This window comes from Meles meles, chromosome 15, assembly GCF_922984935.1.
Source record: "Meles meles chromosome 15, mMelMel3.1 paternal haplotype, whole genome shotgun sequence".
Taxonomy (NCBI): domain Eukaryota; kingdom Metazoa; phylum Chordata; class Mammalia; order Carnivora; family Mustelidae; genus Meles; species Meles meles.
Window position 1 is genome coordinate 25,042,631 of NC_060080.1, and position 70,979 is coordinate 25,113,609.

General features: G+C 51.7%; 1 protein-coding gene across 1 annotated transcript; it reads left to right on the forward strand.

Annotated features, from left to right (window-relative positions):
• Positions 1 to 12,576: 12,576 nt before the first annotated feature.
• On the forward strand, positions 12,577 to 39,118 carry EHD3 (EH domain containing 3). Its single transcript, XM_045979538.1, has 6 exons — positions 12,577 to 13,478; positions 22,550 to 22,726; positions 25,960 to 26,057; positions 32,837 to 33,249; positions 33,893 to 34,057; positions 36,956 to 39,118. Exons 1-6 carry the CDS (start codon positions 13,252 to 13,254, stop codon positions 37,481 to 37,483), a joined length of 1,608 nt encoding a protein of 535 aa, XP_045835494.1. The 5' UTR covers positions 12,577 to 13,251; the 3' UTR covers positions 37,484 to 39,118.
• The last annotated feature ends 31,861 nt before the right edge of the window (positions 39,119 to 70,979 follow it).

The following is a 70,979-nucleotide window of genomic DNA, read 5'->3' on the forward strand; positions in this document are numbered from 1 at the left end:
CATCTAAAGCGGGGTCTCTAGCACACAGACTGCAGACTCTGCAATCGGAGCAATTCCTAACCTTAGCAAGTATGTCTCTTCGCCATCCTCAACCTTGTGTCCTCAAAATAAGGGCTTTCTCTACAATGGTTTTTAGGGAGTTGTGTGGGCGAAGGTCTTCAACGGGAACATGGCAGGGATTTGTGTTGAAACAAGTTGTCCTCCTACGGTTCCGTGCAAGGGTTTGTGTGTGCCTTTCAAAACATGAACAAAATGAACATCTCTTTCACTGAAAAGCATCATTCTGATAGGCTTCTGGAACAAGGCAGCATCCGTGAAAACATCAGTCACCTAGAGGGTCCTCATGTCTGGGCCTCCCCAGGGTGTGTTGCCTTCCACCTTGATCTGCCCGCACTGAAACGGTGACATTTGTGTCCTAGAAAGAGCTTACTTACCTTTGGAGCCAGATGAACCTGGAAGCTTGGACCCGACTCCATTTACAGTTTGTGTGACCGAACCCAAGTTCATCTGTTGGACACGTGACAGAAACAATCATTGGGACCTGGAGCAGCAGAAAGGAAAGAGATTGCTCGAGAGGCAGCCAAATGCAGAGACAGAAGGGCAATGCTTCATATCTGCCCCAGTCAGGCAATCGTAAAGGCAAATGAGAAAGGCCTGGGTAAAAAGTTACAGCTGGGGGGCGCCTGCGTGTCTCAGTGGGTTAAGCCTCTGCCTTCGGCTCAGGTCATGATCCCAGGGTCCTGGAATCGAGCCCCACATCAGGCTCTCTGCTCAGCAGGCAGCCTGCTTCCCCCTCTCTCTGCCTGCTTCTCTGCCTACTTGTGATCTTTCTCTCTGTCAAATAAATAAATAAAATCTTAAAAAAAAAAAAAGTTACAGCTGTGCTTTTTAGTCCCATAACCCCTTCGGATACCTGTTTCAAGCAGATAGCTTGAGAACTAACTTACCCCTGAGGGTCTCACTCTAATCCTCTACAACATAGTAATCACACATACTGGGAAGATTAGTGGGAGAATTTGACCAATATTGTGTTCAATGAATACAACATATTTAGTTCAGGGGCTAGGACATAATCAGCACTCAAAACATTTTGTTTAAGTAATGATTATGATTAGTGAATATGACTGGATTCAGTGCTCACAGAAAGGTCTTTGAGGACCCCCTTAACCTCCGGGACTGAGTGTCTGCCCCCTAAAGGCCATCCAGGGAATGCCTGATCTGGAGTGATGATGAATGGTTACGATTATCCGCATGCAGACAGATAGTAATTGAAATCTGCAAGCGGGTCCTATCACAGTAGTAGACTGTTTTTGGCTCACCCTAGATCCATAGTGTTTTCCCTCCCATGTGATAGCCCTTCAAGGACAGCTTTAAAATTTTTAGTTCCTTAAATGCTTCACGATACAATGTAAGGACCCCTCCCTCACGGTTAGACGTGCTACATCAGGCCACATCTGGGGTGTACTATTTCAGCTCGAGACCCTACACTTCGTAAAAACTCTAGCACATCCCCTGCTCTGCTGCATGTTAGGGACTAAGTTTCAGTTTCTCTCTTGAGACTTTGAACTGTCGTCGTGAAAACGACATGAGTAATCTGTGCGAAAACACCTAGCCTCGTGCCTGCAATGTGTCAGGCTCTTGGCGAACACCGTCCGTCATCATTTCCTATGTTTGTCTTCAGGCAGCTAGAACCTTATAGTTATTTTTGGCAGCTCCATCTAAGTGTTGACTCACACTGGGTTTTCCATAAATTAGATCTCGTGTCTCTTTAACATCTGAATTCTCTCCCATCCTGGGAGAGGATATCCCATCCTTTGAGAAGATACTGAGAAGTGCTTCAGTATTCTGGTAGCCGTCACTAGATAACTCCCCAAGGTCCTCCTGCGGTCTCATTCCTACTAATGCACCACCAGCTACCCAGGCTTCTAAACGAGAACACTCGGATTACCTAACATGGACATGTAACTTGGTATGTAGGATTCTCTATACACACAAATACATGTTTATTCTATTTGAGAGGATGCTATACTCTAGATGGCCTGTTTTAGTAGAATATGTTTTATCTGACAAAAAAGAACAAAGTGTAGATAAAGGTCACAACTCTCAAGCCAAGGGAGCATAGAAAGAAGAATCTAGATAGGTATCTAGGAATTGGGAGCAAAACAAGAATACCCTTTCTTTAAATTTTCAACATTGTCCTGAAAATCCAAAATATGAAATATAATTATAAACTACAATAGCATTAATTAAGAGGAAAAACACTAGTTGTATGATCCTCATATAACTAGAAAACCTAAGAATAAACTAAAATTATTTTATTAATGAGTATTAAGTAAAACAACTAAACTTAAGACTAATTTTTTAAAGTAATGGCATTCCTATACGTAACAATAAGCAGTCAGAAGTTATCATGATAGAAATAGCTCATCCAGAGTAACAATAAAAATGTAAATTAACAGAATAATCTTAAAGGAAACATTTTGACCTGTTTGATGGGAACTACAAATAGTTTATAGAAATATAGAAGATATTTGAATAAATGGGAAGTCACCCTATCTTGGATGGAAAGAGTAAATACCAAGAAAGTGTTCATGCTCTTAAAATCAATTCCTGGCTTTCATGAGATTCTGATTAAAACAAAACCAAACCAATGATTCCATTTTGCAGAGGAGTGAAGAGAACAGAGAAGGTAATTGACAAAATTTCTTTAAAATTACTCTGGATAAAGAAACACATGAGAGATTAATGTCCTTACTGTAAATAAGGAGTTCTTTTCCAAACAATGAGAAAAACATTAAATGTTTTTAGAAAAATGACGGATAAACAAAAATAGACAACTATAGAAGAAATATGCATGGTTAATAAACAAGAAAAATTTCAAGCTTTTTTGTAATAATGCATCTACTAATTTTAAAAAATGAAATATCATTGCCCACTTCCCACATTGGTGAATATTTTTAATTAATTACATGCAGTGTTACAGCGTGAAAAAAACCCTAGGAACTCTGGTATCGTTATGATAGGGATATAAATTGATGTAACTCTTTTGAAAAGCAATTTGGTGATAAGTACCAAAAGCATTAATAATGTTCCCAATGATTCCATTTATATGAAATATGTTAAGTAAATAAAACCATGGATGAAGACATATATACAAAAATACTCATCTTTCATCGATGATCACTAAAACAAAACAGATAACTTTGAAGTAAAGCTTTTATTACTGTTGACAGCAATTCTGCAAATGACTCCTATGTCCACCATTGACTAATTCAATTAATGAAATTTCCATGTAGTTGAATATTAGCATTCATTCCAACTTAATCATTTGGCTAGCTTTCTAGGATATGTGAAATACTCATGGTATGAGGTTGCCTGGGGACAACAGCCTGGTTGCTTTACGCAAAAGAGAAAGAGTGAGAGAGAGGGGGAAGACAATGAGGACAAGAGGAAAGAGAATATCTAAGAAATTTAAAAATCATATAAGTAAGAAAGGGGAAGAATATTCGTACCAGATATAAAAATGTATCATAAAATCATAGTGATTTTAATGGCACGTTGCTAAAAATAGACAAATCAGTTATTGCAACAGAACGTATAATTCTGAAATAGGTTTTAGGTTCTTCAATGATTTGTACTAATCTATCTTTAAGAAAACTTGCCATGGAAAAGAGAAGGGAAAATTATTTACCAGAGAACTGCTCAAGCATTTGGAGTCATTCCATAACTTTGTGCAACAATAACAACAACAAAGATAAAAATGAATTAAAAAGTTACATAGAAAAACGTCCAACTACAGGACAATTTCGAGAAAAAAAAAATTCTCAAGTTTCTGAGCAGACGAATTCCAAGTTTATTGTAGTAAGAGAAAAATCATAAAGAATAAAATCAATAGCTTTTTCTGTTCAACTTCCGTAAGTTAAAAAAAATCTATAATCGGAAAGAAAATCCAAACTAAATAAAATCAAAACACATACAACTTTAGAATATGGAGACAAACACGAGGTAGCAGCTGACTGAGTAGCTGACTTCTAAAGGCGCGAGCAGGCTGTAACGGCCACTATTGTCTGCTTTTACGTTTAAAAAAAAAAAAAATCCTCTTCCTTATCAGGTTCCCCCTGCCCCTGCACCTTTTGGGATGGTCATGACCTTCTTGTCTTATAATGGTTGGCTGGCTGTAGAAAATTCACATTTCCAGTCTCTGCTCATCAAGAACGACTTCAGCTGTGAGTGAAGTTCAGGGCCGGCCATAGCCACGAGATAGGGTTTTTTCCTCCTCTCAATTAGTCTCTACCCAACTTGGTACTTGAACTCACAACCCTGAGATCCAGCATTGCAGGCTCTAAGGACTGCATAGGACTATACATAGTGTATAGGTACCCCTGGGCAACTGTTTTTTTGTTTTTGTGTTTAATTTTATTTTACTTTTTCAGTGTTCTAAGATTCATTGTTTATGCACCACACCCAGGGCTCCATGCAAACGTGCCCTCCTTAATACCCACCACCAAGCTCACCCATCCCCGCACCCCCCAAAACTATTTGTTTCTCAGAGTCCACAGTCTCTCATGGTTTGTCTCCCCCTGAATTTCCCCCAACTCAATTTCCCTCTCCTTCTCCCAACGTCCTCCATGTTATTCCTTATGCTCCACAAATAAGTGAAAGCATAGGATAATTGACTCTCTCTGCTTGACTTATTTCTCTCAGCATAATCTCTTCCAGTCCCGTTCATGTTGATACAAAAGTTGGGTATTCATCCTTTCTGATGGAGGCATAATACTCCATAGTGTATATGGACCACATCTTCTTTATCCATTCGTCCACTGAAGGGCATCTTGGTTCTTTCCACAGTTTGGTGACCGTGGCCATTGCTGCTATGAACACTGGGGTATGATGGCCCTTCTTTTCACTACATCTGTATCTTTGGGGTAAATACCCAGTAGTGCAATTGCAGGGTCATAGGGAAGCTCTATTTTTAATTTCTTAAGGAATCTCCACGCTGTTTTCCAAAGTGGCTGCACCAACTTGTGTTCCCACCAACAGTGAAAGAGGGTTCCCCTTGCTCCACATCCTCCCCAACATTTGTTGTTTCCTGTCCTGTTAATTTTGGCCATTCTGACTGGTGTAAGGTGGTATCTCAATGTGGTTTTGATTTGGATTTCCCTGATGGCTAGTTTTTGAGAGATGAAACCCCAGCCTTCCTCCTCCAGGAGCTTCTAGAAGCTCCCCCTGCTGGGCAGACCAACAAAACTTACTACCTGGGAAAGATGCTTGGACTCAGGGCTAGCACACCAGGCTCCTTCCAGCTCTGGAATCTTGTGCTTTTGGAGTTTCACTGTTTTGTCACTTTTCTCACCCAACGGAGGTTGTCTAGCAGAATGGTGCAATCCAATACTGCTGGCAGGAAAGGCTCGATCTATCTGGGTGGGGACCAAAAACTTGCTTCTGTTTTGCTTTGATCAAGCAGCGGGAAGCCACTGGTTCTGCTCACGTCCAAGGAGCCCTGGGTGAGCTCATTGGCTCCCAACGACATTCTCACTGCACCAGCCACCTACCTGCCCTTTCCCCTCCTACCTGCTGCCTCAAGGGTTAAATCATTTTTTTTTAGGATTCTGGAGACTTTGGTAAGTTGCCTCACAGCTTTTATGGATTGAGGGGAAAGTAAGAATGTAGGATGATAGCTAGCTCCGTAGAAGATGTCTGGGTGGGCAAAGCTTTCAACGCCTCTGTGCTTGAGTGTCCCTCCCCAGGAAACACCCTGTCTTGGCATCCAGGATTGCTGTGAGGACCCGGTGTTGCATGGGTCATTCCCCCTCCTGCTCCACTCCCTTCCCTCTCCCAGAATCAGAGTCTAAGGCTGACTCTGATGGTGGCGAGTTTTTCCAATCACAGCTCACATCCTGCAAGTTTCATTTGTCTTGCCTTTGGGAGATGAGGGTCTTAGAGAGAAAACTGAGCCATGGGGGCTCCTCAAGCCGGCATTTTAATAAAACCAGACATACACCACTGCCTCCATGGTGGGGTCTTTCTTCTTTGTAATGGTGGACTTTCCAGGTTAGCTCTCCTCCTGGTTCACCACGGGATGAACCTAGGTTCCTGCCCATGAAAACTGGTGTGCAAAACAGACACATGTTCCAGCAACTACATAGCTGTAGCAGTAATGGCATGACTGGGAAAAGCAGTTCCTAGACAACAGGACAACGGAACCTAGCCTGACCCTGCTTCTTCATCCCCTTTTCCTGTTTATCCACTTCTGGAGCACAATTTGCTAATCTCTTTATTTTTATGCCAGACTTCCCTGTCCTTATGTGTATTGAGCTGTCATTCATTCAGGGGGAAGTGAGCTACTATTTACTGAGCACTACAGATCTAGCCTATAATTACACCGCTAGCTAGATAGATAGATGTAAATGCATAAACACTGTATTCGGTCCCCAGCTTATGCTATTTTATTCTATCTCCACAAAGCCTCATTCTGAGGTCTGGTGTCACAGACGAGGATGTCGTCATAAGATAGTTACAGAGAGAAAAAAAAAAAAAAAAAAAAAAGATAGTTACAGAGTTTAGCCTGTTTCTCAATGATAGGTATTGGCTGACTCGATGCACTTATCTCTCCAATGGAGGCCAACAAAATGAGTCAACTATGGTTTCCCCAGGGGCCTGGCTGAGAGGGGCCTGGGTTCTGGGGTTGCAGACACGAGACCCCCAGTGAACTCTCCTGACTCTGCCAGCCTCCCTGAACCAGGGCTCAAGCCTTTATTCCGAATTGCCTTTGCCGTTTCCACCTCCTTCCCTCTACTTCTGGCCAGACCTTGGTGATCTTGGTGAGGAAGGACAGAGAAAGAGGAAGAGAACAAAAGTCCCCTGTTTCATAGTGTCACTCCCAAGAGCCTAAAGCAAATGCCACAAATTCTATTCTTTTGAGTCAGTGAGCCATCTTCGGTTTAGATACAAAGAACTGAAAGAACTACCCCCTGACCTATGCGCTAGCTTACTAAATAGCTCCAGAACACAGGGCGGGACACACATGGTAACTGAAAGTCACAGTGATCCTTGGATGCAGAACAGTTACACAGAACGCTCTCAGAGGACCAGACACAGCCCTAAGCACACCCACTGTCTCCTTTCATGCCGAACAATCCTGTTATACTTTCTCCATCCAGAGACCAGGGAGCTGGGACTTGGAGGGTGAAGCCAAGATCACACAGCCACGATGTTGGGGGACCGGGATTCTATGTTGCAGGGTATCTGACTGGGACCCTCCGTGAACCAGCACAGAGCCAGAACATGGGAGCTAGGTACTGGGTTTGGGCGAGGCACCCGGCGGAGAGAGGCGCCCGGGAGCCGGACAGGGCTGGAAAGCAACGCTGCTGACACAGCGCTGACTAGGAGAAAACGGAGTTGCTGGGGACTGCGTGCGGCCGGTGTGCTGTTTGTCAAGTCCCAAAGCCCTGGGCTTCCACGGTATGTTGCTCAGGCTTCCGTACACATGTGCTAACATTAAATTAAAAACCAAGGGATCAGAGCACCCTAAATTCCAGGTGGGATGGGAGAGGATCGGGGAGGAACACACAGGTAGATGTAAATGGTTGCTTGTTTTTCTACTCCTTGGGTTGGATGATGGGCTCACCATTATGTCATTTTAGACTGTGATAAGAAAAAAAAAAGAAAGAAAGAATATGATGAAAAAGCCAGATACAGGGGTGCCTGGGTGGTTCAGTCGGTGAAGCGTCGGACTCTTGATCTCAGCTCAGGTCTTGATCTCAGGGTCCATGCTGGGCACAGAGCCTACTTTAAAAAAAAAAGAAAGAAAGAAAAGAAAAGAAAAAAGAAAAAAAAGAAGAGCCAGATACGAAGAGTTCATCTTGAACCACAGATTATGAAAAAAAAATCTAATTTCGTGCATCAAAGGACCAGATTTTTTTTTTCAAAGGATAGGGGGAATTATAAATGAACAGCCAAGTATCCATTTTCACACTTAAGAAATAAAACATCGTAAATATAAATGGAGCCCTGGTGTAACCTCTCTCCAGTTCCATGTTGCCTCCTCGTCCCCAGAGGACACGGCTTTCCTGATTGTTTTACATTCCCTCACTCCCCTTTTCAAAAACTTCAGCGCATCCACGAACAGCGCACCGTGGTTTTTGCAAGATCTCAGACTTGAGAGAAGCGGCCTCGGGCTGCACGTCAGAGCCCCTCACAGCTTCATTTCTTCGGCGCTGTCCTATCCTCCCTTGCTCTGGTTCCTTCATTTTCTCTTTTGCATCGTATTTATTTCATTATATGAAGTTTATTGTGTAAGAAATGTATTTAATGATAGGAAGGCGGCAAAATGTTTCTATCCACCTTCTCGGTGGGGAGTTTGGTGGTTTATAACATTGGGCTGCCACACACAGAGAGCGGCCAAGAACCTTCTGGTCCTGATCTCTCCGGGTGCGTGTGCGGAGTTTCTCTAGATCACGCCTGAGAGGGGAGCCGCCGAGCGGGGGATGTGCACATTTCCCACTTTGCCAGATAATGCCAAATGGTTTCCCAGAGGGTTTGTGCCAATCTACACATTACACAGGGTGTGAAAGTACCCACAGTGCCACGTCCTTGCTACCACTTGGTATCATCCAATGTTTTTTTATTTTTTGGCCACATCAGTGGGTGTCAAGTGTTATCAAATGGTGGTGTGCATGGCGCTTCTCTAACTACTAATAAGGTCTTACATATTGTAAATATCTTTTCACTCTCTTCTTCTATTCGGTTGGGCACTGATGCTTACGCTTACCAATGCTGAATTTATTAATCTTTTCATTTGCAGTTTACGCTTTCGGTGTTTTGCTGAAAACATTCTTCCTGACCTTGAAGCCATATCTATAGGATATCTATCGCAATTTTTCTGTATATCAGGTTTTCACATTGGCTGGCTCTTTCACGGTGTCTTTGTTCTATTGGTCTATCTTTGTGCCAAAACCACACCATCTTAACCACTGCAATTTGATAATGACACCCCTTAGGGCAAGCTCCCTTCACCTAGTTGTTTCTATTGGTGTTACTGTTTTCTCCTTCTCCCTCCCCCTCTTTCTTCTCTTCCTCCCCCCAGTTCTTCCTCCTCTTCTTCCTTCTTCTTCAATATCTTAGCCATTCTTGGAGTATTGTTAGAATCACCTTGTTAACTTCCAGGGAAAATCCTATTCAGATTTTAATTTAAATCTTATCAATTATTGAATCTAGCAATTATGTTGTAAAAAATTCTTATCTTTGAATCTCTCCATAATTAAACATGGTATGACTCTCCCATTGACTGAGAACTTCTTTAACATCTTTCCATTAAATTTTATCATTTTCTTGAGCATCTTTTGTTAGATTTATCCCTAGGGGGGTTTTGTTTTTTGTAAACCATATCTTTAAAAAAATTCTTTTTTATAACTATTACTAGTATGTAGGAATGTTAAACTATTACTCGGTTCCTTTCCAAGGAATGCTTCAGGACTGAGCACTAGAGTTAGATGTGTCAAGAGGCACTCCATAAATTCGCCACTCGGGGCTGACATTCAGTGATACACAATACCACAGCTGTACTGGTTCCTAAAATATTAACGTATTTCCATAATGGAATCCCCTGATTTCTTCCTTGACACTCTGGCCATCCTAGCCTCTCCCCTCAGACAGATCCAGACTTCCACAACTTCCTCCCCAAGTTCCAGATACTACCACTGAGGTTTAAGATCTTTTCTGATGTCTATAGGATATTCATGTCAGCACATTTGTAGGAGTAATTTTTGTGTCTTCTGGCATTTGTTTTCTATTGGCTTTTCTATTGGAATGTTTTCCTCTTTCTTACAGATGTACAGTCATTGATTATGTATTTTGGAAGCTGTTTTGTTGGCTTTACGTACTGTAATATCTTTTCCCTCTCTTTTGTATCTCTACACCCAGCACAACATGGGGCCTTGGGCCCAATGTCTTGGGAAGTCAGGTGTCTGTATTGATGGCTCTGTTCCCAGGCCATGTGAGTTGTTATTTCAATTGTTACTTCTTGTGCTCAGATGCCGGTGCTAACATAAACACCAAGGGTGAAATATGTATATATATATTTTGAAAGAGAGAAAGAATGCACTTATGCTCATGCGTGGTAAGGAGGAGGGAGAGTAAGAGGGGGAGAGAGGATCTTAAGTAGGCGCCGTGCCCAGTGCAGAGCCTGACACCGGGCTCGATCTCATGATCCTGAGATCATGACCTGAGCTGAAACCAAGGGTTGGATGCTTAACTGACTGAGCCACCCAAGCGCCCAACACCAAAGGTGAATATTAATCCTAGTGGTTACTCCAGCAGGAGTGCGAAGAGCTCCGAAAGAAGCAATCAGTTCTGGGGTTGAAGGAGGAAGTCAAGAGTTCTGAGCTGTAAGTGTGGAGATTCTAGCCAGCATCCATGTCTGACAATCCCTACCCAAATCCCTGTACTCTTCCACATGGAGCTCCCACAGCTCTCTCCACCACCACGTTTCAGACTGAACACATTATCTGTATTTATTTTCATTGTTATTCTTTTGTTGTGGAAGTATAATTAATATCCAGGTTGTAGTATTTTCAGGTGCACGATATAATGATTCCACAATTTGACACATTACTCAGAGCTCACCACGGGAAGTACAGTCACATGAAAAGTTGCTCCACATCACTAACCATGGAGAAATGCAAATCGAAACCACAATGAGCTACTACCTTACACCTGTTAGAATGGCTAGACTCAAAAGGCAAGAAATAACAAGTGCTGGTGAGGATGTGGAAAAAAGAGAACCCTCATGCACCATTGGTAGGAATGCAAACTGGCACAGCCACTGTGGAAAACAGTATGGTGGGTCCTCGAAAAATTAAATATAGAAATACCACATAATCCAGGAATTGAACACATCATCTTTAAATGCTAAATCTGCCCTCTTTCTGACTCCGCTGACTGGCGGACCAGTGTCTCCGACCATCTTGTGTCCTGCAGTAGAAAATTCAGAATTATCCCAGACTCTGCCTAACATTCATTTCCTCTTTCTTCTTGCTTACCAGGATCTGCCAGTTCTATGCCATAAAAAGTCTTGAATACCACCTTTTCCCCCATCCTAATTGCCACTGTCTTGTAAATGTTAAAATAGTTTCCTAACCGCTCTCTTGGTCGCCAGCCCCTTTTGCCTCTCCAGCTCCCAGCGTCGGGAGTCCAGCCTGGACCATACACATACTGTGTCCTCATCTCTGGAAGGCGGTGCACGGGAGCCTTTGTGGGGAGGAGTTTATCACTGGCACAGTTTAGAATGTTGACATAAAGCATATTGACTTTGAGTTGGTTTTATTATTGTGTTTAAATTCCCTACAGACAGGGGCGCCTGGGTGGCTCAGTGGATTAAGCCGTTGCCTTCGGCTCAGGTCATGATCTCAGGGTCCTGGGATCGAGCCCCGCATCGGGCTCTTTGCTCTGCAGGGGGCCCACTTCCTCCTCTCTCTCTGCCTGCCTCTCTGCCTACTTGTGATCTCTCTCTCTCTGTCAAATAAATAAATAAAATCTTTAAAAAAAAAAAATTCCCTACAGACAATGCCACCCCTTCTTCCTACACGTGGCCCAACTGTTCCCACGCCATTCTCCTTGGTGCTGCGCTGGAAAGAATATGGTCTGTCTCAGAGCTGTCGTGAAGGGTGACAGGAACTCGCTCCCCAAGAGCTTAGCCCAGCCCCTTCCTTCTACTGAGCGCTTGGTTAATGTCAGCAGTTACCAGTAATTAGTGCTATTGGTTCCTTATTTCCTATATGACTCCTTCTCTGGCAAGCAAAGCCTTTTGCACTGGCCTTGCTCACTCCCTTCTACCATCCTGAACCCTATACTCTAGCTAGAAATTATCTACTCTTCGTCCGTCTTCCCAAGCCTTTGCAAATGCCCTGTACACGACCTGGAACATCTTCCCTGCTTCTCTAAGAAGTGATCATTTCAGATCCAGCACATAGTCATGCTTTCTGGGAAGCCTTATACAGACCAAAAGAATGTCTCCCCCCCCCCCCCGCCCTCCCCAGTGCACCCATGGCCCTCTGCTCCTGGCTCCTCCCTAGGGCTCACCCATAACGGAGCTCCTGGAAGGGAATCCCTGTGCTCTCATCCTTGTGATTTACTTTGTATCCACAGTCACCATAACTGTGTCTGCCCCGTAACACCCACTCACCATTGTGGACGTTTCCTTGTTTTGTTTTGTTTTGTTTTGTTATACGGGAAGGAATGGATAAATGAATGAATGAATGAATGAGAATGGTTTTGACTTCACCCTAGATCAAGCAAAAAGTTTGGGTAGTGACAGTTCTGGTCATTTTGTGAGAGTCCTGATATTGGACTCTTCTCTCCATGCCCCGAGGAAAATGTTCCTAGATGCTAGAGCACCTGTCTTCCTGAGGAACTGGCCCCAGTAACTTAAAGGAAAAGCCATTTAAAAGCAAGAGGGCAGAGTAGGTCAGCTCTGTCTTCACAGCTGTCCCTGAGAGGGCGCTGTTCCCAAACCAAACCTCCAGAGGCCGGGAGTGAAATACCGGAGCGCTCCCACGGACTCAGCATCCCTCCCTCCCAGGCTGCGGTCGCCGGTCCCCAGCGCCGCGCCTGCCCACACACATGGCGGCGCCCTGCTCAGCTTCCCGGCGCCGGGACCGACGGGCCGGGCCGGCCTTGCCAGTACTCGGGGACTTCCTCCGCGAGCCCGCTTCCTGCACGGCTGGCATTTAAACCGGCGCCTGGGGCTGCGGGCTGCGGGCTGCGGCTGCGGATGCTGAGCTGTCCGCGGGGTGGGCGACGACGCCGCCGCCTCTCCCGAGCCGGCCGGCCGCGCAGGAGCAAAGCCGCAGCATCCCCTCGCGGCACCCGGGCCGGGGCAGGAGAGGTCGGCAGGGAAAGGTCGGGGACCCGGCATCGCACGCCGGCATCTGGCACTTTAACTGCAGGTTTGACTTGAATTTCCCAGCTCGCAGCCCTTCTGCCCGGCGCGGATTATTTCTCCTCCCCACCCCGCCTCCGCGGCTGCTCGCGGGGGCGCTGGGCCGGGCCCCGGGAGCTCGGGCAGGGCGCGTTCCCGCCGCCCCAGGGACCCCCCGCGCCGCGCGCCCGGCCATGGTGCGGCCGAGCCCGGCGCTCGGGTGAGGCGGCGGCGCGGCTCGGAGCGGCGGGCCGGCCCTTTGGGGCCCCTTCCCCTCCCCGGGAGCCGAGGGCGCCGGCCGCGGGGCTGCGCGCGGGGGGCGAGCGGTGGCCGCGATGTTCAGCTGGCTGGGTTCCGACGACCGCCGGCGGAAGGACCCCGAGGTCTTCCAGACGGTGAGCGAGGGGCTCAAGAAACTCTACAAGACCAAGCTGCTGCCCCTGGAAGAGCATTACCGCTTCCACGAGTTTCACTCGCCCGCCCTGGAGGATGCCGATTTCGACAACAAGCCCATGGTCCTGCTGGTGGGCCAGTACTCCACTGGGAAGACCACCTTCATCAGGTGAGCCGGCCCGGGGCCCTGGCAGCCCACCCCGCCGCCCAGTGCGCAGGGCCTCAGTTCAGACCCGGTGGCCCCTCCTGCCTGGGGACACACGGGAAGCCTTCCTTGGGAGGCGCTGAAGACATTCTGGTGTTTGTGTGTCCAAAGCTTACCCCACCATCTCACTGCTGGTCCCTCCCCCCACTTCCTACCTAGTGCCTCTCTGCTGGACTTAGCCCTTGGCTCCAGAGGTTGGTTCCAAGCGTGAAAGTTCAGAGCCGTTCTATTCTCCCCATTTTATGGATGATGAAACTGAGGCCCAGGAGGCCCGGTGAGAAAGCTCCTGGTCACAAGAGTACCTGAAACTGGTTGGGGATGCCTCACACCCTCGCTTTTTAGGGGCAAGCTGTTCATGGCCAGGACCACCTCCCTTGCCTTTTCAAAGGCCCAGCCACTCAGGTGGGGGCTTTTGCAGCAGAGGACGTAGGCTAGGGCAGTGTCATGTGTCCTTCTTTTTGTCCATTTCCTTCTCTGACCAGAGCTCCTACATAGAGACTGGACGGAAGCAGTGTCAGAAGCAGAATGCTTTTTTCTTCTCCCTTGTTTGATCTTAATGTCTCAGTAATAACCTTAACTAGTCTTTTAGCGGTGGAAGGGACATGGGGGATGGTGTCAGCCAGCCCCTTGACTTGGCAGGTGAGATGACTGAGGTGTTGTGGGGTTAAGTGACTGTCCAAAGCCGTGTAACTGAGGAGGAGGCCCACCTGGGATGCTGAAATGCATGGGAGGAGATGCTTGGCTAAATGCCCATGGCGCTGAGCATGAGTCATCTATTCCGGTGAATAATGGAATCCTAGGGCTAGAGGGATCCTCAAGGGGTCAGCTTGCCCACCCTGCACTCAGAGAGGTCCGTACATCGTCCACCAGAGTGATGACCATCTTTCCCATCTTTTCAGGACAGTCCTCTCTCCAGTTCTCAGTCCCACACGACCCTCAGGGCCAGGCAGTTTCCTCTGGCCTCATTCAAAGCCATTGCCAAGCCGCTGCAGGTGCTCCGTGGCCCTCTGTTGAGTCAGACTCCTGTAGTGTGGCAATGGGGGCGGTGGTCCCCCAAAATCAGTGGTGCGCATCTCCGGCAGAAGGTTTTGAAGCAGGGTGCTCTTGTTTCCATTCAAATCAAATCTTGTTTCCATTCTGGTCAAATATTGACAACCTGAGCACCTGCGACATGCAAAGCACTGTGCTTTGTTTGGCAAGGGGAGCAGGAAAGTTAACAGTCTGGTTACTGATTTTCTAGATACTAATTTTCTCTAACACCAAGCTTGTACCCAAGCTGCCTGGGAGCAGGGCTTGCGTCATGCTAACATGTCATGTCTGAACAGAACACCAGATCGGCCTTGCCTTTGTCGGGTGGACAGCCTTGCACTCAGCGGCTATGGGGGGCTGAGTGATTTCTAAAGAAGTTAGGGACCCGCGGTAAGGTGTGGGGAGCTCCTGCCTTTGGATACCTTGTGTTGTAAGAACGACAAGGGCTCTAATGGATCTAAAAGGTTAATATAGCCTTCGAAAAATCTTGAAAAGCTGTCAAAAGCTGTGGCCCTATCTTTAGAAAAATACACATCCATATACGCAAAAATGCACAAATTTACATAGAATCTTAGAGCAAGAAGCCCTGATTGAATCCGTTTCCCTTAGTTCATTAGGCACCCGTCACTGCCAAAGGCACTTCTGAATTCCCTAGGTTCTGTACAAGGTTTCCTTTGTAATCCCTGTCCTCCAGCTGGCCTGGTTTGTGCCCCAACCAGAAGCTCAGGCCATTCACTGATGGCTCGTGCCCTTGTGCAGGCCCTCCCTACCCTCTGGACACACCTGGGTTCTCAGTCCTAGAACATTATGTAGATCTTCTCCTTAGGCAGCACACAGAGCTTACAACTGTGCCTTCGCTCCCTGGGGGCCTTGCCTGGGGTCCGAGCTACTGGAGGCTCCCAGGAGGTGTTTACAGAATGGGAGGGAAGGTGGAGAAAGGCGAGTGTCTCCAGGGGCAGGATCCTGGAGCGGCAGACAGATTTAAGTACCTCTTGCCTGAGACGCTCTCCTGGCTTTGCCTGAGTCATGCTGGCTGTTACTGGGTCTAAGAGAGTGGCAGAGTTGAGTACCCATAGATTACTCCTTATCTGAGGGAGACAGGAAGGCCCAGAGAGGCAGATCCCTCGCTTTTTATCCTCCAAGTACAAGAGTTCTCCCTCCCCACTTGTGTAGTAACTGAATTTAGCTCCCGCATCAAAAGCCCTCCACTTTCAGGGAGAGCGCATCAGCAGGGTGGGAGGGGTTGGAGCATGGGGAAGCCCTCCAAAACCAAATGACATATTTTCCTCCTTTTCTTTAAACCCACTAACCAGCTATTTTTTCCCCCCACTGAAAATTGTAGGCGAGAATAAATTTGAGGAAGAAGAAAAAAGAAATCACCCATAAGCCCACAACTCAGGGGAAATCATTTTAAATATCATATAGATAGACAGATAGAGATACTTATATATTTTATATGATAAATGTTTATCTTTCCAGTATTTTTTAGCTATTTTATAACACAATTGAGGTCACGCCGTAATGTAATTCTGCATACTAATTTATCTCACTTAGAGAAGGAGCATTTTTTCTGTGACTTTAAAAATCTTTGTAAGCATTATTTTTAAGAACCACATGATGCTTCTCTGTAGGTACATGTAATTATTTGTTAACCAGTCCACTTCTTTTGAATGTTTTGGGCCCTCTCTAATTTTTTTTGCTATTGGAGAATCACTCCGAATACCTCTATGCATAATATTTTTCCACATGCTGGACTGTTCTCTCAGAGATTCCCAGAAGTGAAATCACTGGGACCAAGGTTGTACCATTTCGCTGTGTTTTTCAAATGTTTCTACTTTTTAATTTGGGTGTTAAGAATCCTATTTCTGAGTTGCTTTCCAAGAGAGTGGGTTGATACAAGGCCCCTTCCCCAGAGTGAAGAAGGTCCCCCTTGGGGTAGCCCAGAGCACCTCCTGCCTCTCCCACCCCTACTGCTTGCCTCAAGCACGGTGATACTCACAACTCCTGCCCTGTCCCGGGCCTGGACCTATGAGGGACTTTTCCCTGAGAAACGAAGACTTGCCTCTTCATTTCCTGTCCCTTGGCCCTTGGCCTCCTGAGTACCCATACACTTTCAGTTATATGTACTTGCCACAACGTCTATTTCTTGTCTCAGGAAGAACATGCAGAAAAGAACATTCTTCTAATAACTAATTAATGGGCTACGATCTCTGCCTGAAATAACTTCCCTGGCCCGGCAACTGACAGTAATAAAATAAACAATCAATTGGCCTGTGGTGGCTGCTCCCTCCACACAGGCTGCCTCTTCAGACACAGTAGCTCTGTGTCCCTCTGGCCCTGGCAGCCTTCCTCCAGCCTCTGCTCTGTCCTCCCTTCACTCTTCCTCTCACTGGCCCGCAGCCTCCAACCTTCCCACCTGCCCCCCCCACTCCCTTGCAAGCTTGGCCCCCGGGTCACCGAGGTGCATGGCAGCCGGCCCCAGGGGCTGAGGCAGGCCCGAGCCCTCTGGTGGGCTGGGAGGGACACCTGGGCCGAGGCAGAGCTGAAGTAGAGAACCAGGGGATGGAGTTGCCCAGGGCCTGGGGTTGCCAGAGCGAAGCTGCTTGGGCCTCCACAGGGAGGTCTGGGCTGGTTGTGAGGACCCGAGGCCCTTCTACAATGGGACTCAGACTCTAAGGTGTGAGCACGGGCTGAGGTGGGGGGGGGTGGGGGCCCTCAGCAGGCCCTTCGGACCTCCCCCACTTCTTCAGGAAGCTTTTTGGTCCTCCCACAAAGGTGAGTCAGCATTTGGCTGGGTTGTGCCTTCTTTCCTCACAACCCCCACGTCCCCCCTGCCCAGGCCTCATCCCCGGCATCACAGCATCTCCACCATGGAAAGGTGACCCTCTAGAAAGCCAAAGGACTAGGGAAAGGGGCCACCATTCCGGGTAGACCCGCTGACCTCTGCACGGTCTGCCGTGCCAGCCATAGTCCCTTTCCACGCCTCACTCCTGTCTTCCTGCTGAGCGAGGTCAGTAGATGTCCTTCTCCAGTCAGGGCTGTGGTCTGCTGGTCCCTGTGTGGGGGACCCTGCCCACCTCTACAAGGCCTAAATGTTACTCAAGGGAGCAGATGGCCCTGGGCTGAGGAGCAGGTCCACCTGCCTCAGGTCTGGCTTCAGATCTGCCTGAACATCAGGTGTCTGGAGGCCATCAGGAGAAGCATTTACAGCAGGAGGGGACCTCTGGAGAAAGGCCTCCATCCCATTCCCACTGACAGTGGATTAAGGCCATGGAAAGAACCCAGGCTGGCTTAGCAGCGTCCAGGCTCTATAGTACAGGCCAAGAGGCCTCATCAGGAAGTTGCAGCTGATCACACGCCTCTCTGATTAGCTGCAACCGCCTTGTAGGGTCTCTCTCCCGATTAGGAAGGGACAGAACCAACGGAGCACGGGCATGGCGCTTGGGGCTTCATCATTCACTCTTCTCCTTCTAGCTGATTCTCTAAGCAGAGTACAGGGCCTGGAAAGTTCTTACCCAGCCCCACCGCAGTAGGGGAGAGGGAAAGGGAGGGGTGTGAGGGAGGCCAGAATCTTGCCTTTACCACCAAGGGCTGGAAGAGGAGTTGGAAGCGGGGAGAGTGGGCAGTGCTGGGTCGGTGGTGGACTGGGCAGGCGGCCTGTCGCAGGGTGGGTGCAGGAAGGGGAGGCTAGTGGGCGGCTTGGCAGCCTGGCTGCGGGTCTCCTCTGTGCTGGGGTCTCTTTGTCCCTGTGCTGGGCGCCAGGGACAGTGGTGGCTGCTCTGTGAAGCACAGAGCCGATTCAACCCTCAGCATGGCCTTCGAGCGTTTCCCATCTCCTAGCTCACTTTGTGATTATGGGGTGCTTCCCGGTGTCCCTAAAATCTCCTGAGACAAGTATTACCCAACAGGGCAAGTATTATTTTGGTTTTTAAGATTTTATGTATTTGAGAGAGAGAGAGAAAGAGAGCACACATGCACACAGGGGAAGGGACAGAGGGAGAGGGAGAGGGAATCTCAGGAAGAACCCCCTACCCCCGTGAGCGGGGAGCTCAAGGCAGGCTCAATCCTAAGACCCTGAGATCATGACCTGAGCTGAAATCAACAGCTGGACTGGGCCCTCCAGATACCCCAGTATCATTGTATTGACCCTGTTTCAAAGCTAAGAACCCCAGGCTTGGAGAGACCAAAGATACAGGTGTACGTTACAAATACCTGTAACAGAGCAGAAAGTGACCTGTGCCTTTAGGGTCTAAAGAAATGCAGACCAAGAGCAGCAGCCTGAGGTCTGGCCCCGCTGCTGGGGACGCAGAGACTTAGGAAGCCAACGGGCTTCAGATTCTTGGCCCCACCCACGCCTTTCTCCTGGGTGCTTAGGTCGCCAGTAATGCAGGCAGCATGCCGAGATTGCCAGCCAAGCAGGACACTGAAAAATGAGGAAAATGTTAGAAAATAATTTGCTTTAAAAGATGTGAAGAAAAATTGTCGTCATGGAAAAATCAGAAACGCGTGGGGCTTCCTGACACCTGTTATTATGGTGGAGTATTTATTAATTTTGCTTTGGACGGCCGGGGTGGGGGCAGGGGGGCCGACCAACATCTTTTCCACTCTTGGGCCTTCTGAGTATTGTTCTTTGGCCGCAGAGCTGGGCAGCCTCTGTGTCCGTTTGCTCAGCTGCAGCGGGGAGAGTAATGCCGCCGTCCCCTGGCACTTCGGGGACTGATGAAGTGAGGGAATTTGGGGGAAGGGCCCGGAGGGACACCTGCCACACAGCGGGTGCTCAGCCTGCCCGTCCCTCTGCATTCTCGTGTGTCCCCATCTCAGCTGTTCCCACCCAGGCTTGAATTAACTTTTCTTTTTTTACTCTGCTGTGGGAATGTTTTTGCCTGGCAACAGAGGCGGTCTGTGTCACTCCCCGTCGAGATGCAGCCATGAGATCCCTCAATGGCTTTTTCCTTTCTGGACACAGTGGTGGCTTTGATAAGGGGGGCCCTCGGTGTTGTAAGCCCTACCCAAATGTCCCTGAGAATTCACCAAGCCCGGGGTTCTCTGCCCGGCCTGACTGTGTCCCCAGACCTGCTGGGAGCTTTGTTGGAGTCTGTGTTTCTCCAGACCCATGTGTGGTCAGCAAATTGGGGGTCATGTGGGTTTAGCCAAGAGGCCAAGAGGCGGCTCGCTTGGCCGCCTGAGGCTGTTACTGCAGAGCGTCCTGGAAAGTGGCCCCTGTTGTGCTGAGAAGCGTCCGTCTTTGTTCATCTGCTGGTACACCGCGTCTCTCCCAGGGCTGGCATCGGAGGCACCCGTGTCAGGAAGATATTTCGTCACTGTGTTTGGCCCTCTGCAGGCTGGGCATTCCTGAGGCTGTCTCGGGCCTGTTTCTTTCCACCCGTCTGTATGTCAGCTGTCCCCAAGGCCTCTGATGACATCCAGCACCCTGCTCCAGGCTCAGATTCACACTTGCCACACACTCTGCCAAGAGGGCCCTGTGAAGGCTCCTCGTCCAAGCACTTGCGGGACAGGTGCGCACCCCCCTCCCCGCTCGCCACCGCCACCCCAGGCAGGAATGGATGGGGCTTCCCAGGCACAGCTGTGATCTCACGAGGCAGCTGCAGGTTCCAGGAAGGGCCTTGGAGAGCCAGCAGGCCCGGGCCTGCTCTGGTCCCCCATAGCAACCGCTTCTGTGTGCCGCAGCCCCCTCGTGGAGACTGAGCTGTGAACCCCAGCAGTGGGTGTTTATGGAGATGAGTACATCCCTGGGTCTGTGGGCACTGAAGCCCAACTTTCCGCCAAGGCCTGGCCCCTGGCCAGCCTCCTGGCAAACCATACTCCTCTGTGGCCTTCCTGTCCCACTCCTCCTTCTCGTTTCCCATGTCCTGGGTCCAGGGACCTGAGGCAGGAAAGGAGACAGTGGATATAATGGTTCAGAGTGTGAACTTTCAGGTCCAAGTGCCATGGTTCGAATCCCAGCTCTGCTTTTCACTGACTGCACGTCCTGGGGCACATTCGTTGTCCTCTGTCTCCTCCTTTTTACAATGACTGGTCGTCTTGGGACCGGTACTGGTTTCAGTGCTTAAGGTCTGTAACTGGACCCTCGGAACATCCCATGAGGAGGGTCTTCTTATTAGACCCATTGCACGAGAAGGATCGTATTTCATCTGAGATGGGAAGATGAAATGAGATAATCCCTGGAAAGTCTAGAACAGCGCCTGGCCCATGGCAGGCGCTTAAGAAATCAGAACTGTAATCTCCCACATCGTGGAGGAAGGCCGTGAGGTTCCTTCCTGAAGGGCATATCCCTCATAGTTAGAGAAACAGGTTGCTGGTCCTGGGCCGCTGAGATTCCCTGCCCCTCCACGGAGGCCCTGAAGGAGGTGTATTTGAGAAAGCCAGACATGCTGTCCTTTATTCTCCTCACAACCCAAGTGCCAGCTTTCAGAGTGGTTCTCTAAGGGGAGAAAAATCCTGCCCTCACTCCTGGATTAGTGGGCCATCCTGGAGGAAGATGGGCTTCCCGGGGCCACTGCAAACCCTCCAGTGCAGTAGGGGGGACGTCCTGGGCAGCAGCCCCTCTGCCGGCTCCTTGGGGAGGGAGCCCATAGCAACCCCACTGTGGCTTCCCTGTGCCTCCGAGTAGACGAAGGGCTCAGAACACTTCCTGAAGCACAAGCAGGATGTCGATGAGCTGTAAGAAACCCCCTCGGGTCTCCTCAGCTCCCTGCCTTTCAGGCAGAGCAGGGCTGGAGCACCAAGGCCCATTCTGGGGAAGCTGAAGGCAGGCAGAGAGCTCAGGCCCTAGAGTCGTGGCCTCCAGTCCCAGCTCTGTCCTGACCGGCGGGACCTTGATCCGCTCACTGTCAGGACAGAAGACCGCTGAAGGGCCAAGGACTTGGGGCTAGATGGATGGGGATTTGGGTACCCATTGCCCTACTAGCTGTTGAACTTGGAGAAAGCCACATAACCCTACTACGCCTCGGTTTCCTCAGTACCCGTGCCTAGGGTCACCGTGAAGCCTGAAGAAGATAATGTTCTCCTAGTGAGTAGTGTAATGTCTGGCCTGTGGAAATGCTACTGTCAGTGATTTTATCAGTGAAATGGGAAGGTTGGTCTAGAGCAGGCTGGCAACCCAGGCTGTACCTTAGAATCAGCGAGGGGTTTCCTAGAAAGGACCAGTGGCCAGGCCTCCTCCCTCTCCCCTAGCCAGCAGAGCGAGGCCTCGGGGGTGCTGGGCACCGTTAGCCGGAGCTGCATGGTAGCTCGCCTGCACCTCTGGGGCTGAGGACACTGGGCCCGGAGGCTTTCACGTTCCTTCTCTCCATTCTCTGGCTCACCATGTTTGCCCTAAAAGCAAACTTCTAAAAGGGGCTGTGGAGAGGAGCTGTGGCCTCAGGCTCTCCTTGCTGAGTCCTGGAGAAGAGCAGAGAGAGGCACCTGCCACCCCAGGTCATAGCCTTGTCCTGATGCTGGAGGTGGGACCCGCGGTCTTAGTTGGGATGGAGACTGACTTTTCATGGTGTGCCCTTCACACCATATGATGTGGGAGCTCTTTCTATATTTTATATTAAATGGCTGACTAACCAGATCAAGAAATACAGACCTCAGACCTAAGGCAAGCCAGCAGTATCTCCGGATGGTCTCCCTCTAACCTTGTGTTCGTGCAGGTACTTGAGCAGGCGACCTGCCATTGTCAAGTCTGCTGTACTCTGCAGAATTCAGTCTCAGTCCGTGCTTTGTTGCTGAGCCCAAATCCTGCTTCTCCCCGCCCCCCAGTGACTGATTCAGGGAGGGAAAATGGTAAAGACCAAGAAGCACAGATTAGGTATTTTAAGCTCAGCTAATATCCCACTTCTTTCACAAAGGTCTTTGGATTCCCCATCCATGGAAATCTGACACTGCAGTGAAATGTCACTGCTGTCCCTCTATCCCTCTGCCATGACTCACATGGCCCACCGCCCGCACGGCTTTGCTCTGCAAACAGAACCCTGCGTGATGACTGCACTCCCTTCCGCCAGGTACCTCCTGGAACAGGACTTCCCCGGCATGAGGATTGGGCCCGAGCCAACCACTGACTCCTTCATCGCTGTGATGCACGGACAGGTGGAGGGGATCGTCCCTGGGAATGCCCTGGTGGTGGATCCTAAGAAACCTTTCAGGAAGCTGAACGCCTTTGGGAACGCCTTCTTGAACAGGTGCGTGCTCCGAAAACAGCCTAAGTATTCTCTTCTCTTCTTCTTGGAGTTTGAGAAGGAAGAGAGGAGGTCTTGGGAGGCTCACTGCCTTCTTCATATCCAGAATCTTTTGATTGTCCCTTTCTTGCTGGGAATGTAACTGAGCGGGTCACCACTGATTAGGGATACAGGAATCTGGGCCAATTCCTCCTGATCATGGAGTTGGGAAGGGTACACCGGTTAAATCACAGCCCTATAACTGCATCTCCCTCTAGTAAAGCAGAGAGGGCTGTACTGTGTCGTTCCCAGCTGTTGACAGCTCCACAACACAGGTGCGAACTGTGTGGGTCCATTTATACTCGAATATTCCACTGTGTGGGGTGGGATGGGGGATGGACGCCCCTCACCCCCTTGTTGATCAGGGGTCGGCCGTACTACAGAGGGGATTTGCATCCAACCGGAAGGAGGTCGAGGAAGCCTCCTCTCTATTTCTGGACATTGTCCTCACTGGGTGGAAGGAACCCAGGGCTGAAGGTGGGTTGAGTTTGAGCACAGCGTCTCCTACTAAACTCACTGTGTGACCTCAGACAGGTCACGTCCCCTCCCCTGCCAGCAGACATCAGGGTCATTGGGTCAGTATGAGGGGTGAAAGCTGTAGGGAGTGTGTGGCAAGATGACCCCGCCTCCCCCTTATTACTCTGCTTCACCAGGACGCGGGCTGCCCCCGATCCCCTTGTGCTAGATGGAGCCACACCACAAGCTTGCACGGGCATTGCACCTAAACAGTGTGAACGACTTTCTGTAATAGGAGTTATTTAGAGTAAAGGCAAAGACGATGGGCTCCTGCATCGGGTGGTCCTGGGTCAAAGTCCTGCCACAGAGCACCATGGATCTTGGACAGATTATCTAATGTCTCCGTGCCTCACTTCTCCCATCTGTGAAACAGGGTAAGGGAAATATCCTTCTCCAGGGCAAGAGGACTGATGAGGCCTCTGTGGAAAAGTTGGCATTGGACATGCGTGTTCAATGATGAGTGAAATGAGGCTGAAAACGTGGGGGAAAGGGGAGGGTTTCGGGCAGAGAAAACTGGGAGGAAAAAAAAACAAGCGAAGAGGAAGGAAAGAACAAGGCTTGCTGCGGGAGCCCTGGGAGCAGAACCCCCGGCGCTGTGATGCTCCGCAGTGCTGTGAGGCTAAGCGATTCTCTGGGGACACAGAGACTGAGCAGAGCGGTGTTTAGAGTGGCGTGGGCGTGTCCGCTGTAAGGAGGGGGTGGGGCGGGGTGGGGGCGGAGCTCCATGGTAGCCACACCCAGATATCTGACTCCCATCTGGTACTGCCCAGAGGTCCCGTTGCAAAAGCACGCTCCAACCACCTTAGCTTCCTCCTTCAGCAGACGCCCTTGCCGCCTATTCTAGAGAAAACGGAAGCCAGGATCCCTGGAGCCCCTGAGTTGGGGTTTCATCTGTGCATGCGCTGAGGCCACCCGCCCCCGTCTGCGGAGAGCAGCGTTCTCTCTTTCCCCTTCCTTCCCCACAGGTGCTGCCGGCCTGCAGCTAAGGGACATTCCCTTGGGGATTCCTTCTCTTTGTGACAGCGGCACCTGCCCCTGCCCCTCCCCTCCACGTGGGAATATCTCCTCTTGACAGCCTCTCCCCCCCACCCCCCAGGCCCCACGCGGCGGATCCTACTAGCTCTTCCCCGTTCTCACTTCCCTTCACAGCCAAGTTTCTGGACATCACCTCCTCACTTCTCCCTGTTCCCCATCACAGACGCCCCATGAAGGTCACCGGACCTCTCGGTGATGAGCAGCGGGTACTTTCCACCTTTTCCTTATGCCTCCTCTCTTTGCTATCCCTGTTCCCTCTCAGCTCCCTGGCCCTCCTCCTGCCTCCCTGGCCAGGCCCTCTCCAGCTTGCTCTGACCCCTTTTCTCTCTGGCTCCCGTGACCTGGTGTCCCCCTCCGGGAGGGTCCCATGACCTGGTGTCCCCCTCCGGGGGGGCCCACCCTCAGCTCCCTACCCCTGTCACTCCAGGAGCTCAGCCCGGGGGAAACTTCAACCACAGCCCCTGACCCAGACCCCAGCCCCATGCAATCACCGCCTGGTCACCAAGTGTCCAAAACCCAGGTCATGCCAGCTTCAGCAAAATGAGGACTTTTCCGTAGAATACTTGAGTGGGCCATAGAGCCTAAGGGCTAAAATGAGGTTGGGCCTCAGAAATAATGCAAGCCACGTGCCTCAATGGGACAGGGGCTTTGTCATGGACTTCCCCATCCCATTACCTAGTCCAGCGCCGGACACGGGGCATGCCCCCCCCCCACACACGTGACGGACCAAACTGGGCTCGCTGACAACCATCCTATCCGACTGAGTCACTCTTTTGTTTAAAATGTTCCTCAGCCTAAATGGGTTTCTGTTGCCCTCATATAAAATCCCAATCTCCCAAGGCCCTTGCGAGGAGGCTTGAGGGGCCCCGCGTCCCCACGCAGCGCCCTCCACTGGCCACTCCTCTGGGCAGCCTTCACTGATGCCTTCCTCTGTGCGTCACTGGCCTCCTCCGATCCCTTCCGTCTCTGCTGCCACCTCACTGGGCAGTGGAGGCCCAGTGTACCTCCTGAGAGAATAAGATGCCTTATTCACCAAAAATGGCATCTAAGAGAGAAGGCTTGAATTTAGAAGGACCTGAGTTAGGTTTACCAGTTTGTATTTTGAGACTTTAGGATGTAACCCTAGAAATGTTTCCTTTAAGACGACTCGACCGCAGTCTTGACCACAGGGCATCTGGAAGCGGAATTAATGTTCCTGGGTGGCATGAGCCATTCATCAAGGCCAGCTCCCCTGCCTCCTTCTCCAGGAAGCCGTCCCTGAAGGCCGTCTCCCCACCTTGGATTTCCTGAGCCCTTCACTGACCTCCCTCAGGGTGCTGGTCCCATTTAACCTCATATCGTGGTTGCCCATGCACACACCTCCTCTCCCCACCAGGCTGGGCTCCTTGGGGGCGGAGACCGAGGTTTGGACGTGGTAGCGTCCCTGACAGCAGGGGTTTACAAGTGGAGGACCTCGGCTGCCCCAGGGTCACCCAGGGAGCTTCCGCAAAGGTCCTGGGCCTGGTACTGGGGCTGAGTCTGGCCCAGAGCCTGGGCGTCTACACTGGAAGGCAGCAGGCTTCTGAACCTCCATGTGGGGCTGGGACGAGGGAGGGTGCGTGAGAGCCAACAAGTGGACAGTGTGGGCTTGCTCTCACCCCGTGCAGGTTTGTGTGTGCCCAGCTGCCCAACCCGGTGCTGGAGAGCATCAGCGTCATCGACACTCCGGGCATCCTCTCGGGGGAGAAGCAGAGGATCAGCCGAGGTAAGCGAGGCTCCCGCTAGGATCGGCTCTGGCCCTGTGCTGTGTTCTTTCTGGTATGTTCTCTTGCCTCCAGCCTATGAGATAGACCACTCCCCCCATCACTCCCCCCACCACTCCCCCCACCCCAGGTCCTTGCTGTACCTTAATGAGCAGTCACTGCCTCTTGTGCTGGGTGGGACAGTCCTAGGCAGGGGGCTGGAGGAGAGTTTGGGTCCACTGTCGCTCAGGAGACAGCTGGCTTCCGTCTTCTCACCTGGAAAAAATCAACATCTGCCTTACCTCATCGGGTTTATTCATTTTCCAAGAGGCACGGCTGTGGGCCAGACCCTGGTTGGCTTCTTGCAGTTCTGACTATCCCCGGCCTGGGGAGCTTGCCGTCTGCAGGGAGGGCGAATGCCTGCCCAGGAACGTGGGGATGGGGAGCACGCTCCAGGGCGTGAGAGTGGGGAGTTGGGTATGCAGCAGCACTTTGAAAGCACTTTGAAATCTCTCCAGACAGATACGGGGCAATTGCTCACCAGAGAGGTCCCTGGGCAGGGCAGCGAGGAGACAAACTGCTGGTGCCAGACGGCCAGCGAGCTAAGCCTGCCTCCGTCATGTCCTCACTGAGTGACTTGAGCAGGGTTCTTGACTTCAATGATGTATCCGTACAACAAGGGGAAATGATTCTATCTACCTTGTAAGGTTGTTTGAGGATTCAAAGAAATAATAGAGGCACGTAGCAAGCTCTGCCTGGCACGTAGCAAGTGCTCAGTAAACGTGAGTAAACAGACCATCATCCCTGGTCTTCTCTAGCTCCGGCATCTATGATGCTATCCAAAACTCAAGTCAACTCCTGGCCCCTGACCCGGGCCTCTCGGGCCACAGCCTGCTGTGTGTGCCCTGGGTAGCCCCCTGCCCTTTCTGTGTCTCTGGCAAGCAGAGCAGATGAAGCTACGCCCGCCCCAGTCCTGGAGCCAGGAGCTGGGCTGGAGCCAAGTCTGCACTCAGAAGGCAGCCTCTGGGAGGGACGGGCTTGGGACTGGCAGGGTTCTCTGGGCAGTGGCCTTAAGTGACGGCTGCCTCCCGCATGTCCCTTGGCCCCCTGTGCTCTGCAGCCAGCCCAGATCTGTCCTGTGGCATGTCTGGGCCATCGTGGTGGGGCCAGGAAGCCCCCTCCTCCAAGGGTGTGGCCCGCTGAACCCCAGGCTCCTGGGCCCCAGGGAGGAGAGCCCCCTGCCTCACGGGCAACAGGCCAGTGGCTGTACCAAGGAGGCCCAAGCGCCCCCCATGCTGGCCTGGGGACAGGCCTGCGGTGTCAGAACTGGGCCACCATGAGCACCCCTGCTGGCTGCCCCAGCTTCCTCCCCAAGGAGAGCAGCTCTCTGGAGTGCAGCACCCAGCTCGGCCCCGTGGGGACTCAACATGGCTGTGTGAGTGGGCACAGCCAGGCCTGGCAGCAGGTAGATAGGGAGACAGTGGGAGAGGCCCTCAGATCTACAGCCCACTCTGGGGCCTGAGGACCCTGTTCTGTCGTGCAGGAAAGACAGAGCCTGTGCCCAGGATGTGTTCACAGCAGGAGGGAGGCAGGGTGGGCCAGGCCCCAGTAGGAAAGCTCTGCCTCTCCCTCCTCCCATTTCATTCAGGAGGGGACACCTGGGACAAGGGGGTAAAGAAGGCAGCCAGTCAGGAGGGGCCCATGTTAACACACCATGTAATCGGCAACACACCGATGGAGGGAGTCTGGGGAGCCTGGGCTTGGGCTCCCCACTTCTGGGCTGTCTGGTGGTGTGGGGGCTGAGGAAGAGCTGGTCTGGAGACAGAGAACCCACAGCCCTGGGAATAGAGGCCCACCTGCCCTCTCCTTCCAGCCTACATGAGCACCGTGGTGCTTGGTCCTGACCCTGTGGAGGGGAGGCTTGGGTGGCTCTCCGTCTGGCTTCTCTGTGTTTCCCTAAACACTCCCTCCCTCCTTACCGGCCCCTCGCTACCACTGCCCCAGGTTCATCTGGGCTCCCCCTGAGTTTAGACCTAAAGGAGCTTTACTGTTTCACACTTGGCAGCCTGGGTCTCCCTGAGGAAGACTCAGGAGAGCCACAGCTTCTCGATATGAACCACCTGGGGATGAGGGGGAGGCATTCTGCAAGGCCCTGCAGCCTGACAGCTGGGTCCAGAGAGGACTCTGGCCTCTAGGGCCTCTAAGAGCAGTGGACTGTGAGTTCGGAGCCCTGGGTTTTAGATGGGTCCCAGTAGGTCACATTTTCTCCCTGAGCCTCTGTCCCCTTGTGTAACAAGGGATGATGATACCCATCCCATGACTGTGAGATTTACAGATGATAATGGAAACAGACGTCACATCTGAGCCTAGATCAGTGAGCTCCCTTCTTTCCCCTTTATCTGCCAGCCAGGGTCCCCTGTTGCTTAATGGCAGGGTGATATATGTGAATGGCCTCCCATGCGCTTGTACAGTGCACAGCCTGTGCAGCTGTGTGTGGCAGCCCTGCTTCCAGGGACTTTGCCCTCCTCAGCTCCTGTCCCATTCCATTCTTTTCCTATTCTTGTATCTTCTCTCCTACTTTCATCTTTGGATCTCAGGGGCTGCCCTTGGCAAATGGGGTGCTTGGTTTTCTTGCCTGTCCTTCCTATCCCTTCCTACCCCACACAGACCTCTAGAAGTGATGGGCCCATGAATGGTTACATAAGCCAGTTTATTCTCTACCTTCCAAAGTTCATACTATAAATGCAGCTGCAGACAAGAGCAGTCTGTGATGAAAACCAGGGCTGGGAGCTGGGCACCTGCACCGTATCTCCAGCTTGGGGCAGTGCTTCCCCCCCTCCACACTCCAAGGAGACTGAGAATGGGAAGGCATCAGACACCGTCAGGTATCAGGAAAGTTTCCAGTGTGCAGAGCCTCTCCCATCCTCACTCACCATTGGCCAGAGGACCTGGCAGTTCCAGTTTCTGCCTATACATACATATACCTTTTTATCTACACACACCCTTACCTTCCTCCACACGCCGCCCTCCACCACACACACACACAAGGGAACGCACAGAACCCAACGCTCTCTGTATGGCCTCTTGCCTGGGGCCATCCGTGCTCTGGGTTTGGCTGCAACACGGATTTGGTGCTTCTTCCCCACCTCCAACCAGCTCAGTCAGGGCAGGGCCCCAAGGGGAGTCTGGCCACTGGGCTCTGCGTGAGATCACCAGGTTCAGAGGTGTGCAGAGCCTGAAATCCAGCCCACTCTCCATTGACTGAGCTTCACGTCAGGCACAGTGCTGTGGCTTACCAGCAAAAAGGGGCAGCATTATCAAATCTGGGTGCGTGGGCACCCCAGGGTGCCACATGCTGGAAAGTGAGCTGCTCCCGAGGCCTCCCCCGGGCTCAGGCTTCACGGGAAGGAGCCCCCCAAGCCTTGGGCTAGAGCTGGAAAAAGTGTGGTCCTAGAGAGGGTGTGACCTCTGTACCCAGGCCTGGGGGAGGGGGTTTTAGGGGGAGAGGGGAAGCAGGGGACATCCGGGAACCTGAGTCCCGGACGTCCCAGGCCAGCACGTGTCTCTGGATGAAGATGCACCGGGAGGGGCAGCACAGGGGCAGGCAGCCAGTTCCTGGAAGGGACAGGGTGTGCCCAGCCCCAGACTCATTACTGGGAAGAAGCAAGGATGCAGCAAAAGTGGGAGGGCTCCGGAAGCCCGAGTGTCCTCACACTTGGGAACCATATTTCCTGGCTCCTTCTCGGCTGGAAATCCCCACATGCCCCACCCTAGAAAAGCCACCCTTGGGCATGTGCTCACATCCCTCCAAGGGGGCCCCTTCCCTTACAGGCGAGCTCAGTGGGGCCACAGCAGGAAAAACCATGCCCAGGCGGTAAAGCTGGGATGGGAACTCAGGTCTCCTGATTCCCAGTGTAGCAGCTTTGCAGCACATGATCATCTCCTGCCCAAGAAGAGTGCAGGGAGTGGAATGGGGGCAGACGCTCACCTCCAGTTCCCCTGGGAGGGGCTTTGGAGGGTCTGAGCTGGTCCTTGCAGCCTCATGTCCCTGGCCCGTCCTGGGACACTCATCGGAGTGGGACCCACACTTACGGACATCTGGGCCCTAACTCTATGCTGCCTGCCTATGGCTGTGTGGGCACCACGTGCTGGGGCAGCGGGAACAGCGGGGTCCTAACACCCGTCACGAAGGCTGTCCGGCAGCCCTGTGGTCCTCAGAGGCCTGTGACACGTCTGTCAGGCCACTTTCAACGTTACCTCTAGGAGGCACGCAGTGTGATTTGCTCCCCCGGTCATCTGAACTCTTCCCACGTTTTGAAAATCGATGCACTCTTATCTCTCCTTTGCTAAAATGTCTTTAAATCTCGAGAGAGAGCTTTTGGGATGAGATGGGACCTCTCACACGCTCCAGCATCTGGGCTCTAGCCTCACACACGGCTCTGCCTGAGAAGGGAGTATGGACAGGAGGCAAGGGTCGAGGTTCCCGTCCCACCCATGGGAGCTTGGCTGGCCCCTAAGCTCTCTGTCCCCTCCCTGCCCTGGAAGACATGTGCACCCTGTGTACCTCCTGGCGTGCAGACTCCGAGGAGCTCAGATGGACGGTGTGGCTGGAACTACAAAGAAATGTGCCATCGGCTCCTTTGCGCTACCCTGCACGCTGCAGGAAGCTGGGGGGTGATCAAGGAGTGGCTTGGCTTATTGTGTTCCGCTCATTGATTTCCTCCTGCCTGGCATTGCTCAGAAATGCTTCTTTCCAGTCCTCTGGAGCCTGGGGGGAGAGTGGGGAGAGTCTCAGATCCTACAGGCTTTCCGGTCTCTGGGCCTGATGCCTGCACACCGGATCTCTGGGAGCCCGCAGACTGGCCACCCGTAAGCCCCGGGCTTCTAGTCACTCGCTTTGCCACTCAGTCTCTTGGGGCTGGAGTCTCCCTTCACCTGCTAGTTCCTACATCACAAGCCCTTGTGCCAGTGCAGGTGCTGAGGGGTTCCTGCTGGGAGGTCTCCATGCCATTCCTGAGACCACCTGGGGGAAGGGGGTCTGTCGCCCTGGAAGTGAAGGCAGAGCCCCCCAGACCGATCCAGGCTCTCCCTCTGCTCTTAGATCCTATTGCTGTGGCTCTATGACAGACCCTTCATTGGTCAGGTGTTAGTATCCCCATTGTACAGCTGAGAAAGCGGAGGTTCACATTTGCTAAGGCCACACAGAAAGTAAATGAGCCAACTAGTCCCATGCCCTTTTCCAGTCCATGCCTTTTAGATGCTCCCATTCCTGGATGTGTATAAGCCCAGTCCCGGACACAGTGACCTGTGCTGGAGGCTTCTGGGTTCTAACCAGCTGGGCGCAGGAGGCCGAGCTTCAGAGGAAGCCCACGCCCTCCCTGCTCCATCCTCAGAGCTCTCACAGCCAAACGAGGGGAGAAGGCGCTGGTGTTGCTGACTTTGCGCTTTGACGGCACCTGTCAGAGCACACAGAATTCACAAAAGCAGGAAGATGAATAGGAAGTCTCTGTGCTTATAAAAATCCCAGAAAAGCTTCCCGGAGTTGTCCGCTGGACCTCAGGCAGAAGCAGACTTCACACAGGCACCCCGAGGTGTTGAAGACAAAGGCCCCCAGCCTCCTTTCTCCCTCTCCTGCGAGGGCTTCCTTGTGTGTCCCCACCATCCATCCTGCCGTGCTCTCCGCCCTCCATCTCTAGTCTTCAAAGCAAGAAGGGAGGCTCAGAGATCTTCCAGCCCAACCCCCCTGCTTTGACAGGCAAAGAGACCAGGGACCAGAGACGAAGTCTGTTTGCCCAAGAACACACAGCAAGTTTTTGGCCAAGCAGAAACTAGAAGTGGGCTTCCCAAGCCAGTGCTCTCAGGTGACCCCTTCAGAGCACATCCTGAGAACACCGAGGGGCACCTCACCTAGCCAAGGGGACAGGAACGGGCCAGAGGCTGTCCTCTTCTGGTGATACTGACCTGGTGCTGCTCTTGCCCCGCCCCCACCCTGGCAGCCTTGCCCCTACTCCCCCTCAAGCCCTCGCTGCCGAGCCCCTTCTTGCTTGGCTGGTGCCATCGGGGATTGGAGAGAGCTGGGGTTGGGGAGGAGCTTCTTTTCTCCACAGCCTCTCTGGCCCCTTTGCTTTCCTGAGCCCATGGAGGGGTGGTAAGAGGGCCTGACCCGGGGTGGGGAGACAGGAGCTCTGATCCTAGTTCTGCCCCCTCCCTCCACATGGCCCCATGCACGACTCTTCACCCTGCCTCTCTTATAGGGTGCTGTGGGGAGGAGGGGAATGAGGCTGTGATGTCAATGTCTTGCTAACCAGAGCAAGCTCTGAACTTGGGGTTGGAGAGCAGTACCATGCCCCCAGGGCTGCTTCCTACAAACAGGGTGGTCTTGGCTGAGTCACAGTGCCACAGTCCCTCCCTGGCACTGACCGAGCCCCTACTTTGTTGTTGGGCAGAGACTGGCCCCGAAGCACTTTCCTGAGCCCCATCCCTGAATGGTGAGGACCCCTCTGCCTGAACAAGACTACGTGGGGTAATCGCGTTAATAGCAACTACGTACTGGGCTCTGAGTATATCTGGCTCTTGGAAGTCCATGCATTAGGCGCTATTACTCTGCCCCCTTATAGGCGAGGGCAATGCTGGCTCAGAGACACGGAGTAACGTGTTCAAGGTCAGTGAGCCTGTGGAGGCATGGGGATCGGAACCCAGCTCTGACTCCCAAGACCGTGTTGTGTCTGCCGTGCCAGCTGCCTCTGCCCGAACCCCTCCCTGTGCCCCAAGGGCCCCCCTCCTGACCATCCCTCTGCCACAGGGTACGACTTTGCGGCTGTCCTCGAGTGGTTCGCCGAGCGGGTGGACCGCATCATCCTGCTCTTTGATGCCCACAAGCTGGACATCTCGGATGAGTTCTCCGAGGTCATCAAGGCCCTCAAGAACCACGAGGACAAGATGCGGGTGGTGCTGAACAAGGCGGATCAGATCGAGACCCAGCAGCTAATGCGGGTCTACGGAGCCCTCATGTGGTCCCTGGGCAAGATCGTGAACACCCCGGAGGTGATCCGAGTCTACATCGGCTCCTTCTGGTCCCACCCGCTCCTCATCCCTGACAACCGGAAGCTCTTCGAGGCGGAGGAGCAGGACCTGTTCAGAGATATTCAGAGTCTGCCCCGAAATGCCGCCCTGCGCAAGCTCAACGACCTCATCAAGAGAGCCAGGCTGGCCAAGGTGAGGCTGCGGCCAGGGAGACGCGGGGGTTGGCGGGGAGGGTCAGCACCGAGAGCAGGGGGCCGCTGACCACAACCCTGAGCTATCACCTGCCTGCTCGACAACCTTCTAGAGCCCCTGTGTCGCGGGCACCAGCTGTCCCCACTCAGGCAGCCGGGGGCGGGATAGCCTAGTGGTTATGGTCTCAGGCCCGGGTGCCAGACGGCCAGACTGGAGCCACCTCCATGGTTCTCCAGCTGTGATCCCAGCCCTGGCAAGGTGTCTCTGTGCCTATCTCCGCAACTCTACTGTGAAAAGGTGGGAGGATAAAGTTAAAAAGGGAACATAGCAGCCCCCATCGCAGTGTCTGGCATCTCAGAGAGCTCTGGAAATGTTAGCTGTCGTCATCTCCCTCGTCACCAGCCCCATCAGCAGTATTCCCACACCTAGTACTGCCTTGACCTTAACCTCCCCGTAATCTCGCCCTTACCTTGTGATCTAGGAAAACAGCTCCACTCTGGAGGCCACAGGGGAGGGCGAGGCGGTGAGACAGAAGTAGAAGTAGCAGCAGCAGGAGGAGGGATGCATGGGAAGAGGTGGGTGGGAGGCCCCTCATGGAGGGAAGGCCTGGATCTGCAGGTTTCTCTCCGCCCCTGTGTCTCAGGTTCACGCATACATCATCAGCTCCCTGAAGAAGGAGATGCCATCAGTGTTCGGGAAGGAGAATAAGAAGAAGGAGCTGGTGAACAACCTGGCTGAGATTTATGGCCGCATCGAGCGGGAGCACCAGATCTCACCTGGGGACTTTCCCAATCTCAAGAGGATGCAGGTAATCGGGGTTCAGGGGCTCTAGGACAAGGGACAATGTCATGCGAGCTGGCCGAGCAGCCTGACAATGGAGAAGGCCAGCCTTGGAGGCTCCAGAAGGAAGCTGACCCAGAATCCGAAGGCGAGGAGATGGCCCCAGGTCTGCCTTCCCTGCTGGACTGCCACTGGCCAGCAGGTGTCCTATCTGGGCCTGGGGAGAACACAGAGCCCCAGTTCTCCCAGTGAGACAGGGGCATCCATGATGTTTGGGGCCTGATACCTCCAGTGTACAAACCGCCCCCCATCATGGCCACCACAGGCTTGAAGTCCCCACCATACCATGCGAAATGACATGTCACCTGACATGGGGTCTCCAGACCCTCAAGTGTTTACGTTTACCCCTGAGCCCCCACTTGGGAGCAATGTGGGACACAAGCCATGGGGAAACAGGTCTGCCTAGTGTCTTGTCATCCTCGGGGTACACCCTGGGCCTCTGTTTTGGGCCAGAGGCCATAACACCCGCTTTCTCATGTTATTTTCCAATACAGTCCTCTGAGGAAGACCTTTTCATCCTCTTTTACAGACGAGCAAACTGAGGTTTACAAAGGTAATTAACCTTTGTAATTAATAGCTGGCAGTTTTCTGAGAGTGGTGCTCACTCAGATGCTAATAGAAGAGCCGAGAGCTGTCCCCATAGTCCAAGCAGGAAACCACCAGACTATACTAACTGGATCCTCTCTGAACCTCTGTCTCTTCTTCTGTAGCCTGAGGCTCCAGAAGTACCCACCTTTGTAGATGTTATGAACTTCCGTGAGATAACATTTGCAAGGTGCTTAGCACAGAGCTGGGCACAGACTATGCGCTCAAAAGGCAGTGTCCAATTTGGTGAGAGGTCACCACTGGGGGAAGCTGACTAGTGAACACCAGGGACCTCTCTGTATGCACAGTTTTTGCAACATCTTATAGTTCTATAATTATTTAAAAATAAAAGATTTCTAAGAAGTAGGGCATTTTTTAAAATACCAACAGGTGTTATAGTAAGATTGATTGTGCTCCTGTTGCTGATTTTGATCCTGGACTTGGTAACTTGTTTCTCAGTTTAAGACTGGAGGTTTAGAACGTCAGTGGAGTCGCAAATAGGCATTTTTAGTTTCTTATGGGCTAAAAGAGCGAGAGAGAAAAATAGACGTTCAAAGTACGCCTTCGTTCGTGTATCCATTCATTCCTGTAACCACCTACTTGGGAGCCAGTTACTGACTTCGGAATCACTTTAACATGATTCAGGTTCGCCACTCAGCTGTGGCCTGGAATACTTCCCACTTCTGGCCCCTCCTTCTGTTGAGAGTGCATGATCTGCAAGCCAGCACTGGGGAAAGAAAGCATTTGAAAGGATCCATATGACCCCATTTCTTTTTTTTTTTTTAATATTTTATTTATTTATTTGACAGAGAGATCACAAGTAGGCAGAGAGGCAGGCAGAGAGAGGGGGGAAGCAAGCTCCCTGCTGAGCAGAGAGCCCGATGCGGGGCTCGATCCCAGGACCCCGAGATCATGACCTGCGCTGAAGGCAGAGGCTTAACCCACTGAGCCACCCAGGCGCCCCCATATGACCCCATTTCTAATGGGAGAAATCCTTTTGCATTATAAATGATTTCACCTTCTCATCTGTTTGCCAGTCCCATGTTAGGATCTGTTGTTAGGGACGCTGAACCAGTCACATAAACAGCCAACCTGGTGGGGCATATGTGTGGGGGGACGGGGGTATCCACCGTGCCCCCGGAAGACATTAGGATGCCTGTTTGGCAGCCCCCCAAACACCCCAGCTGTGGACAGGCTGGGAGAGGTGCCAGGGACCTTGGGAGGTTATGCCCCGAGGGCAGGAGGAAAGCACACCACCCCCCATCCCCCAGCCCCCACTCCCCTCCCAGGTTCAGCCCTGCCTTGGAAGGGAGATGAGAAATGCACAAGCTAACACTCACTCTTGAAATGTAGCTGTGGGTGTTTTCTGAATTTTTCTGCAGTGAACTCGATGTGCTTGTCCCTGAGGCTTCCCCTGTACCCAGTGTCCTGAGATGCTGTGGCCAGACCCAAGGCTGGAGCAGAGAGCTCTCACCTTGTGACTGAAAAGGCCAGGGAGCTGGGTGTTCCAAACCCGGGATCTCTGAAAATCGCAGAGACGTGCAAACGGGAACATATTCCTTTTGCCCGGTGGAGTGGCTGTCGGGGGAAGGCACGGAGGGGAGGCCTTACGGAATCTGCATGCCTGCCTGCGCCTACCGTGTCCGAGCCCCCAGGGGTGAAGCAGATAGTCGACAACTCTCTCCACATAATTCTGACGAATGTCCTGAGTAAGAATCACTGGTTTAGGTTTGAGCTGTGGTTTCTATTATGATTGGTGTTCAGTTGCCTCTGCCTCGGTCTTTCCTTCCCTGAATGGGGACAGAATGTGATGTTCTTCCCTGGGAGGCCCTGAGGAGTGAGATCCCCCAGTAAGACATGTGCGGGGCGCTCAGGAACAGCCCCAGATGAAGCAGAAAGATGCACAGGCCCGGGGCTCAGAGGCCAAAGCATTCAGGAACCGCTCTTCAGTAGCCAGAACTAGTGAAAGAGACATTTAATTATCTTCCAGAGCATTAAAGGGAATCCAGTGAGATGGAGCAACCGGTATTGGTTCAATTTCCTTTTCCTCCCAGCCCCTGCACCTGTTCTCTCCTGCAAAAAATTCCACCCGGAGCCAATGTGCTGTTTTTCTCTCCTCCTCTCTCACATCTTTCAGTTATTTTATTATTTTGTGATCGGCTTTTTTAGCCTCCAGGGTTGGGAACATTCCAGCATTCGCAGAAGGCAGCATCCCCAGCAAGGAGAAAGCTCTCCTTCCCTGGTGTTCTATCTCCACTTTCTTTTCTCTCTCTCCCCCCAGGACCAGCTGCAGGCCCAGGACTTTAGCAAATTCCAGCCCCTGAAAAGCAAGCTGCTGGAGGTGGTGGACGACATGCTGGCCCACGACATCGCCCAGCTCATGGTGCTGGTGCGGCAGGAGGAGACGCAGCAGCCCGTCCAGATGGTGAAGGGCGGAGCATTCGAGGGCACCCTGCACGGCCCCTTTGGGCACGGCTACGGGGAGGGCGCCGGGGAGGGCATCGATGACGCCGAGTGGGTGGTGGCCAGGGACAAGCCCATGTACGACGAGATCTTCTACACCCTCTCGCCAGTGGACGGCAAGATCACAGGGGCCAATGCCAAGAAGGAGATGGTGCGTTCCAAGCTGCCCAACAGCGTGCTGGGCAAGATCTGGAAGCTGGCTGACATTGACAAGGACGGCATGCTGGACGACGAGGAGTTTGCGCTGGCCAACCACCTCATCAAGGTCAAGCTGGAAGGGCATGAGCTGCCCAACGAGCTGCCTGCCCACCTGCTGCCCCCGTCCAAGAGGAAAGTGGCCGAGTGATGGGCGGAGGAGGTTCAGAGCAGGCAGGGGTTGGAGGAGATGGGAGGGCAGGAGACACACACATACACACACGTACACACATGGACACGCTCGCACACACAGATCTTGAGAACTGCACTGCAGCTGAGAGAGGGGCAGGGACCCCCAGGCTTCCAGGCTGGGCTTTGGACACATCTCCAAGTTCTTGGCATTGATAGAAGCACAGGAGCGCTCCCAGGGCCCCAGGCTCAAGCCCAGGTCTCCATCTGTCTTTCCCTCCCATCTCCCACCACCCAGAGACCTGCTTCCTCCCGCAGAGGCAGTTCGCTCACCCACAGGGGGCCCACCTGCCTCCAGGCTTGGAGCAGATGGAAAATGCTTCTCGCTTAGTAGGCACTGCATTGTTTCGGGTACTGTCTCCCCCTCTTTGGCTTCCCAGTGGGAAGCAATGCTCCCAAGGCTGAGAGATGTGAGGGAAGGGGCTGCTGTGGGGGGTGGAGGGTTGTGGAAGGAAGCATCCTCGGCCAGGTCTGGACTTGAAGAGACAGGGCCCTGAGCTGTGCACTTCCCCAGGCTCAACTCTGTCTGCCAGTGGAGACCAGTCCTTGAACCCTACCCCTACGTCATGTCAAAGAGTCCCAGACCCAGAGAGAAAAGAGAACAAATTGGCAGGAAAGAAGGCAAAAAAATTGCCTGAAATCATCAACTCAAAGCCAGTCAAAGTGGCTTTGTTCCACAGTTTTTTGTGAGGTTCGTGTGTTTTCCGCCCAGCCCTGAGGTTTGGATGCTCAGACTCTTCTGCCATTGGTCCGGCCCCTCCCGTATGCCAGGAGCTCTGGGAGGCACCTCACATCCATTATCCCACTCGGCCCTCACCATCCCCCTAAGAGGGAAACATCACCCCCCGACACACTTTGCAGATAAGGAGCTTGAGACTCAGGATTTGAGGTGACCTTCCCAAAGTCCCAGAGGTCACATGCACAGAGAGAGGACTCAGACCCTTTCTTCTGCTGCGGGGATGCTCACAGGATCCCAGCATTGCTAGCCATCACCCAGCCACAAGGACAAGCCGAGTAAGCTGGACACACCCCGCCTCCCGGGGCAGGCTGCTGAAGGAGGAGGGCCAGCCGGCACTCGGTGGGCCGTCGGTCTGGCCATCTGTCACATCCCAGAAGCAAACCGTGCCGTCTGGCTACGCAGCCAATGTTCCTAAAATCACAGAAGTCCGACAGCGCCAGCAGGAGGGTGGGCTGGACTGCGGGAGGCTGCTTGCGCCGGGATGGTCCCAGCTCGAATGCGGCCTCCAGCCCTCATCGCATGGGCCTCGTGCTAATGCTCAGAAGGCTAACGTGAGGGGTCTGAGGTCTGGTTCCCAGCCGGAGCCCTGGCGACTCAGCCGTGTCCTTGGCACACTCCCACCATTCTCAGTGCCCCACGCCCTCCTTCACGGTCTCTCCCTTGGCTTGCTTTGTGGCCACTGAACCAATCACTTTGTATGCTCTACTCCTACTGTGATGGAAAATAGAAACAAGTATAACTTATTTTGTATCTATGTTCAGACTATATAGAGAAAATTCTATGTATCTATCATGTGCTTACTACTGCGTGCGTTTGTCATTAGGACTCATGGTAATACAGCGCATTTATCCTTTGGTACCTGCTTGGCCACTGAGCGTCATTCCGAAGGAGGCCGAGGGAGGTGGGTTCTTACTCGGCGTTCTTGGTAGCATTTTTGGCGGAGGATCGGGCTGCCCGCAGCCAGCGTCCATACCCAGCATCCCCTTGGCCTGATGCCTCAAGGCCCAAGAACTCTCCAGGCTGACGTCACGGAACCACCACTTCCTACCACTCCCAAGTGGAGAGGGTCCCCAAACCTCTGGGCTCCCTTCTGCACCCACAGGGTTTACTTTCTTGTGAAATGAAAGGCAAGAGAAGACCAAGGCAAAGAGGTCTCACGTCCCCTGAGCTGAGTGCTAAGCCCAGCAGAGGGACCACTTCTCAGCTCTGTGCCATTCCCTTAGATGAATGAGAGAGCAGGGAGATGAAGTTGCTGTCTCTTTAGAAGAAGACACCACCACTCAGACACGTGCACCCCTTCCTGCCCCACTTGTCCCTGCCTTTCTTCCCTCTCTCCCAGACTCCAGCCTGGAGCGATCTGCAAGGCACAGGAATGTGTGGTGGCACTTTTCCCGTCTCCTGAGAAAGGGGAAGTGGTGCCTGAGCCTCCTCCACCGGGGAGGGAACAAGGGAGGGAACACTTTCCCTGGGGTTGTCCCTCCGCCTCTTGCTGCCTCAGCCTCCTGACCTCTTACAGGCTTCAGGAACCTGGGGGCAGATCGTGTCTCTGCCTGGGAAACATTTAGTGTAGAAAGCAAGGACCCCACATGGTGGTTTCACAAGCAAGAATCCCTAGCGACTCCACTGTCCTATGGCTCCTTCCCCGACATGACTCAGTTGGGGCCACAGAAACCATCAGCTCAGAAGAGCAACACCCTTCACCCCTGTCCCAGCAAATCGTGCCCCTGGTGCCTTAGAGTTAATTCATGACCAAAGTCTAGTAGCGTTCAGGGTGCAGGGGACATGGTGAGTCATGGGAGGGCCCAGGCCTCAGCTGGCAGAGTGGTAAGAGATCGCCCTGTGTCACCCCACTTCCATCAGTCCCCTCTGTTCCAAGAGCCTACATTAGGTAGTCGGAATCAGCAGAGCTATCTGGGGCGAATAGGCTTGCTTTGATTCCCTAGGAGAGGTTAACTGACCCTGTCCATAGTCAATCCTTTATTCTTTCATTTATGCATCCATCCATCCATCCATCCAACCACCCATCCATCCATCCATCCATCCACCCATCCACCCATCCATCCAACCACCCATCCATCCACTCATCTATCCATCCATCCATCCATCCATCCATCCATCCATCCATCCAACCACCCATCCACCCACCCATCCACCTACGCACCCATCCATCCATCCATCCAACCATCCATCCTTTCTTTTACTCAGAAGACACTGAGATACTCCTGTAGGAAAGGCCCTAAGGTAAAGACAGAGATTCATTTTCTGACCTATTCAAAAATACTTAGTAAATGCCATCTGTGTAGCAGGGATAATTCTGGATGGATCAAATCAGTTCTGGCTCTGAAAGAGCGAGTGGGGGATGTGAGACATTTATACAAATGTTGATAATGCAATGAGGGATCCTGCCAGGATAGGGAGGGGGGGCGGAGCACAGGCAAAGCAGGGACTCAGGAGAGCAGATGGATTCCAGCTGGGGAGAAGGTGGTCAGCACAAGCCTGCGTGAGGCACTCGGGCTGAACCTGAGAAACCATCTGGGCTGCGCCTCTTGTGCCAATCACCTTCTCTCCCTAATTCAAGAAAGATAAGCAGGGCCTTTATACAAAAGTAAACATGCAGCATTCCCAACCCACAGAGTCATGACAGACTGAGAACCACAGATGTATTTGAGGAAAAGCATGAGGAGAATTTTGCCTCCAGGGACCTTGCCTGGTTTTTCACAGGCCATTTTCAAGTAAAAATGGCAAGAGTATCTTTAAAGCTGAACGTGTCAGTGCCTGAAGGAAAACGGTAATGGGGGAATGTGGAGTGGCCCCGCTGGAGTGATGGGGATGGTGTAGTGGGCACGGTGTAGGGGGGCCGGGCTCTCCCATCCACCCCCCAGCAGAAGTCATCAGTGCTGTTTGCGGCATTTTGGTTCTCTGGTCCCTTTAGCGCAGGGATGATTGCAATTCTGCCCCCTTGACGTGAGGCGAGCTGAGGGACTTCTTTGGCTACTGAAACATGAATGTCAACAACAAGTCCCTTCCTTGCAGAAACAAATGTGGGCTTGCCACACTCTGTTTTTCATGCCTCACCAAGAATGCCCTTGGGAGCAGGTATGAAGGTGGAGCCGCGGCCAGCCCAAGGCCCTGAGGTGCTCTGAAATTCCTTACCAGTCCACACTGAACAGGTGGCAGGAACCAGGTGTCAGCCCTCCTCCTGTTAATGCTAAACCACTGATGGCCACGGGCTACTGATCCCACAGCATAACCTAGACTATCGTGACCAAAACACCTAGGAAGTGCTTCCAGTGGTTGAGGCCCCTGAGCGGGTGTAAAGGAAAGGAAGTCTGGGAGACTGACTTCTTGCCTTCTTAACGACCAAGGTCACTGACGCTGAAGGCATGTGAGGTTTGCACAAAGACCGTCACTGAGTCTCGTTCTGCAGCATCTCAGAACACCACGGACGGCCCTTCCACGTGGCTTCCTAGGCCGGGGAACTTGGCATTAACGGAGTCAAACACGAATGGGACTTCCCTTTCTCCCGTGATGCTGTAGACGCCAGGGACTGACTGAGCATGTGTCTGCCTCGAGCTGAACAGAGGGGGTACAGGTTGGACAAAGAAACACTGCAATTCTCAGACTGCCCCCTTGCAACCAGCTTCAGGATAGGATTTTAGGGCCTGCCAACCAGACATATTCATGGGAGAGTTTGCTAAGGTGGATCGAGGTAGACCCCGCCGCCAACACAACAGTTTCCTGGCTTCGCAGCTTCCTTTCTGTGCCCGAGAAGCTGGAAGTCTTGTTGGTGAGGTTGGATGGAGCAGCGACCCATAGCACTAAGTAGCACGGTAAATAGGCCACATGCCATCTTGGGTCTGCCCACCTAAGCACAGTGCCTGAGTGCCACTGTGACGAGCAGGGGGGCCCAGGAAACACTGAAGTGGGTCTTACCAGATAAGTGAGGAAGAGAGGGTAGGGCAGGGCTCTCCACAGGGGATGATGGCTGGGGAACTTTCAAAGTAATAATCCCTTCGGAAGAACCCAGAGGCTATGAGCACGTGCCCTTAGAACACTTAAAACATTCTAGAAAAAGGAAATGTTAAAAATGGAAGTTCTGCCTTCTCACTCAGAGGTTCCCAAGGGGCAGGTCCACACCCCCGCCTCAGGACAGCAATGAAGCCTGATCTGGGACCACGGCCTGAGGCCATGTGAGACCACATGGAGCTGAGTGGGGAGGTCCGCTGCCTGAATTCTAGCTCAGGATGAGCCATGTGGTCTCTGGGCCTCTGTTGACTTTCCCCCGAGTGGGGGTCATCTCCATCTTTTGCAGATATTGTGGGGATGCTGATAGAGGGGACAATTCACCAAGAACATAAACACTGCACATGTGAGTTCTGTCGGGGGAGTGAGAAGAGCCTCGGCTCTGGGAAGAGGCAAGAATCCCATCTACAGGAGGGAAAGCCCTGGAAAGGCACAGAGGGAAGAGGGTGGAAGATCCAGGAAGAGTGAGTGGCTTGAATATGCTGGCCCAGGGGGTGTTCTCTGTGGGCACCTATGGCCCCTGCACAGCCCCAAGTCCCTGCCTGGCCCCCCCAGCCACCATGAGTTGGCGCCGACAGCAGGCTCAGAACCCTCATGAAGCACCCATTGGGGAGGGTCTGGGGGGAGGGTGGCGACATGACAGCCCAGCTCCCATGTAGACCACCTAAGACTTTCTTAGGTAGTAGCCAATCCTTGATGTCCTGAATGCACCATCCAAATGGCAAACGTTTACCTTCATCCACAAAGTTTCAGGATCGCACTGTGGTGAAGGTGAAGGTTCTTTTCTGCCAGCCAGTGTCTTGTCATAGCATCTCTCAATTTCTGTCTGAGTAGCAAAAGCCAACTCAGTGTAGACAGATGACCCTCACTGCACCCCAACTCCATCTCAGGGTAGGACTAAGATTTCATTCACCTTTGAGAGAATCTCAGAAAGATGGGCACAATGATGACCCTGGTGAAATCAGGTCTCCTTACTCCAAGGCTGCGTCACTTTCAACCCCATTCTGCCTGCTCTCCTTCCCACACCATCCCAGGAAGCCAGAGGACCTCCCTTCCCCTGACTCTGTCTGCCAGCCACGCATGCGCACACGCAAGAATACAAGCACACGCACACACCATTCCCGTCACGCATGTCTCCCCATCCCACGGAGCTGGGTCTCGCTAAACTGAACCAAGGAACCAAGAGTCTGCTTGTGTGACCATGGGATTAGAGGCTGTTGCTGCGACTCTGGTCACAGGTAAGTCACAGCGAGGAATGGAGCAGAAGCCCAGTGGGAGGGATCCTGGCAGCCGGGTGGAGAAGAAGGTGAGAGGTTCAGAGTCAGGCAGGTGTCGGGGACAGGCCACCCCACAGGCATGGGCTCCCGTGTGGGTGGCCTGGCCCTTGGGATCTTATCGGCTCCCCAAACGTCTGCACAGCTTTCTCAGCAGCACAAAGTAATTCCCCTCATTCCAGAAAATCCTACTCCTCAGGAACGTGGCCAGGAACAAAATGCTAGAATTCACTGCAGGGAAGTCAGTGGGGGGCCCCCCTACCCCCTCCCTGAGCAGAGTGGCTGTCCAGGCCCCAAACCAGATGTAACTCGTCCTCTCACTACCCCGCGTGGCCTGCAGCCGCAGGAAGTGAAGCTGGAGATAACGGAGCCCTGAACTCTTCAGCCACATTTCCTGGAACTTCTTGAGATAAAGCGAAAATAAGCAGACTGCCTCTGAGCTGTGGTGCTTGACCAGATGGCCCTCGTCAGCCCGGGGACTGACCCAAGAACCTCGAGCGTGGGATCCGGGCCCAGGGGTCTGTGTCCAGGAAGCCCCACTGGGAGCACCACGCACGTCAGCCAGGCTGGCTGGACAGCCTAACAAGGAGACTGCTCACCGCCGTATTTGCCCAGACTCAATTCAAACGCCGTCCACCAGCAAACGCAATCCCCAAGCAAACACCACACCTGTACCGCCACCAATGACCTCTCCGTCCACAGATCTCTGGGGCTCTGGGATCTCCACCTGCCTCCTGCCACCTTACAGCTCTCGTCATGCGCACTCTTATCTAATTCACCATCTAGACATTATGCTCCTTAAGGGCATCGCGCTGGTGCAGCAGGGGCCCAGGGCGCCTTGCTGTGCCACCGAAATTGTCCTTGTTGGTTACTGCCCCAGTCCGAGCAGGGTGGCCAGCTGCCAACCCTCACCCTCAAGCGGACTCCAGAAACTGCCTGGGGCTGCAGAAATCTGCTTCCGCCAGAGCCACACCCTCTTCCTGAGGCAGCTGCAGCCTTGAGCGGTGGGTGAGGAAACAGAAGTCCTGCTGCCCTTGTCCCAACCTGGAGCAGTTCTGATGGGCGGTCCCATCGCGGGGGAGCTGAGCCCTCATGACCGACCACATGGCAGCCTGACTGCTCCCCCACCTGCTCTGTCTCCCTCCCCTCCCCTTCCCCAGTGCTGAGCCCGAGAGCACGAACACGCTTCCCGCATGCTAACATCCTCACTTCAGAACCAGCTTCCAGGGCAGCCCACCTCCAACAGGGGGCCTGGCAAGTAGGAGCGGGTCAGGTCAATAAATCCCATCAGCATCCTGCAACAGCCAACACCTCCGAGATAAATCCCATCAGAGGGCGGCTCCTGGGGGCGAGTCAGCTGACCACTGCAAGCGAGAGCCGGGCTCTGTGGCACGGGACCCTGCATGGGAGAAGCTGGAGGCATCGGGCCCATGGGAAAAGGCAAGGATGGGCCCGGAGGTACACCTCAGGCAGCTCTGGCAGGAGGCTGTTTCATAGTGATGGATAAGAAGGACCACAAGACCCTTATTCTGGGCAGAATGAGACCATTTTGCTAATCACTCTCAATCTGTCATCTCTGCTATTCTTGCTGAAAGAAAATATCTTGCATTCTGGGACATGCCACAGTTCGGAGAGAGACAGAGAGCGACAGTCGAGGGAGAGCGCATTCCTTCCTTCCTGGGCTGCAGTGCCTGCCTGGGCTTCACAGGAAGTAAAGCATTAGAGGGGCGTCTGGGTGGTGCAGTTGGTTTAGCATCCCACCTGATGATTCCTGTTCAGGTCATGATCTCAGCGTTGTGAGATCGAGCCCCGCACCGGGCTCCGTGCTGGACCTGTAGTCTGCTGAGAAAGAAAGAAGAAAGAGGAGGAGGAAGAGGAAGAGGAGGAGGAGAAGGAGAAGAAAGCATTAGAGGGAAGGACGCTTCCTGAGGAAGATGCTGTCTGTAAGCAGCAACCCAAACGACTGCATACTGAGACCGAAATGTTTCTACATCTGGTATAAAGCCCTGGTGACGAGCTGGGTTTTGTTTTTTGTTTTTTGTTTTTTGTTTTTTAATTGCAGACCAGACTCCGAGGTCAAGAAGGATCAGGGAATGACCAATGGGAATCAGATCCCCCTCAGCTGCTCTCCATGTCCAGTGGCCATAGGTCAGTAGCAGCTGTGGGGACACCAGCGGAAGGACCAATGGGACTGCCAGGACCACTGGCAATACTGTATGTTATTGCGGACACGATTCTATGCTATCAATAATTAAGTTTAATAAACCAGGCGGATCTTATTCCTTGTCCTCCATCATTTCATCATCTTTGAAAAGAGTGCAGACAAACAAACCTCTTGAGACATTATCAAACAAAGAGAAGCTCGGACATCATGAAACTTGGGTGATCCTTAGGTTAAGGCCCTGGGGGCTGGAGTGGGCAGAATGGGGAAGGAGCAGCCCCGTGGGATATGGCTTCATGGACCATGTCCATGGAGCGGACAGCTGGGTTACAGAAGCGCAGGTCTTGGAGCTGAATAGGCCCTTGGAAACCATCATGTCCGCCCAGCCTCAGACACCCACAGGGGAGTTTGGTCTCCTTATGACCATTCCTGGCTGCCCATGTATCGGACCTCTTTCTCTGGGATCCAGTACTTTCCCGTGGTCACTCTCATTACTGTAATACTTTACCTTGCAAATATGCACTCGGAACCACATCAGAAAAGCAAGTAGGGCCAACACATTTGTCAAACCCACAGTCTATCACACTGAGAGGGGACGCTGATGTGAACTGTGGGCTTTGCATGGTGATGATGGGTCCCCTTGGCTCCCCCAGTGTAAAACTAGACCCCCCGCTGTGTGGTATGCCTGTGTGGGGATGGGGTATATGGGACTCTCTCCACTTTCCTTTTTTTTTTTTTTAAGATTTTATTTATTTATTTATTTGACAGACAGAGAGGGAGAGCCCACATGCAGGGGGAGTGGCAGGGAGGAGGAGAAGTGGGTTCCTGCTGAGCAGGGAGCCTGATGCGGCGCTCAATCCCAGGACCCTGAGATCATGGCCTGAGCTGAAGGCAGAGGCTGAACCCACTGAGCCACCCAGGAGACCCTTGCCCTTCTCACTTAAGCAGAATAAAATCCATGGCTAGTGGGTATTGTGAGAGACTGAGTTTTGAGCTGGAGGAATTTGGGTCTGGAAAAGAAAGAAGATGTCAATAAATACTCATTTAATTAATCATGTGCAATGTCCTCATCTATATAAGACAGGTAATCTGGGGCACACAGGGTTCCCCTTGTGCCCAGATGTCCTTCTTGTCACCCTACTTCAGTTCCTAGAGGGCCTGCCTTCCACCGTGGCTGAACTTTGAGATCAACTAGTCCCATCACTTCCCTTTGTCATTGGTCTCATTTGATCTTGGCATGGAAAAAAAATAACCCAAGATGACTTATTATTGAAAGAAAACGAGATAAGTTTCAAGAAGGGAAAGAATTTTTTTTTCGTTACAGCTCAGGAAATGCAACTCTCTAGATAAGTTTTTAAAAAAAGACTCTAAATTTCTTCCAACGCAAAAATACAATTTCCTTTGAAAACCAAATGTATCATTCATGTGTCTCCAACCAGTCATTTTTTTTTTTTTTAATAAAAAGTGCAGATCTGGGATGGGAGGGGGGTGATTAATTTCTGGCTGCTCCCTTTCTCTGTGAGCATTAAACAAGCATGAAGAGTAAGATAATCCTTCTCATGCCCTTCCCCTGGCTCTTCCCACTGCCCCCAAGGGTTTCTTCCAAAGTTATTTCAGTTATTGTAGTTTCTGGCCCTAACCCAACATTTTTGGCCAAGTATGTATTGGGAGCACTGTACTGTCCACAGGGTTTCGGCACCCGTGTGTGTGTGTGTGTGTGTGTGTGTGTGTGTGTGTGTGTGCTGTTAACTCCTCTCATCCTGCTCCTCTAGTGGTACAAAACCTTTGGAGAGTCCTCTGGAACAACTCTGCAGAACGCTGTACCAGAACCGTCTTATCCTGTTTCTACGAAGCGGTTCCAGCTTTGGAAAGACAGCATTGACAAGGGCCTCCCGCTGAGCGATCTGAAGATTGAGGACAACGTTTACATGGGGTTAAACAGTCCCCTCTCGCGGCCACCAAGCCCAGCAGCCCTGCCTCTGCAGCATATCATCTGGACGGGTAATTGACCTCCTCTTTGAACCACATCTGTAAACCACAGATAATTAAACCCACCATCCCAGGGTTGGCATGAGAATAAAACCAGACCATGTCTGCAGTGAACCCGATCACCCTCCCCCTGTTTCCCTCCCCGCGACTCTGGATCATGTCCTCCAGACGCTGGCTGCCAACATGCTGCCCCAGGAAGCCAGGGGATGAGCCCAGGCCGGTTGTCTCTACTTGCCCCTCTTTTTAGCCCCAGTCACAAGTCCACGGTGACTCTCCCTTCCCCACACTTGAAAGCACGCATGAACCCAGTATCTCATCACAAAAGACCGAGCAGCTTATTAAGGGTCTCAAGTGTCTTTGTTTCGTCTGCCAAGCAGACTATAAGGTATCAGAAGATGGGCTTGGGGTTCCTATTCCTACTGCTCCCTCCCAGACGACCTGGACTAACCGGGGCGATCCACTGGTGTTTGGTGCTGGACAGATTCACCCAGGCCCTGTGAATGCAGTTCCCGGAGGGCTGCTGTTGGAGAAGAATCCACCCTGTTGTGGCTGTGCGGGTCAAACGACAGCACTGGGAGCCTAAGGTTTGGTCCCCTAGAGGAGAGATCGCCGCCCTTCCCACACCCAAGGCTCATGCCTCTTCTGTCCCCTGGACAAATCCTGGAAGGCAGGCATCTGCCTGATGTCGACAGTTCCCTTTTCTCACTGAAGGCTCCCTTACGCCCACCAGACACCTCAAGACCTACATAACCTCAACTTCTGTAGTGATCACTCACTTTCAGGCCAGTTGTGAAATTCACCTCCTTGAGCACTAAAGCCTTCTATTTTACTTTCCAGAAGTTCTTGGTGTTACAGGGAAGGAGGGGGGAGTACTACTATCCTGCACAGTAATAGTGTGTAAATGCTGATTCCAGGAAGCCAGAAGCCCAAGCTGGAAGCCCAAATCCACCATGAGCAACTAGTTCTGAGCCACTAAATAAATATCAGCATTCCTCACCTGTAAAATGAAGGTAATAATGCTTCTGCCACCAGAACCTCTGTAAGACTTAGAGTTCTTAATGATCGCCAACATTTGTTAATCCGTACTGTGTACAGGCTGGGCTGCTTACAAGCATTTCATCGGGACCCCAGAACAGCCCCATAAGGTAATCACTGTTATGACCGATGAGACCCTTAAAGGGTAAGTCTCCGAGTTACTTGCCCAAGTTTGACATTCATTACGTGGCAAGGTCAAGAGAAGCCGCAAGAAGTCTTTTCAAGAGTTGTTATTCTTGAGTATACCTTGTCCTCCCATCTGTAATCGGAGACGTCTCAAGGATAAAAAATATACCTTCCACCTGTTTTATATCCAACTGTATGTTTTTTTATAAAAACACACAAAAAATTCCTAATAGAGGAATGAAGGAATTTGAGGGGGGGCAGGTGGGCTGTTTGTTTTTTAAAGGAGCAAAGGACACAAACTCTTCATGGAAATAAGAATTAGGATATAGAAAATTAGAGATTACTTATATACAGCTCCACTAAAGACAAGAAGAATAGACAAATTCTTCTTCAAAGTCCTTTCTAGACTTAACAACGCTGGTACTAAAAATAGCCTAACCGTTCAAGCTGTTGACCTTGTTCACGTCTGCAATTTCTTGTGATCTACCTGCTCATTAGCTTCTGACCATCATCGCTCACTAGAGGGCCACACTCTGCCCCTGAATTCCAGTGGAAAAATGAATGAGCCCACGATGAGTGAAGAGGCCTTTATCAACTAGGAGAATTGCTTTCCATGTGAACAGAGCTCCCGGGATTTGAGTAGCTGGTTCTCCCCTGTCCCCATCAGGGTCCTGACTACCCTGTGAGAGCCCTGTGATTAAGGACTTGATTACCAGGCAGGGGGGTTGGAGGGAGGTACAAAGGCAGGTGAAGAGAGAGCCTTTTCATGCTGCTGTAAGGAGGAGAGCTCTTCTCCCAAGTCAAGGACAGGATATTTCTGAACGCTCTCAGAATTCTTGCCAAAGATATATCCAGATCTCCTTCTACGCCTTTGGGTGGAAATATTCCAGTCCCAGGTTGGATGATAAGGCTTCCTCCTCCTTATTTCACATAGCAGCTGAAATTCAAAAGCTGTGCACTTGAACCAAGGTTAGCCACCTCTCATGAAAACCTGAAAAATGAAAACCTCTCTAAATGGAGCCCATAGTCTCTGGTTCTTCTCCACCTCACTCAGTCTGTCTAATGGATTGCCTTTCCTGCCTGACTCTTGTAGGCGTCTGTGCAGCAGGGAGGGCCCAGTCCTAGACATGAGCCTTGAGGGCTGTTGCACATGGGCAGAGAGAGAGCAGAGGCAGCACTCATGCCCTCGATGGGAGAGGGAGAAGCAGCTGCTCCAGAGCTAGAAGGAGAACATGGGAGCCCAGAACCCAGTGGTTATCAAAAATGAGGGCTGGTGAAGTTTGATGGGGAAGGTTCAGGAGTTGTCTGGAAGGTGAGGGGACATAGTGACATGGATTCCAAGTAGAAGTCCGGCAATCCACAGAGGAGAGTGGACTAGGAGCTCAAGGGGAAGCAGAATTGCTTAACGAAGAGGAGTCATGGGTCTGTCGTAGGCGAGGAAGGAGTCCGTGGAGGGAAAGATGACGTGCCACCTTCAGGGTGACCTACCATCCTGGTTTGCCCAGAACTGAGGAGTTAACTGGGATGTGGGACTTTCAGCGCTAAAACCAGTAAGATCCCAGGCAAACCCGAACAGTCTTCCATCTTACGACACGCAAGAAGACAGCGTGGGGATGGAGAGAGATGACGGCAGGGTCCTGGGAGAGGGAGAAAGGCTAACTGGAAAAGGAGAAGGAATTCTCTCTCTATACCAACTTTTATGCCACCAAGAAGCATCTTGGTGCCAAAAGAACACCTAGTTTTGCAGGTGATAGAAACACATTCTCAGCTGCTCAGTGAGTGTGGGGCAGAGCTGAAGTCTTGGTCTCCTTACAGACTCTTGCTTAACTCCCTCTGCTATCTAGAGCCTCTGGTCACCGACCTTCCTCTGCTCTTCAGCTCAATGTCAAGCTTTCACAGTTAAGCTGACAAATACAGCTCTGGGGAGCCGAGGCCCCAGGCCAAGCCTCTCCCAAATGTTGCATGGGTGGGGAGCACTGAGGCCTGCAGCAGGTGTGAGGGCTTGCTAGAAAGTCCCCTTTCTTTCCCTCCCAGCTGGCCGCATCCCTGCGGAGCCACATCCTCAAATTCCCCTTTGACACTGCCTCATACCCAGCCTCCCCCATCCTGGGCCCACTTGTTTCAGTAGAGGCTTCACAGGAGCAGGGTTTCGGCACACAATCCCTTCCTAGGCCGTCTTCTCTTAGAACTTAGGAACTTCTCCAAAATGGACAAAGCTCTCCCCCTTACATCTGGCAGAAGGTAGAAGCAAAGAGGAGTCTTGAAAAGACGGAGCCAGAAGATGAGGGAGTAGCTGCGGCGCTCTGGGTATCAGCCACATCAGACTCTGGGTAAGTAATTCAAGATCTCTAAGCCTCTGTTCCTACATCTGTAAAATGGGTATGTACTGCCTACCTCCCAGGGTCAGTCCAATTGAATTAGAGGGGTAAACAAAATTCTTAGACACACTCTAAAGAATTGTAAATTCTTAGACGTTCCATAAATAAGCTAACAGCATAGAAGGTAATACTCCAGTTAAACAGACATACTGGAAAGCCAGCAGTAATCATTTCTTGCATGGACGAAGACATGAATGGGTCAGCATGGAACTGCTAAGGCCAGTCAGACCTGTGGAGAACCCCAAACCCAGTCAGTGTCAAGCTGGGCACCAAACAAGGGTAAGTAGTCCCAAGTTCACGAAGGTGGAAATTTAAAATAAGTCTGAGGTGGCAGGACCCCAGGTGCTAAACCCTGGCCACAGAGGAGGCCTCACGGGAGGTGGGGGGTGAGGGAAGGGGGCTGGGCCCCATCACACCCCGTCCCACCCGGTCCCAGCTGTGAGAAGCCTCCCGGGCATGAGGCCAAGCACAGGGTAAGCCTGCGGCCTGAAGCATCCTAGAATCCCATAACACAGACCATTGGAAGTAGTTCAGACTTGAGTGGAGAGGGGAAAGCAGACAGGACTAAGGCCACAGGCCACTGGCTAGTGGAGAGCTGGAGAACGTGTGTCCTTTAAAAGGGAGACATTTTAAAATTAGCTAAAAATAAAACCTTTGCGAGCCAAACAAATATGGATGAAGAATCGGCTGGGAGAGTGGAGCCTGCCGGTTTCAGACAGACAGACAGTTTCCAGCTACTGGAAAGCCCATCTTCCGACCATAAGGAACGCACCGTCCTGATGATGGGGGAGACAGGAGGGTCTGTGAGCAAGGCAAGTGGACATTAGGCCCAAGAGGTAATGAGACACTGAGACAGACCATCTGGATTAGTTTGCTGGGGCTGCCATAATGGACTGCCCACAGACCGGGCAACCTAAACAACAGAAATTTCTATCCTCAGAGTCCTGGAGGCTACAAGCCCAAGATCAAGGGGGCACAGTTTCTTCTGAGACCTTTCTCCTTGGCTTATCTTCTCCATGTGGTCTTTCCTCTGTGTGTCTCTGCATCCTGATGGCTCCTTTTTTATAAGGACAGCAGTCACACTGAATGATCTCATCATAGGGCTCACACGAATGGTCTCATGCAAGCTTAATAACCTCCTTGAAACCATATCTCCAAATACAGTTAGATTCTGAGGTACTGGGGGTTATACTTCAACATACGCATTTTGGAAGGGACCCAATTCGGGCCATAACACTCGCCCTGGGTAAAAACCAATGATCCTTCAAAATTTTATTGAGATGTGTTTTCTTTGGTGCCATAGAAACAGTCAAAAGAGCTTATGGGAACAGAATGAGGGAGCCTAGGCATAGGATGTCACAGCAAAACTAAGATACTCAACCTCCCCTTTCCCCTCACACCTTAATTCTTTCATTCAGGAACTATTTCGGGGAGTGAAAACTACTCTATTCCAGACACCATGGCAGGGGTCGTGGACACAGTGGGGAGCAAAGCCGACCTGGCCTGGGCCTTCTGGTAATTCAGAGTCTACTGAAAACATTATTCTTCTCATTCCAAGCTTTCCTACTTATGTGACTTAGACCAGATTACTTAGCCTCAGTGAACCTCAGTTTTCACATCTGCGAGATGGGGAAAATAACCCCCATAATTAGCGAAGATAACGTGACACGTATAAAGGGTCTGTTACGTTTTGTGGAACTCATGTGTCCTCAGTAAATGCAAACCTTCTGGACTAAGTCATATTATAACAGATTCCTCATAAAATGATACATACTGAGGAATTAAACTTTTCAAATTTGAAATGGGACATCTTTATTTCGCCTAAATTTGGCACAACCCATTCCAGGGGCGAGATGAAAACAAGACCATAACTTATTAGTGGAGACAATGAACACGTTATCAACAGAAATACACATTCCAAGATAATGCAGGCCCTGCTTCCCAGAGTCCGGCTTATCCCTCCCTTGTCTACCGCAGTGTGTTGAGGAAAGACTGGCGCCATCTTGAACCATAAATCATTTCCAAACAGTTCCTGGAGGGCACAAACCCCCAGCACAGCACCTTCCACGCAGCTAAAGAATTTCCTGCCAAAACGGATAAGAATTTCCTGTTTTGCTTTTCATTATTACTTTAAATAATCATACTCAGAGTCTTGGATGATCACGAGCAGCAGGGGTGGAGGGGTGCGTCAACATCTTTTCTAGATTAACTCGGGATGATTGCTTTAGAAGCAGCAAGTTGAAATCTGGACAAAACACACAAAGTGACGAGTCAGGAATGAGAAGGGACAGACCCCTGAAACACAGGCCTGCCCTGGGCTTGGCACTGGACTTTGCCCATGACTTTGACCAGGACTCCGGACCAGGAAGGAGGACCGTCCATGTCACATGGCCTGATTCTCACTTTAGAGTTCAGGAGGGACCCCCAAAAGCCCTTGGGTTAGCCCTGTCCCCTCTCAGGAAAGCCCCAGGTGACCTTCAGGGCATCGGCATGTGCTCCAGTGACACAGGCTGGACGGCTGGAGGATCCTCTCTGGGAGGTTCTGGGAATACTGGCCTGACACCCAGCAGGATGGCTCCTGCCCACTGACACATCTGACAACTGTCTAGGGCTCCCCACATGCTCCGTTGACTCCTGCCTTCCCCGGAGAAGAGAAGAGAGACCCCTGGCTTATCTCTAGCACTGAGTGCAGCTCCCTACCTCCCTCACTCCAGACCAGCTCCTCAACCTGTCTTCCTTCTTCTGCAGACGCCATCTTCCTTCCAGTCATATAAATTCAAAATCTCCTGCATACCTTTATTCCTCCCGCTACATCATCAACTGTCACTCCCTTATCACCACCAGCCCCACGGATAGCAGTGGCCTCCTACCTGGTCCTCCCGACCCTGATGCCATCCTCACCCCCTCTCCTGGGGCTTCTAGTGCCATCCCCACCCTGCTTCCTAAGCTCACAGACCTCTCAGAACTTGCAGAGCCAAGCAGATGAGGCACACACCCTTCCTCCTGTCATCCCACGCCCTGAGTGATCTGGTCTCGAATTTCTCTCTGGTTCTTCCCGCCTGGAGTACCCACCCTTCAGCCAAACCAGGCAGATTCCCACTAAGTTAGCATTCTTCTTGTCCTCTGCCACACCCCTGCTTCTGCCACCTGCCACCTCTTCTAGATACAAAGCTCTCCACACTCTGCCTCCCAGAGTGCAGCCTCCTCCAGGAAGCCTTCCGGCCAAGCGTACTGTGGGGTAGTGCTCCCGCCCCAGCTGTCCCGCCCAGCTCTGTTGTTTCGTCACAAAGTAAGCGCCCTCCAAGGTGGCAGGACTGCTTTCCAGTTCTTCCACTCTCCTCTCCTCCTGGCAGGTGGCGGATGTGACGTACGTGAAAGTGACGTGTGTCAGTTTTGGCGCGAAGCTTTAAAAGCCAGTGTGTAATCGCCACGTTTGCTTCCCCACGGAACAAGTGTCAGAAGCCTCCATCGGTCTGAGGCCTCGGCAACCTGCCATGAGCACACGGTGTGAGCAAGAAATAAGCCTTCCTCCCAAGCCACCTAGTTTCTTCCTCCCAAGTGAAACCTAGTTTGTCCCGATGGTTAGAACATGAGACCTGAGAGGCCATTTAGCTCCATCCTCTGCTTTACAGGTAAGGAAACGAAGGGTTGAAGGAAGTAAAATGACCTGCCCAAGGTCACATCACTAGTAGTGGCTCAGATCCGGCACCAAGTCCCCCTCACATCTGACCCAATATATCTTTCAGGACACCATCCTCTAGGATCCTTGAGACAAGAAACTAAAACTGGTCTGTGTTGGGGTCCGTTATCAAAGGAACGAGACTGAGACAAAGTGAAAGTTATGCAAAGCCTTATTCTATACCAAGCATTAGAAGTCAGACTGACCAGCCGGGGCCGCCTCCGAAGAGAGCGACCCTCTCCCGATCTCACAGGCTGGTTTTATACGGCATAACTGCAGACCCAAGGTACATGGCTTCTATTGTTAAGGCGTTTACTCCCGGAATCGATACCTGGAACCATACCAGGAGCTACTAGGGCGTTTATTCCCGGAATGAAGTCCGTGGATGTCAACAACAATACGGCTACCTAGGCAGTATGGAGTCACTCTGGCTAAGCAGGCCTTAATAGTTAAACAGGTTTTAACATTAAATTGGCCCTAACAGTCTGGGCTCCTGGCCCCATTCCCCACCCCAGCCCCCTGACTTAGCTTACGTGATCCCAGGTAAGTCATGCCTGCCCACAGGCCTCTGTTTTTCTTCTTCCAGAATGATAATATGGGACAGAAATCCCTCTGAGGCTGTCTTGCTCTGTGCCTCTCGGTGAGCATGACCTGCCCCAAAGGGGTCGTTATGGTGCTTCCTTGATGTGCTGGTGATCCTTGGTGGTCTCAGGCATATCCTGGCTTTCCAGTGGGAAGGACCAGGCTCATCGAGTGGGGCAAAGGCCAGGCAGGTGTGCTGACCCACTCTCGCATCTCCCCATCAGCTGGGTCCTCATACGGTTGCCCACGGTGAGGAAGGTATGCTTGACTCTCACCTCCCAGACCCTGCCTTTAGCTGCCCCTCATTGAATGAACCCTTGCAGACCTCAGCTGATGCCACAGAAGTACAGGCTCTTGGTGACAGGTGCAGCCCACAGTGAGAGGCGTGGGCTTGCTTTGCCCTGGGTGTGCTGCTTTTGTTTTATCCTATCACACCCCCAATTCTTGAGTATTCTAAGAGCTTTTAGCCTTTTACCTGGCCATTGGGTTTCAGTCCAGGATTAGCTCTTAATTCCTTTTCCTTTGTCTTTTGATCTTTCTTTAGGCTGCCTCTGCATGAAAAGAACCAATCTTTTATTTTTATTTTTTTAAGATTGTATTTACTTATTTGAGAGAGAGAGGGTGAGTTGGGGAGGTGGGGATCCCAGGTGGAGGGAGAAGCAGGCTCCCTGCTGAGCTGGGCTCCATCCCAGGATCTTGGGATCGTGACCTGAGCTAAAGGCACACGCGTAACCAACTGACCCAGATGCCCCAAGAACAAATTCTTTAGAAGTAAAGACACGTATCCAGGTTATAAAATGTAACAGACTATCTCTTCGTCCTGGACATCATGGCTAATGTTGAGGCTGCCCCCCAGCCATTGGCCACCTGCCTGGCCTTCTTAAGGGCGTGGTCAACCCCAGAGCGGAAAGGATCTCAGAGGATGGGTGTCTTCTTCTTACTGAGGGCAGCGAGGACAGGCCAGGAGCTGGCGCAGTGCCTGTCGGGGCCACCATTTTCCCATGAACACCAGTTCGCAAGGACACCGCTGGGGGTCAGCTCTGTAGAGGACATCAGAACGACAACAGGGGAGCTGCCAGAGGAAGGGGTCCCTGCAGCCACCACAGCCTCTGAAGCTCCCTGGCCACCTAACCCCAGACATGTTACCGACCAGATCGAAATTGGAAAGGAGCCTAGAAGGTCTAGGTCAACCTAGAGAAACCTAGTCCCGATCACGTATATATTTCTGAAAATGTTCTAATCGCCACATTAGTACGAAGAAATGGGCAGTGAAATTAATTTGAAGAAGATATTTTATTTATCCCCTTACACCCGAGCTATTATCATTGCAACAAGTAATTGATCCAGTTAGGATTCACGAGAAAGCTTACACCCTTTCTGGGGGCAGTCTTCGAAATCCAGGGTGTGTCTCACGTTGGCAGCACATCACAGTTTAGACGAGTGACATCTAGGGTGCTCGCGTGTGACCGTGGCCTCTGGACCAAGAACACAGGTCCCAGTCCAGCATCTTATCACCGCAGATGAGGAGACTCAGGCCCCAAGATGAGAAGTGAATTCCATCAAGATCCCGGCTCTGGAAGCAGTGGTAAAGCCTAGGTGTTGTGTAACATTCTTTCCGCCCTAGCTAAAACATAAGCCAAAGCAGAACAAACCAAAAATGCCACGTGGCAAGCAAAGAAGATGTTGGTTTATACAAACGCCAGACAAAAGGCTAAAGGGGCATCAGCTGGGCCACGAGGAGTCACGTGACTGTCAAGTTCGAGCCAGCCCCACGTCGAGAGTTTCTCGCCACCCTCTGCGTGAGGGAGTTCTCCATGCTACAGTGAAGACCACGCAAAGGCAGCCACCCTGCCAAAGAGACCGGTGCTCCTTCCGGAAGAAAGGAGCCCACAGCAGCAGCTGGCATCTGTGAGCTTTGCTTTGGACCTGCAGCAACATGTTGAACAAAGCAAGGGTAGAGAGAAACGGGTGTGGGTTCCAGAACCACCTTGAGCCGGGTTCTAATCCCCAAGAGCCTCTCTGAGTGTCTGCGCCTTCCTCTGTAAAATGGGGAAGGTGCCAATGCTACCTTCCCTTGATGGCTGCTGGAAAGATCCGAGGGCTGAGGGCTCTGCCCTGCCGGCGCCCACCAGTATGTCCTCGGCATAACAGGCCTCAAGAGATGCTGGCTTTCCTTCCCCGATCTCCTCGAGGCTGGTTTCTCACAGCCAATCAATGCCATTCTCCTAACTGTTGCGGGGAAACAGGTCCTCTGACCGGGAAGGGTCCCTCTTGGCCAGGACCCCTGAGCTGGCTTTGGAGTGAGGCCCGCTGGAGCTCCCCGGGCCTGACCACGACCGGCATAGAACACAGCCCTCCTACAGCCACGTGTCTCCCTCACAGCCCCAACCCTGCTGCCTGGGGTCAGAAACAAACCCAGTGGGGAGGTCACAGGCCCTTGTCTCACCGTGCTGTCGGGGCCAGCCTCGGAGGGTGCCAATCTGGGACCGAGGGCTGGGAGCAACAGTTTGGAAGGGGAGCGCCTCAGTGCGAGGGGGTGGGGTACATCTCGTGCCCGCAGGGATAGGAGAGTATCCCTCTCTCCCTGTGGTATTTTTAATTCTAACATCAATAAGAATAGAATTTCCTGTTGATCTGATGAGAAATTCCTGTTTTCCCAGGAAGCAGGGCACCCCAGCCTGGGGTACACGGACCACGGGGCCCTACCAGCCACTTCCGACATGGATGATTAAAGGGCCTCAGTTCACATTCATTTATTTTTAAGAGGTAAAGACAACTCATACCAAGAAGAATCACAGGGTGTGATTAATCGTTTCCTACCTACACTGAGGCCCTCGGCTGGCTTTGGAAGACCTCTTTCTGCTGCTTCCCTGGAGGCTGGATATTTTTAGTTGCCAGATGCCCTTCGGTTCACGCCTCTCAGGCGGAGCTGTCGGACACCACACAGGGAACATGGCACAGAAGGGCAGGCGGCACCTCCCCGGGCGTGCAGGAGCCTGTCCCCAACCTTCACCCCAATCCCTGGTTGCCCCAACTTCTGCTCTGCTTCTAGGATAGCCCCCAGAACCTTTGATGCCAGAACCCCAGCTGGGGTTTGCTTCTGCGCAAACAGGGCAAAGAGTTTGCCTCTGGTGGACATTTGAGGTTCTGGGCCCTCCCAGCACCCACTTCCTCTTCCTTCTGTTAACAGCTCCCCTTTTGGCGTTTGGAAAACCACCTCTTCTCTCCCGCCTCCCCCCCATGCAGGCCTGATGAAGCTGCCTGTTAAGCATCTTGCCCTCCCATCATCCAGACCCTCTCCAGGAATCAGGAACCTTGAGTGGAGCCAGGCAAGGCAGAAAAATGACCCCAGTTTCTTTGCCCCAGAAGTCAGTCCCGACCCTCAGCCCTTGGGTGGTCCCTGTTCATTTGAGGCAGAGTATTCATTTCTCCAATTCTGTGGGCTCCCCAGCAGCCTTCCGAAGATTTTCATTCTCTAACACTTGCCAATAACGCCCTGTGACTAACACGCGAGTGTACGGGGGGTGACTCAGGAGCGTTAGCTTTTGTGTCTTCTAACAGGAAAGTAATGCTCACAGGACGAACGTGTGATCCTTCGCTGCTTGAGAAGCTCCCACGGAGGACAGGTCTTGCAGCCTTTCACGGCCCTGGGGACAGGCCAGCAGGGGTCACAGCACGTTCTGAGAAGGGAGGAAGCTGAGCTTCAGACACCTCCCCAGCTACTTACTACCCAGCCTGGGAACCACAGGACCAGTCCTTAAAACACTGCCCTGCTTCCTGACCCCATCCTAGAGTGCTCTCCACCAGACCACACTGTCTCTCCCAGGCCTCTTGAGCTGAATCAGGGGCTAGCCAACATGTAGCTGCTTCTGCCTACTGATGCCCGTGTCCTGGCTCATCAGTGTCTGAAACCAGGCACCTCACCTCTGAAATACATTTCACAGTCCGACTTGTCCCCGCATCAAAGCAAAGTACACATAAAGACACGGCATCAGGGTCATCTTCCAAATGTCGCCAGGATGGTAAATGTGTATTCCTACTGACTATTCACAGTGGCCAAATTGTGGAATGGCGCAAATGTCCAGTAATGCTGAATGTCTAAACAAATTCAGTCTAGCCACACGATGGAATATTACGCAGCCATTAAAAGGAATGAAGGACAGATGCATGCTACGGTGCAGAGGAAATACAGAAACACGCTGAGTCAGAGATGCCAAATATGAAAGGTCACATATTGTATGATTCCACTTATCTGCAATATCCCAGAGAGATGAATCCATAAAGACAGAAGACAGACAGTTACCAGGGACTGGAAGAAGGAGGAAATGGGGAGAAATGGCTCAACGGATAGAGGGTCTCACTTGGGAGTAATAGAAAAGTCCGGAATTTGATCAAGGTGGTGGTTCCACAATATTACAAATATTTGGAGTGCCCCTGAATTGTTCGCTCTCTGATGGAACTCAGAAATTCATCTTACGTGAATTTCACCGTGATAAATCATGTTAAAAAAAAAACCCTTTAAGTCAATGAAATAATAATAAAGCTCATTTGAACAAAATAAAAAAATATCATCAGGACCCATCCCTTCCTTTTTGTTCCGATTCATCTCCCTTTCCTTTCTTTCTCTTCCTTGTTGACATGTTCACACTCACCTGTCATCACAGGGCTCGCTGCACCCTGTTTCTAATGACCACATTGGCTCTCTTAACAACGCCCAGTGGCACCCAGTGAGTGGAGATGAAGGCTCAGTCTGGTGTGCAAAAATCCTCCAATCCCTGCTTCTAAGCGGCCAAGCATCCCGTCTGCTTTAGCTGGGCCACTCTCCCTACTGTCCCTGGTCCCTGAGGCTCCTGTGCTCTTCCTGCCTGGCCCTGGCAAGAGAGCAGATCCTCAGGGACCTTCCATCCTCAGTGAAGGTGGAATGATAACAGCACTAGCAAACACTGCTGCTGTACCACCAGACGCCTCCGTCCACAGCCTTCTCTGACCCAGCTCTCCTAGGCGTTGATATTGGGGAGCAGATGTGTCCCTTAAACTGAGACAGTCTTCCCGAGCTCCCTGCTTGTGTGGTGGGCTCTGGGGTTAACTCCTCCCTAGCAACACTTCCTTCCCCTTTTCCTTCTGCATTAGATCTGCTGCAGCCTTCTCTCCCCTTGCATTTTGACCATGAATCTCTACTCCCCTTTGTTTTATATTTCCCCTTGACCTCTCCCCTAGTTGATATGTATGAATTATATGGTATTTTTATGACCTGCTGAAACCAGACATTGGAGTCAAGATCTCAGGACAATTGCCATCTATCGGGGACTTTCTCATGGGGTGGTGCTGAGTTTTCACGGGCCCAGAGGTCTTAAGAAGAAGACAGAACGAGATCTCCTGAGAACACACACATCTGACCAGAGGGCAAAGTTCCACGGGCTGGCTGGCTTTCCCTGTCCACTGCCAGACAGTGGCTTAACTCTACTGATGGGAAGGGCTGATGGGAGAGTTGTCAAACGCTGCCATGGGGGGACGGGGATATTTGTTTGAGGTTGTGAGTGAGTGGCTGGTTGGTTGCTTGGCTCTTCCTGACTTATGTGCCTTCATCAAACACAGACATCATGGAGCCAAAGAGAGCTAAGATTCTGAAAGCCAAATTGCAGGGACAAGGGCCACAAAAAAAGAAGAAGGGGTATTCTGGAAACACTTTACATATAGCATTTTACCTAATATTTATAATAATTAAAGCTGGAGAGAGATAGAACTATTTCCACATTAGAGGTAAAGAAACAAAGGTTCAGAAAGATTAACCAAATTGCCCGAACCACATAGCCTGTACTCATGGAGTGTAGGCTGAGTTCCAAAGTCCCTGCTTTCCCTTCCAACGTCTGCTGTCTCTCCTCTTCTTTCCTACCCCTTCCCTGGGCTTTTCTCTCTGAGAATTAACTTGCCTCGATTAGCTCTCCCGCCTTGGGGTCCCTTTTCTGGACTTGTAGAGTATATATTAGCTCTGTTATTCACTTGAACATTGATTTCTTAATTAAACTTCTAATATATTCTGATCAACCCTAATCTTCTAACATACTAATCTCTGTCTCAAGAGTGCATATCTTTTATCCTCAATAAAAGCGGAGATTCCAGGATGCCTGGGTGGCTCAGTCTTGGTTAAGCCTCTGCTTCCAGCTCAGGTCATGATCCCAGGGTCCTGGGGTCAAGACCAGCATCAGGCTCTTTGCTCAGTGGGGAGCCCGCTTCTCTCTCTGCCTGCCTCTCCCCCATGCTTGTGCTCACTCTGACAAATAAAATCTTCAAAGAATAAATAAATACAAGCAGAGATTCCTTGAGAGGAGATGACTGGTCTGCTCTCCTTTCCCCAGCCCTGCCTAGCAAGATGCTGAACAAGCAGGAAGTGAGTGCGGCACCCTGGGATCTGGGAACTGAAATGGTCTTAAAAGATTGTTCTCATCTAGGACCAGATTCCTACAGAAACTCTCCAATGATCACAAGAGCAAACAGGCAAGAAATGGATTGTTTCAGCTGACTTGTTACTTCTTATGCTTTCTGTCCTTAAATATCAATCTGTGATTTCTCCGAGGAGGAGAGAGTTAGTTCCATTCCTTCCAGGGTTTTGGCTCTCAAGAGCTCCGGAGCGGACAGTCACAGCTGTTGAAAGTCGGTCAGAGGACACACTGCACTTGGAAGTAACCCAGGTTCACAATCCCTTATCCTAAACCCTGGAGACCAGGTACATTTCAGAATTCAGAATGCTTCAGACGTTAGACGGGCGATGCAGCATATGTACAACGCGTCATATAACAGCCCCAGTGAGCTCCCGAGCCCTGCCTCATTAGCGTTTCTAAATATAGCTCTGCACCACTTCACGATAGGCTTTGCTTCCAAACGAGTTTTGACACCAACCATGCAATTTTCAGAGCTTTTCTGACTTCAGAACTGTAGGTAACAGACTATGGATCTGTAATAGATAGGAACGATTGCACGCTTATTCTCTGACAGCTCTGCTAAGTGCCTGCTGCAGGGTACCTCATATAACCCACCGAGAGCACCATGAGGCAGGTCCTCACTTTACTTCCATTTCACAGATGAGGAAACTGAGGCTTTAAGAGCTGGCCTAAAAATCATGCAGAGAATGGGCATTGGAGCAGGACTTCATGGGTAATTTTGGCATCACCCCCCTCCTATGGGTGGTCCCCTCTGGGGGCATCTATGACGGTGGGGACCTAGAAAAGGCAAGTGACTCTCATGGGGTCTGTAGGCTATAGGCCTGAGCAGGTGTCACCCAAGGGCACAAAGAGGTGTGTCATCAGGTCTTGCAAGCAAGAGACAAGAGACTATCAGCCACCTTCTTGAATTAATTCAATGACAGGTTCAGGGACAAACCTTAGCATTGACCATGAATGAGACACACGGGACATGAGCATCTCCTCTCCTGGAGGGTCTGCATGGTGCCATGTGATTGGGTCAGATCATGGGGGTTGAGCCCTTTAAGTCGTTGGGGGATTCTGGGCACACCTCACTTCCTTGCACAACTTCAATTCCCTCTTCTGTAAACTCAGGTTTCAGGATGCTTCTTCACAAGACTGTTTCGAAGATTCCATGAAACAATGCATACAAATGTAGTGCCCAACACAGAGTGGGCCCTCAATATTAGCTCCAAATAAAAGCACCTGAGAGAAGAAAATGGGAGAGTACACTGAGAAAACCACAGAGGAAGGGAATCACAGAGAGAGGAAATCACGGGTCTGACCCCGCTCACATGTCCAGCTTGAACCCTCTTGATGCTAAAATCACCCTGTTGCATGGTTCTTTACTGCTCGGTCACAGCAGATGGATGGTTTGAGGGGAAAGAGCACCACTATCATGGCTGAAGGGAGGCAAGCGTGTCCAGGACAGTGTGTGGGGAGAGGGTACGGCTGCTTTTCCCTGGCTGGAGGGGTGGCACGGGCTGGAGCAGGGCAGCCCCTGGAGAGGCCCTGTGTGTGATCCCAGCCTCTGAACAGCTCTGAAGCCTATGGATGGGTCACGACTCTTCCAGGTCATTCTACACAAACGTCCCGGGAGTGCCTTGGCTGCCCATGATGTTCCTCCCATACCCCTGAGAAATAACAGCCCGTCCTTACAGATCAAAGTGTGCCCTTCCCCCACAACACGCATATGTGTGTTTGGCCATCTGGACCAAAGGGAAAAAAATTGTAACTGAGTGTGGTGGTGGATATTATAGACCTATAATGGTGAACGCTGTTCTCTGTGTGTGTGTGTGTGTGTGTGTGTATAATCATGTTGCACACCTGAAACTAATGTAATTTTATATGCCAACTACATCTCAAAATATCTAAAAATAGGGCGCCTGGGTGGCTCAGTGGGTTAAGCCGCTGCCTTCGGCTCAGGTCATGATCTCGGGGTCCTGGGATCGAGTCCCGCATCCGGCTCTCTGCTCAGCAGGGAGCCTGCTTCCCTCTCTCTCTCTCTGCCTGCCTCTCTGTCTACTTGTGATCTTTGTCTGTCAAATAAATAAATAAATAAAAATCTAAAAAAAAATATCTAAAAATAAAGTTACACTAGGGGCATCTGGGTGGCTCAGTCAGCTAAGCACCTGATTCTTGGTTTCAGCTCAGGTGATGATCTCTGGGTCATGATAGGGAGGCCTGCCTCAGGCTTCACGATCAGTGGGGAGTCTGCTTAAGATTCTCTCTCTCCCTCTACCCCTCTACCCAACCCCACTCTCACCCTCTGCCTCTCTCTCTTTAAAATAAGTAAATCTTAAAAATCTTTTAAAAAATGAAGTTATACTAGCATCATAATAAGAAAGCAAGCAAGGACTTGAACTTGATCAAGAAAAAGAAAATAATCCCAATGTAGGGGGAAGAAAACAATAACAACCGCAAGTGGAATAAATGAGTCACTGACCTCTAGCTTGAACACAATGAAAACTACTGAAGTACCTTACGGTGACTAACAACATAATTTAAACAAATTCAGAAAAAAAAGGTATCCAACCACACGCACACGCGCACACACAGAAGACGGCCATCTTGGCAGCCTGAGCAGTCACCCCGTGACTGGTCCCTGAGGCCATCAGGGGCAGGCGCGATACACCTGAGGGGCTGCCAACAGGACCCTACGCCTTCCCTGGAGTTTTCCAGGGCCACACTGGAGCCCCCTGAGACCTCGGCTAAATTCTACACCACGCTCAAGGCGGTAGAGACTTCTTTTCCTCCATAAACTCCCAGCCGGCACAAGCAGCAGCGGAAGCACCCGGGGAGCAAAAAGCTTCACAAAGACACACTGTGTGACCCCTCACTGCCAAGATTCACCGTTCACTATCAGGCCCCCAGGAGAGGACAGCGACTGGCAAACAATGGGTAATTGATCCACGTTTGCTGAGCCTCTAGAGGAAAGGACCTGCCCGGGCTGGATGTGGTAATGGAGGCTCTGTTCCCGGGAGGGGCTGGCCCCACTCGCTCTGCCCCTCCTGGCGGCCTCCACCCTGCCCCGGCAGGCCCAGCTGTTCCACAAAGCATCACATCTGATGCCTGAGATGAGGGAGAACGGGAGCCGAAGCCCGAGGAGTCTGCCCGGACGGGCTGGTCCGACATGACGCTCAGCAGTGGCCCGGCAACCGCTTATTTAAAGCTCACAGTGGCTGTTCTTGTTGCCCAGACAGACCTGCCATTAGCTTTCCAGACCAAACCTCTGCTGCTCTGTAGAGCAGTAATTAAATCAGCGGACCACGAGGTCTGCTTTCTGTTCTTTTCACACCTGTCTGCCAGCAGCTGGGTTATTAGGTGAAAGGAGATCTCGGCTGGGCCCAGACTGGTAAGCGCCCTGGGAAAATCTCCAGAGGCCCGAGGCCGGTGGGGAGGGAGGTGGTGGTCAGTCTGTGCAGGCCAGCCTCTAAGACCAACAGCAACTGGCTGACAGTTCCCTGGGGGCTGCCACAGGGTCTGGGGGAGCCGTAGCGGGGGCTGGGATGAAAGAGGCTCGCACACGGACCCAGCAACAGATGACTGCTGTCACTCAGGAAATCCGCCCACTTCTTGAGGATTTCTAGGCGCCAGAGGCCATGCTGGCATCTCCGTCTCTCAGATCCCTCCCCAAGTGGTCCAGAGTCCAGCAATTTCTCCAGGCAGAGGAAAGCACAGCAGGCCCACAGGACACATTCTAGAAATACCTCGCAGCTGGGCAGGACCAGAGGTGGGTGACAGCCCAGATGAGACTCTGCTACCGGGTTCTCCTCCCTCCCTGGACGGTGTCCTGGGTTCAAAGCACCAGGAGTGGAAAGGAGAACCTCCTAGACTCCCAGGCGCTCATCGCAATGGAGGTCAGCATGTCACTTTCCTCTCTGAGGATCCCTGGGGCCTTCTCTAAATTTAGCCTGGAATTCTTGCTCCACTAACCGTCCAAGAATAAGAGGAAAACGAACCTCAGAGCCCCACTGAGCCCTGCTCCATTCCAGGTCACATAAGCGCTTGATGACTGAGCATACCCAGAGCCCTTAAAGGGGCCCCTTCCTCACCAGAGCCGGGCAGTGCAGCCAGGGCCCTGAGGCCAAGAGCAGCCCCTAGAAGAGGACATGAGGCTGCCTCTGGCCATCTCCAGTGGGGGCCTGCGTGCCTCTGCTCTGAGGAGCACAGACAGAAGTATATCTGCGGGCTGGAAGGCCCTAGAAGAAGTGATACAGGAGGTCTGTTGATTCCTCCTCAGAAAGAAACCCAACTAAAGTCTGTGTGTGTATTTCCCTCGGAGCTGGAAAAGTCAGTGAAGTAAGCAGGAGAAAAGCCTGTGTTAACGCTAAGTGGGGGAGTTGGTACATTTCCTTCCCCAAGGCCTCCTCCATGACTCTACCTGCCAGGAGCTTCCTTGCCTTCTCAGTGTGAGGCCAGGCCTGGGCCTGTGTGTGTAGGGTAGAGCCAGCCTTGGAGAGGGCCTGGGGCCGAGGAAAGTTTCTACCCTGGGGAGCAGGCTGTGGTCCAAGGCTACATCCCACAGCGGGGATGTGTGTGTGTGTGTGTGTGTGTGTGTGTGTGTGTGTGTGTGTGTATGTATGAAAGGGGAGTGAGGGAGAGAGAGAGTATGAATGGGACTGACTGGGGGATGGGGGATACACAGACAAGCAGGAAGGCAGCCCCGGCACTGCAGAAGGGAGTCCGGGGCAGGGTGTGGGGTTAGGGGGTGCAGCGCAGGACTGCCTCGCGGATGCCACACTCCTGGCCCTTGGGCAGGGGGAGCGTGGACCAGGCCAGCCCACTCCTCTGCATGGCCCCAGCCTGCCTCTGCCAGGAAAACGGCTGCTGTGGGAACAGCTGCCTCCTCCCTGAGTCCTGGGGATCAAATGAGCTCTTCAGTATTACAGTTGGAAGTGCCTTTGAAACTGCAAAGGGCTATACAGACATGCGAGAGCATCGCTCAGCAAATGGCTGAGGCACCGTGCTCCCTAACTGTACTCGGGGCACCTGCCAGGTGCACAGGCCCCTGTGTCCAATCAGACGGACAGCCTGGGGCTCCTGGGTGGCTCACTCTTGATTCCGGCTCAGGTCAGGATCTCAGCATCGTGAGTTCAAGCCCTGTCTCAGGCTCCGTGCTCAGCGGGGAGTCTGCTTGAGGTTCTCTCTTTCTCCCTCTCCCTTTGCCTCTCTCCCTGTTTACGCATGCACTGACTCATGCCCCTCCCCCCAACAACAGTAAATAAAGTCTTTAAATGCAATAACCTTCCCCCTGCAAAAAATCAAGAGCCATCTGTATGACCACCCTAAATGCACCCACCATCCTCCTCATCTGGTCACCTTGAGACTCACAGATGATAATGAACATATGAGTGTTTTGAACCATGGACTGGCCGCTGCAGGTCTGAAACACTGTGCGTGCGTGGGGGTGGGGCGGGCCACAATGGAGCCAAGAGAGACCACCAGCCTCCATCCTTTCTCTACCACTCAGTGCCCTTAGGTAAATCACTTAACTGTTCCTCTGTTAAAACAGAATGGTGGGGCGCCTGGGTGGTTTAGTCCCTTAAGCAGCTGCCTTCGGCTCAGGTCATGATCCCAGGATCCTGGCATCGACTCAGGCTTTAGGCTTCTTCCTCAGCAGGGAGCCTGCTTCTCTGCCTGCCAGTCCCCCTGCTTATGCTCACTCTTGCCCTTACTCTCTCTCTGACAAATAAACGTAATCTTCAAAAAACAAAACAAAACAAAACAAAACAAAACCAGGAATGGTGACCCATGCTTTGGTCTCCTTACAGAGTTTTATTCCATCTGTATGTATGTGTATGTGTGTGTGTGCGTGCGTGTGTGTGTGGGGGGGTCAATGAAAATATGTATTTGGAAGCATTCTGAGGTGGGTCCATTGAGGTCAAGAGGCTTCCAAAGTTCTTACCTCTTGTAGGGAAAGAAGTTAAGTTGGATTGAACCTAGGGCCATGATTCTCAAGCTCAACCTCTTTCCATGCCATGCCAAGCAGAATTAAGGAATAAAGGTAACAGTAATACACGTTATGAACAGTGATCACCATTGCTCTGGAAAATACCCTTAGGCCACCTGGCACTTCTGTGTTCATTAGAGATGCCCCTCTGTGCTGAGGGGTCACGGCTTGGCCAGGACAGCAAGGTCTCCATCTCAGACCCCACTCACCACTCATCCCCTCCACCAAGCAGCCTTGGACAGTGCACAACTCATGCAACTTCTCATTGACAGTCTTGATGGTTACGATCTTAAGTTTTGAGCTCCTTTTCTACAGAGGGGTGGCTATGCATTCAACATCTTACTGTCGTCCAGGTTGTCCCCCTACACAGAGTAGCAAAATCGGTGGGTTAGAGGGTAGATTTTGGCCAGGAAAGAGAGGTGCCAGCCTGCCAGACAGACAGACATGCGCAGCACGCTCCACCTTTCCTGAGAGAACAGAGAAGAGAACAAAGAGAAGAAAGACTAGAAGAGGAAGACCAATGTGGTTAGGATTTTAAATCAGGCACGCTCTCAGCCCATAGAGGAGGAGGCATTGTCAAACTTCCCTCGAAACAGGAGACAGAGAGGAAGGAGTCTTAAATGTTCCCAGTGTTACCAAAGAGCCTCTCCATTGCTGTTGCAAGCTTCCCCCCACAACCAGGAGATCTGGCCAGCCCAGAGTCCCACTACCCTGAAGGGGAGAAGAGCTAAGCCTACTCTGGTGAGAAGTGAGGGAAGCCCAGTGACCGCCTTTGCCCCTTCTCTGCATTTACCACACACCCCTTTATTGAGGGTGTGGACCGATGTCAAAGCTGTTTTTTGTGCATCTTGCCATGGTGAAGACATGACCCAAGTCCTGGGGTTCACAGGGCTCCCTCCACTCTCAGCAGCTGCTGGAATAACTCAACAGAGAGCAGAAGTCATGTAGTACCCGGTAGGTGGAGGCAACCAGCCGGGGCTCTGTGTGTGTTTCCAGGCCAAATGAGTTTCTAGATCAGAGGGTCAGTGGGTAACCTGATAAGAACACAGAGTCTTGAGTCAGCTGACCTAGTTTCAGGTTCCCACTCAGCTACTCACCCACCCAGCTGGTGACTTGAGTGAGTTAGCTAACCTCTCTGAGCCTACTTCCTTATCTGGAAAATAGAATTAATGGCCTCACCATGGACTCACTGTCAATTAAGGTAGGGAAGACTACAATGGGAGGACAGCATGCAAGTCAAGAACAGGGTATTTGGGATTACCGAGTCCTGCATTTGGGTCCCAGTTCCATTGTTCACTAGTGCTGGGACCTTAGACAGGTGCTAACACTTTTTTTTTTTTTAAACTATGGACTCTAGGGGCACCTGGGTGGCTCAGTGGGTTAAGGCCTCTGCCTCTGGCTCAAGTCATGATCTCAGGGTCCTGGGATCAAGTCCCACATCGGGCTCTCTGTTCATGCTGGGAGCCTGCTTCCCCCTCTCTCTCTGCCTGCCTCTCTGCCTACTTGTGATCTCTCTCTCTGTCAAATAAATAAAATCTAAAAAAAAAATAAATAAATAAATAAAATAAAATAAAATAAAATAAATAAATAAATAAATAAATAAAATATGGACTCTATCTCTTAGAGCGTCTTCAGGTCACAGTAAAGTTCAGTGGAAATGACAGCATTCTGTATACTACAACCCTCCCACCTCCAAACAGCCTCCCCCATCAGAGCAGCACATTTGTTACCATCAGTGAACCCACACTGACACATCGTCACCCAGAGCCCAGAGTTTACCTCACGGTTCACTCCTGGTGTTGTATATTCTCCAGGTTTTGACAAATAAATACTGACACGTATCCGCCATTACAGTACCATACTGAGTGGTTGCGCTGCCCTAAAAATCTTCTGTGTTCCACCTACTCATCCCTCCCTCCCCCGCAGCCCTGGCAGCCACTGGACTTCTATTCTCTCCGTTGTTTTGCCTTTTCCGCCATGTTGTATGGTTGGAATCGCCCACTACATAGCCTGACCAGATTGCCTTTTTTCACTTAGTGATGTGTATTTCAGGTCCCACCGCGTCTTTTCATGACTTGATAACTCATTTCTTGTTAGCACTGAATAATATTCCACTGTTTAGATAGACCACAGTTTATTTATCCTTCCACCTACGGAAGGACATCTTGGTTGCTTCCAAGTTTGGGCAATTATGAACAAAGCTGCGATAAACATCCATGTGCAAGTTTTTGTGTGGACAGAAATGTTCCACTCATTTGAGTAAATACTGAAGAGCATCATTGCTGGATCATATGGTTGCCCTCACTCTCCAGAGCCTCATCTTCCTCATCGGTAAAGTGGAGAGAACGCAGTTCTTCGGGTATGGTGAGGGTTTTTGAGCTGATGCGGGAGAGGTATTTAGCACGGTGCCCATCATGGAGGCTGCGCTCTGCTCATGGTTGTCCTGCTCAGGTGAGGACAGCAATACTGACCAGAGAGAGGCAAATCCAAGCACAGACTGGAGGAGAGGACACTGGGGTGTCTTAGTCATGGGTCATCTGTCCACAGTCCAAGAAGACACAGGGACTGCTGACAGACCAGCAGAGCACCACGGCCTCCATTGAGGGCGAGTATGAGGGTCTCCCATGGGCCGTGACCCCAAGTGCTGCAGGCCCAAGCAGCCGGAGCTGGGAGGGGACGTGGAGATAAACCCACGTCACTGGCCCCAGTGCAGTGGTCTCTCTCAGGTTCTGCAAGCCAGAACCCCAAGGGATCGTGGACCCTCGGACATCTGCTGTGCTCCCCTGAGTCCTCCTCGACTTCCCAAGCCCGCTGTCAGGCAGCCTCCCCCTCCTCTTCCTCCACTTGACTCATCTGAAGCTGAGCCCTGCCCATAACCAGAAGCTCAGAGGTGATAAAAACAAGGGTTTGGTTGTTTTTTTTTTTTTTTTTTTTTTTTCTCTTTTCACCTACTTCCTGTGTACTCACTTCATTGTTCCCAGAATGACCAAGTCACCAGGAAGCTTTGCTAGCTCGGGTTTTTTTCTTGTTGTTTTTCTTTTGCTTCTCTGGAGACAGGCCT

Bases quoted from the DNA above. Each gene is read 5' to 3' on its own strand.
- EHD3 (XM_045979538.1), top strand. From the start codon at position 13,252: ATGTTCAGCTGGCTGGGTTCCGACGACCGCCGGCGGAAGGACCCCGAG. The intron at 22,727-25,959 runs GTGCGTGCTCCG...CACCCCGTGCAG, and splicing joins GGGAACGCCTTCTTGAACAG to GTTTGTGTGTGCCCAGCTGC. The intron at 26,058-32,836 runs GTAAGCGAGGCT...CCTCTGCCACAG, and splicing joins GAAGCAGAGGATCAGCCGAG to GGTACGACTTTGCGGCTGTC.